The sequence below is a fragment of the Entelurus aequoreus genome, linkage group LG04 (assembly GCF_033978785.1).
Source record: "Entelurus aequoreus isolate RoL-2023_Sb linkage group LG04, RoL_Eaeq_v1.1, whole genome shotgun sequence".
Taxonomy (NCBI): Eukaryota; Metazoa; Chordata; class Actinopteri; order Syngnathiformes; family Syngnathidae; genus Entelurus; species Entelurus aequoreus.
Genome location: NC_084734.1, coordinates 48,365,350 through 48,417,849, shown reverse-complemented (window position 1 = coordinate 48,417,849; position 52,500 = coordinate 48,365,350). Strand labels below are relative to the sequence as shown.

The 52,500-nt window shown below is 40.2% G+C and overlaps 3 protein-coding genes across 5 annotated transcripts in view; all 3 read left to right on the top strand.

Moving 5' to 3' along the window:
- The window catches only part of btbd9 (BTB (POZ) domain containing 9), a 25,964-nt gene extending 19,019 nt beyond the window's left edge, over nucleotides 1–6,945 (top strand). The window contains exons 4-11 of the mRNA XM_062045057.1: nucleotides 1,725–1,992; nucleotides 2,076–2,295; nucleotides 2,442–2,561; nucleotides 2,648–2,757; nucleotides 2,836–3,025; nucleotides 3,104–3,211; nucleotides 3,326–3,404; nucleotides 5,562–6,945. Of these exons, the coding sequence (XP_061901041.1) occupies nucleotides 1,725–1,992; nucleotides 2,076–2,295; nucleotides 2,442–2,561; nucleotides 2,648–2,757; nucleotides 2,836–3,025; nucleotides 3,104–3,211; nucleotides 3,326–3,404; nucleotides 5,562–5,747 (1,281 nt within the window). The 3' untranslated portion in view covers nucleotides 5,748–6,945. The remainder of the gene's footprint in view (nucleotides 1–1,724; nucleotides 1,993–2,075; nucleotides 2,296–2,441; nucleotides 2,562–2,647; nucleotides 2,758–2,835; nucleotides 3,026–3,103; nucleotides 3,212–3,325; nucleotides 3,405–5,561) is intronic.
- A 2,784-nt stretch (nucleotides 6,946–9,729) lies between these two features.
- Nucleotides 9,730–38,600, top strand: LOC133648712 (AN1-type zinc finger protein 3-like). Its single transcript, XM_062045056.1, has 6 exons — nucleotides 9,730–10,269; nucleotides 37,530–37,570; nucleotides 37,705–37,917; nucleotides 37,991–38,056; nucleotides 38,138–38,308; nucleotides 38,388–38,600. The coding sequence occupies exons 1-6, from the start codon at nucleotides 10,202–10,204 to the stop codon at nucleotides 38,540–38,542; spliced, it is 714 nt and encodes a 237-aa protein (XP_061901040.1). The 5' UTR covers nucleotides 9,730–10,201; the 3' UTR covers nucleotides 38,543–38,600.
- An 8,944-nt stretch (nucleotides 38,601–47,544) lies between these two features.
- galnt14 (UDP-N-acetyl-alpha-D-galactosamine:polypeptide N-acetylgalactosaminyltransferase 14 (GalNAc-T14)) overlaps nucleotides 47,545–52,500 on the top strand; it is a 204,072-nt gene continuing 199,116 nt past the window's right edge. For all 3 annotated transcript variants that reach the window (XM_062045052.1, XM_062045051.1, XM_062045050.1), the window contains exon 1: nucleotides 47,545–47,939. In XM_062045052.1, the coding sequence (XP_061901036.1) occupies nucleotides 47,655–47,939 (285 nt within the window). In that variant the 5' untranslated portion in view covers nucleotides 47,545–47,654. The remainder of the gene's footprint in view (nucleotides 47,940–52,500) is intronic.

The window sequence follows — 52,500 nt, the reverse complement described above, 5'->3', positions numbered from 1 at the left end:
CCGTTGTGTCCTTGGGCAAGACACTTTACCCACCTGCTCCCAGTGTCACCCACACTGGTTTAAATGTAACTTAGATATTGGGTTTCACTATGTAAAGCGCTTTAAATCACTAGAGAAAAGCGCTATATAAATATAATTCACTTCACTTCACAACCCAAAGCTCATGACAATAGTGAGGATGGGAACGTAGATCGACCGGTAAATTGAGAGCTTTGCCTTCCGGCTCAGCTCCTTCTTCACCACAACGGATCGATACAGCATCCGCATTACTGAAGACGCCGCACCGATCCACCTGTCGATCTCACGATCCACTCTTCCCTCACTCGTGAACGAGACTCCGAGGTACTTGAACTCCTCGAGAGGAGCCAGATGAGGTGATTCGGGCATCTGGTCAGGATGTCACCCGAACGCCTCCCTGGGCACGTCCGACCGGTAGGAGGCCACGAGGAAGACCCAGGACACGTTGGGCAGACTGTCTCCCGGCTGGCCTGGAAACGCCTCGGAAGAGCTGGACGAAGTGGCTGGGAAGAGAGAAGTCTGGGCTTCCCTGCTTAGGCTGCTGCCCCCGCGACCCTACCTCAGATAAGTGGAATAAGATGGACAGAGGTAAATACCTCTGTAAAATAAGTATTTGGTCTCCTACAAACATGCAAGATTTCTTGTCTTTCACAGACCTGTAACTTCTTCTTTAAGAGGCTCCTCTGTCTTCCACTCGTTACCTGTATTAATGGCACCTGTTTGGCCTCGTTATCAGTATTAAAGACACCTGTCCACAACCTCAAACAGTCACACTCCAAAAAAACTCCACTATCAAAGAGCTGTCAAAGGACACCAGAAACAATATTGTAGATCGGCACCAAGCTGGGAAGACTGAATCTGCAATAAGCAGCTTGGTGTGAATAAATCAATTGTGGGAGCAATTATTAGAAAATTGAAGACATACAAGACCACTGACAATCTCCTTAAATCTGGGGCTCCACGCAAGATCTCACCCCGTGGGGTCAAAATGATCACAAGAACGGTAAGCAAAAATCCCAGAATCACACGGGGGGACCTAGTGAATGACCTGCAGAGAGCTGGGACCAAAGTAACAAAAGCTACCATCAGTATAAGACACTACACCGCCAGGGACTCAAATCCTGCAGTGGCAGACGTGTCCCCCTGCTTAAGCCAGTACATGTCCAGGCCCGTCTGAAGTTTGCTAGAGAGCATTTGGATGATCCAGAAGAGTATTGGGAGAATGTCATATAGTCAGATGAAACCAAAATAAAAGTTTTTGGTAAAAACTCAACTTATGTTGGGAGGAGGAGGAATGCTGAGTTGCATCCAAAGAACACCATACCTACTGTGAAGCATAGAGGTAGAAACATCATGTTTAGGGGTATATAACAAATTATTGAGATTAACTTTTGTTATTGACCAAATACTTGTTTTCCACCATAATTTGCAAATAAATTCTTTAAAAATGTGATTTTCTGGATTTTTTTTCTCATTTTGTCTCTCAAAGTTGAGGTATACCTATGATCGAAATTACAGGGCTCTCTAATATTTTTAAGTGGAAGAACTTGTAAATTTTTTGACTGACCAAATACTTTTTTGCCCCACTGTAAACAGTATATGCGAGAGGGACAAGCGGTAGAAAATGGATGGATGGAGTGTTTTGTACAGTTTTACAAAGCTGTCATGACGTTAGTCGCATGTGTCAACAAACGTTGTGTGCGCAGACGGCTCTGCTGACGGTGGTCCGCCGCGACTCTTTTGCTGCCAGCGAGAGGGAGATCTTTCAGGCCTTGTGTCGCTGGTGCCAGCAGTACGCCGAAGGCCCCGAGACTCAGGAAGTGATGGCGGCGGTGCGTCTGCCGCTCATGACCCTGACGGAGATGCTGAACATAGTTCGACCGTCTGGCCTCCTGAGCCCAGATGACCTGCTGGACGCCATCAAGCTGCGCTCCGAGAGCCGAAACATGGACCTAAACTTTCGCGGCATGCTAAGTCCGTGATTCTCATACACCGTCTGATGTCTGATCATGTCACCGTACCATTGTGTTTCTATCGGTTGTCTGTTTGGCTTTCAGTACCGGAGGAGAACATCGCCACCATGAAGCATGGAGCTCAGGTGGTGAAAGGTGAGCTCAAGTCGGCTCTGCTGGACGGCGACACTCAGAACTATGACCTGGACCACGGCTTCTCCAGACACCCCATCGAGGAGGACGGCAGGGCCGGGATCCAGGTCAAACTGGGCCAGCCATCCATTATCAACCATGTGCGCCTGTTGCTGTGGGACAGAGACAGTCGGTAAAGACGCCTCACAGATGACTTGATGAACCTTTGCTGTTTCTGTCTTGAAGTTTTCTAGATGTTTGAACTTGTTCACGTGTTAAACAAGCATACCGTTGAAAGCTGCAGATATGATGTGACCTTCATTTTGATACTCATTTCAGCTCCTATTCCTACTACATTGAGGTGTCCATGGACGAGCTGGACTGGGTGCGGGTCGTAGACCATTCCAAGTACCTTTGCCGCTCCTGGCAGAATCTCTTTTTCACGTCTCGAGTCTGCAGGTAAGACAGGATGTCAGTTGTTTGTACTTTGTCATTTCTATAAAGCACGACAATAGCACCGTATTGTACGATGTTTTGCAACTCAGGTACGTGCGCATTGTCGGAACACACAACACGGTCAACAAGGTCTTTCATCTTGTGGCTTTTGAGTGTATGTTCACAAACCGCTCGTTTACACTGGAGCAGGGACTTCTGGGTAGGTTTCAGAGAAACTCTTGCAATTGTTGAAATGCAGCTCAGCAGCTGAGGTATAATTAATGTGCTGCATCTGCAGTGCCCACCGAGAACGTGTCCACTGTGGCGGGCTGTGCCAGCGTCATCGAGGGTGTCAGTCGCAGCAGAAACGCCTTGCTCAACGGCGACACTCGAAACTACGACTGGGACTCAGGCTACACCTGCCATCAGCTGGGCTCTGGCGCCATCGTCATTCAGCTGGCTCAGCCCTTTTGCATTGGGTCGTTAAGGTGCTTTGCCTTTCTGTTTGTCTTTTTAAATTTTTTTCCATCAAGTTCTTATTCTCAGTTCTATGACTTCCTGTTTAGGCTGCTGTTGTGGGACTGTGACGAGCGCTCTTACAGTTACTACATCGAGGTGTCCTCTAATCAGCAGGAGTGGACCAAGGTGGTAGACCGCACCCGCCTGGCATGTCGGTAAGCCAATCAGAGTATCTTGTGGAAAAAATCTTAATAGGACATGCAGTAATAATAAGTGGCTTTTGTCAAGGTACAGTAAGCACCTTTCTGTCTCCCTACTGTATGTCACAGCTCATGGCAGACGCTCAAGTTTGACAAGCAGCCGGCCTCTTTCATCCGAATTGTGGGGACTCACAACACTGCTAATGAGGTATTTGTCACAGCCTTCTTCCTCTAATAGTCCAATAATTCCAAAGTACAGAACTACCTTTGGTTTGATAGTACATCTTTTCAAAAGGTCCAACAAAGTCCAAATGGTACAAAAACCGAAGCAATTTTCCCATAACAGGGTATCTGGGGGGTATACAAGTCTTAAATCCAACAATTTGAATTTAAGGCCTCAAAATGTCAAAATTCTTCTAAAATCTCATAAAAGATCTTAAATATGATTTTGATATGTCTTAAAAACCTAATAATATTACTTTTATGTAAAACATTTATAAACTTCCCTCTTTCTTTGAAATGTTTTGATTTTTGAGGACGCTACAACATAACTGGAAAACTGAATTAAAGTAGGCTATCTGTGCTGCCTGATCAGAATGTGTTGCGCACCAATACCTAGTGTGCTGTGCGCACACAGCAGTGTGTTGTTACAGCTTAGCATAGCAGTGGAAACATTTTTACAAAAAGCCATTGGGAAAAACTAATTACTTGCATAAGATGGGTAAGTGCAAGTTTAACGATTGTAGCTACAGAACTATCAATTTAATGCATGAAGCCATAAACGCCTTCTTTATTTTTAGACAACCGCTCTGTCTGCACTCTCTGTTTTTCCACAACTTTGTGCAGTTCCAGTAGTACTACAGTAGATGTTTTTATCTGTTTTCTCAATTCAAAAGTTTACCAATTAGCTTTAGTAGGGATGCATTGCTAACTGTCCCTTTCACAGACAATATATTGTTGTGCTTTCTTCTACCATTATTGACGTTCTGGTTGTTGTTACATGAAAACACTTGATATTAAGCACACTGCACCTTTTGTAAGAAAACAGTTCTATGGCAAATGTGAACAATGGCTGTTAATTACAATAGAGAGGAATTTGGTATATGTAGTTGGTTTAGCCATTTTGTTTTCCAATGTCAAAGAGCATTGAATTAATTCATATACTTACAATTTATTCCAGCCCTCTGATTTTCTTTTATTTGTACTGGTCTTAATTGATATTAATTTTGGTCTTTAAAAAGTTTTATAGTCTTAAATTTAACTTGTTGAAACCTACAGAGACCCCGTATAAGAAATAATGTAAATCAAATTAACCTATCCCAGACAGCCCAAATATGAACATAAAACACATATAATAAAAATTATTGTGTTACATACAGATTACGATGTAAAATACATATACAGTGAAACCTCAATTTACTATCAACATAACAGTGTTCGTAAATAGAAAAGTTTGTATAAGCAATTTTTTTCCCATAAGAAACAACATAAACAGCCTCGACAAAAGTCAATCGGTTAATAAAAGGAGGTGAACTGACAATTTAACTTTTAACAATGTATATACGTCACAAATTTGATGTTTGGCCTCTCTGGCTTCTTGGTTTCACATCAAGAATATTTTCCGGTTGACATTTCATTAAGTGGCTTATCATATTACTCGTGTTCCCCGACTGTCTGCAAACATGTATTTTTGCATGTCCGTGCTTCCACATGGGTTACACCAAAAATAAATAACTTTGTCTACTCATTCATCGGACTGACGAGTCTGCAACAAATGGTTTCTCTTCGATTTTTTTTTTCACAACAAAAATACACTTACCGGTATTCTCCTAATTTAAACTCTGCAGGAGGTTCCAAAAGTTTTCCGCCGTGCTCGCCGGCACTGCGCCGAGAATCATGGGAGATGTAGTTTACTTCTGTGACTGGCCCGCTCAATAGCAGCGGAAAAAAACTACACAGATGGGAGCACTCCAAGTTCTCGTTTGATACCGTCATATGCCACGGCATTATTGTGAGAATTTTGAAACGACCATACCGCAATATTTACAATATCGTTACATCCCTATTCTTGACAGAGACTGAGTCACCAAAGTGTTAGATTATTTCTTCGAACACTCCATTAACGTGGTCAAACTGAGTAGTTTGTTGGACGTGATGTTTTTCTGTATAATAACCGAGACGGTATACCAAAAACCAGGGCTAACTTTAAGTATTTATAGTATTGGTTGAAAAAACTAATAATTCGAACCACTTTTACTTTTAATGTTGTCTGATTAGATCATCCTCCCATCCAAAAGTGGGCAGCATACCACCACAAAGCAAGTAAATTGATACTCTTGCTCATCCTTTCGTGTTGTCCCTGCAGGTCTTCCACTGTGTCCACTTTGAGTGTCCCGCCCAGTTGGACACGGACGTCAAAGAAGGCAGCCCAGGCCTGGACGCTTCAGATGCCGCCACATCCTCGCTGCCGCCGCGACCTCAGCGACCATCCCGCACTCAGAGCCTGCTGCCCTCCAACTCGTCTTCATCTTCCTCACAGGCCCATCATTAATAACACCCCCTCCTCCCGCCCACCCAGGTTTTGAAGGGGTCAGGAGGACCGTCATTTTGCACAGCCTTTTTCCTCCTTGCTGCTCAACGGCGTCTTCTCGCTGTCATAACCTGTGCCCTTTGTCGTGCGCGTGCCTCAAGACTTGCATGTGTAGCAGCGGTGTTTTAATACTCCTGTCTTCCCACTCGGTAGCTTCTGCGTCCACTGACTCGTTTGATACGTTTTTGTGACCTTGGTCCTCTGAAGGCTTCGACTCAGCGCCTTTCTCAAGTCAAGGTGGTGGAAGAAGACGATGCTAACGCTGAATGATAACCATGACGATGTGCTTTCACTACGGCATTCATCTTTTGAGTAATATTTCCCCTAGATACAAATACAGATAGAATCTATTTTCAAATCAGTGATTGACCTCATCAAAGACGCCTGTAGATTTTGCATTTCTCAATTCTTCAACTTTTTGCCAAGTGTGATGTTTGTACGCAAACAACACTTAATCAAATTATGCATTTGCATATGAAATGAAAACTGCTAAGTGTTTGCAGTCCTTTATCGGGAGAACTTTTTTTTTAATACCTCAAGAGCAAACTAAAGCGAGATTGACGTGTCTTAATTGAGTATTTTACGCACTTGCATTTCTTAGCACAAACTGAGGAGGAAACCAATTAGTTGACGAAAATTTGGACTAAGAGGCTTGGACCAAATGATTTATGCGCTGCAAAGAAGCGAAAACAGACTATTACAGGAGCAGCTGCTATTGGCACTTTAACAGACTCAAATAGACACGAATTGGGTGTTTTGACTGAAGTAAAATACTGGAGCTGTGAAGTGAAATGAAGTTCTTCATCTCTTGAGATGTTACTATGTGTGTGTGTGTGAGTGTGTGTGTGTGTGTGTGTGTGTGTGTGTGTGTGTGTGTGTGTGTGTGTGTGTGTGTGTGTGTGTGTGTGTGTGTGTGTGTGTGTGTGTGTGTGTGTGTGTGTGTGTGTGTGTGTGTGTGTGTGTGTGTGTGTGTGTGTGTGTGTGTGTGTGTGTCTGTGTGTGTGTGTGTGTGTGTGTGTCTGTGTGTGTGTCTGTGTGTGTGTCTGTGTGTGTGTCTGTGTGTGTGTGTGTGTGTGTGTGTGTGTGTGCGTGCGCGCGCGCATGTTTAAATGTAACTACTCTGATTGTTGCACTTTGTCCACGAGGAGCTAATAGTCCTCCCATGTTCTGCTTGTTACCAAGCCAAGAACACACTCCTCAGATGTAATTCAACTTATCATTTTACACTAGTGGGAGCTTCAAGATTAGGCCTAGCATTAACACTGTACCACACCCTTTCTTGGGGGTGGTAGTATTAAATTCTGTTGAAAGAGCTGCTTTTGTGCTGTCTGACATGCTGGAAAACATTCTATTCACCGTGTTTGAAGTAGTTATTTTAGGGGCAGCCATAGATGCAGTGATGCATAACAGCACTTCCAACAGAATAACATTAGCATCCTCAGGAGGGTGTCAGGGTTTGTTATTATACTGTAATATATATCTGATTTACAACTTTTGATGTGTTTGCTTTTTCACTGCCTGTAAACATTGTCATTAATGTTCATCAAAGTGTGTTTTTCCATTCATGAAAAGTGTGTAATATGTATTTGTCTCGTCTCAATGACACAAAAAAATGTTTCTTTGTTATTCCGTTGAAGATGGGAAAACCTGCAAGTGTTTACATATGAATATTTATGTGGATGTTTATACACACATTGTGATAGGGCGGTCTTTAAATCTAGTGTCTTCTTATACCTGTACAGTAGGTGGCAGTATGCATCCTAACTGCTTCTTAACACACTTCATATGCGCCTGGTCTGCCAGTGAATAAGAAGACAGAGCAGGAGAGATCAGTAATTTTATTTTAATTATCCATCCATCCATCTATTTTCTACTGCTTGTCCCTTTTGGAGCCTATCTCAGCTGCATTTGGGTGGAAGGCGGGGCACATCCTGGACAAATCGCCACCTCATCACAGGGCCAACACAGATAGACAATATTCACACACTAGGGCCAATTTAATGTTTCCAATCAACCTATCCCCAGGTGCATGTTTTTGGCGGTGGGAGGAAGCCGGAGTACCCGGAGGGAACCCACGCAGTCACCGGGAGAACATGCAAACTCCACACAAAGATCCCGAGCCCGGGATTGAACCCAGGACTACTCAGGACCTTCGTATTGTGAGGCACATGCACTAACCCCTGGTGCACCGTGCTGCCTATTTTAATTATGATTTAATCTATTAAGGCATATAGGAAAGTATGAATACTTGCTAAATATCACAACAAAGTTGTTCTAAAGAAATTTAATTAAATCATATTTAATTTAATTTAATTAGAACAACTTTGTTGTGATATTTAGCAAGTATTCATACTTGCCTATGTGCCTTATAAAGCCCTTAGTGACATCTACTGAAGAGAATTATTTGAAAAAGTACATAAGCTTTTCTTAATAAGCATATTACTGTTGTGGGGCCCTCTGTCATGTTTGAGCACACAACCGGTGGCAATGTCTCGTTTGTGAGATACATAACAAAAAAAGAAGCTGCGGAAGAAAATGCATCTATATTTCTAAACTGAACTGTTTTGCTTTTCATGTCTATGACAAGTGGTGGAAAATGGATGGATGGGAGTCTGTTTTTGTCTCCCACACCCATGGCAGCCCCTCCTCACATACCAGGCGCTGTGTGTAGGGCACTTCATCCAAAGGGGGGCCCCATTTGACTTGATAACATGAGATACATGTTCTCATTCCTTGTCACTTATAAGAATAAAATGGACCCAGAATTTAAGCATTAGTGCTGGTCTTGTAACGCAGATATAATGGGTTTGTTCCATAGTAGGAATTGTGTGAGAAAGGTTTGGAACTGTATGTTGGATTTGGTATTTTGCACAAAAAATATTGAACCATTTATTTCCCATGAGCTTGCTTAAGTACAAAACTTTCATTCAAGTTTGAGTTAAAGAAGTATCTATAAAACGTTTTCACATCAAAGTATGAGAGCATTTTATAATCGCAAAAATAAAATTGCAAAAAGCTGCTGCTTGACCAGGGCTCAGAAAATCTGCAGAGACTCCTCCCACTCCCACCAAGGACTGTTTTCACTGCTGGTCTTTAGTAAGAGGTTCCGCAGCCTCCGTAGCAGCTGCAACAGCTTCTTCCCTCAGGCCATAAGACTCTTGAACGCATCATAATAATCCCCTCAATTCCCCCCCAAAACGGATTAACTCCCTAGAATATAAAGACAATATAACATGCATCCATAAACGTGGCTGCATATGCAAAAGTGCAATATATTTATCTGTACGGTAATCTATATCTGCATCTTATTGCTCTTGTATCCTGCACTACAACGAGCGAATGTAATGAAATGTTATCTGTACTGTAAAGTTCAAATTTGAATGACAATAAAGGAAGTCTAAGTCTAATGTAAGGGGATGGGGGCTCCAAAAAATTCTGCTCAGGGTTTAATTTAGCCCTGCCCACTCCCCCTTTCCTGCAAATGCATCAGTCAATTATGCAAATGATCATTTAGTACAGCATCCCCACCACCAGTAGATTGCAGTCCTGTGGGAAACACTCAACGGTTAAGTTTCAATAGTGCACTTTATAAAACGTAAGTACAGTACATGGTAAACAACACAAATAACATAGGCGTATAAAGCATATAGTCTTGCATTATTTAAATATCAAAGACATGCGATTTGAGGCTGCAGTGTCAGCAAGAAGAGACAGGCCTGTCTGAGTGTTCTTTCAACGTGTACTGTAATTACAGTTGTGTAAGTGGAGTCCATTGAACGTGGTTGCAGCTCCACAATCCGCCGTAGAAAGGCAAAATAGTAACATTTGTTGTCGGTAACAGCAATCGTCGTAACATCAGCCAGAATTTGAGTATTTTGCTTTTGTTAGCCAATATTGACATTTGTAGTTTGATGGACGCGTTTCCGGTCCAGCACGGTTGAGACCATTGCGGCATAGATGGGGGAGTAGTCCTGCGCGGTTGGGCCGGCCTGCCTCAGTCACTTTATCTTTGCGGCTCACAACGCCCTTCTGCGGTTTTAACTTGTATAGAATCGTCTTCTAGCACCCCAGCAGGACACTTTTTGGACGGGTGCTGGTTCCGGCTGAAACATCGGGCTACCCCCTCACCTCTGCCGTGTTGGTATCTTCTAACGTCCACAGGTCCAGCTGATTGCTTTGACTACCTTTCAATTATTCCTGTTCCAACTCCCAACGTTTTGTTGGAGTGGAACGACAACCCTTGTGGCCCAAAGCGGCTCACGATCCTTCCACTTTCTTCGCGAATCTCCTGAGGATTGTTAGACACGACGACGGCATTTTTGTTCGAGTCCTCCTCGCCTTTTTTGGATCGTTGCTCTGCCGAGCGAGCAGGCCGCGGACTCATCCCCAGCCTCGCGTAGTTCCTTGTGGCCGCCATGGGCGACACCAGCGAGCGAAGCAAGCCGCCCAGCCTCCCTCCCCGGTGTCCCTGCGGCTTTTGGGGGTAAGTTTTAATGATAAGTCTTCAGACGACATGAAAGTAACTGTGTTGAAGCTAGATATAATATTCTAAAGTCGTCTAAAAGCCTATTGTTGTTGTTCTGTTGAGCAGGCCGAGGGTGGGGGGTTGGGAAGTTGCCTGATAAATAGACCCCCTGCTTACTTTAAAGTACATAAAAAGACACACTTCGCCAACATTTGGCCTTTAACTCGGTAGCAATACACGCTGCCGGTCTTTCGGCTTGGCTTGTGTCGTGTTTAACGACATTTAAGAGGTGACGTTCCCGACGTACAACATGATTTATTGCCAGCAGGTTTCTTCTAAACGTGCCCTGCTGCACTCAACAACCTCAGAAAGAAACACTAACAATGGACAAATCCGGACGAATGTATTTAAATTAATGGGTTGTTTTACTCGTTTCATTCTTTCTGATGTGTCATGTCACAGCGGTGGATGTATGTTGCATACCGGATGTGATTCACTGCATGGCCTGCGTCACCCCAGAAGAAAAAAACCCCACCGTTCTATCTTTTTAGTCGCTGAAAGGAGACTAGAACATTCGCTTGTGAATGCTGATAGGTTGTTGTATATCACAGCATACTTAAGCAATCCCAGAGATACAAGGCACCTATTGCCCCCCCCCTGTGGCTGTGAAATATCATCACAGCAATCTGATTGGATAACTTCTTAGACTTTGTGCAATGACATCATTCCTTGTTAGTCTACCATTGAAACCTTGATCTATTTGATGATTAAAGTATTAATAACTGATCAAAGAAACAAGCTAACTCCTTCTGCCTGCACAATATAAGTACAAGTTGTACCATGAAGATGTTTGATTTCTAGATTTTAGAGGCTCATCATAATAAACAAAATGATTGGCAAATCTGTGTGTAAGATGCATTGTAAAACACAACCATGAACTTAACTTTTTTTTAATGGAACTATTTTAATACTGAATGCCTCTTTGTTCCCCAAACCCCCGCAGAGTTCATTCTTTGGTGTCATAGAGTTAATCCAGTGACCCACCTGTCAATGTCAGGTGACACAGCGCACGTGTGTATGTGGGCTGGGACAAGAATAACACCTGGCTGGTCCACATGTCACCGGGAGTCAGGACCACCACAGTCATGATCTGTTTAGATTGAGACAGTCACAGTGGTCGAAGTGGCATTCAGTGTTTTTGTTAAGAATTGTTGTGGTTACCTTTTTATAGAAACGGTGAAAATAATGACATTGCTACCATGTGTGTAGCTGCAGGTCACACAGTGTGTGCTTTTGTATGATACACTGATAGGTGTGTGTGGAGTGTGTGTGTTTGTGTGGGAGAGAGAAAACTGACATGTACCGTATTTTCCGCACTATAAGGCGCACCTAAAAACCTCAAATTTTCTCAAAAGCTGACAGTGCGCCTTATAATCCGTGCGCCTTATATATGGACCAATATTTAGCCACAACAAACCTAAACTTCATTTTCATAAAGTTCAGGTCTCGCAACTACGGTAAACAGCCGCCAACCTCTTTTTCCCCTGTAGAAGAAGAAGTTCTTCTTCTACGGTAAGCAGCCGCCTCCGTAGAAGAAGAAGCGCGCGGTACATGCTGGGATATATGACTGGACGAGGCGTGCCGTTTTGATTTCCATTTGTTTATGTAAAGACACCAAAATGGCTCCTATTAAGAGACACGCTTACGACGCAGAGTTTAAACTTAAGACGATCAGTCACGCAGTAGAACACGGGTATAGAGCAGCAGCGACACTGACTCGTTTAATGGCGGCAGCATGTTGGATGCCGTATCCGCCTAACTGTTTAATTCGGACACTGAAGAAGAAGAATTTGAGGGATTCGTGGATGAGGAATAACTTCATAAAGTGAGCTTTACATGTTTATTTTGTGTTATGTGTTTTGTTACACTAACGTTTGCGCAACGTTGAGTTATTGATATATTGTTATTGCTCTGCACTATTTCGAGTGTTACTATATTGTGATTGCACTAACGTTTGATTTACCGTAACAGTATCCCTGTTTTTTACGTGTTTATTGAATCAGGGAAAAGTTCCCTCCACTATGTGATATACATGTTGCACTACATGTTATACCTTGCTGTTGTTAAAAGATAAACAAAACACCACGTCACTGACTTTACCTCGGGGAAAATAATAAAACAGCTGTTTATTCATTTTGGGAGTGAACAGAGTTGTCAGAACGCTGGTTTGTAATCTATTAATAAAGTTTGACTGACCTATCTAACTGTTTTGTTGACATTCCCTTTAGCGCAGCTCCATCTAATGGATGCATAGGTGCGCCTTATAATCCGGTGTGCCTTATATATGAACAAAGTTTTGAAATATGCCATTCATTCAAGCTGCGCCTTATAATCTGGTGCGCCTTATAGTGCGGAAAATGCGGTTTGTCTGTTGATGGTAAAGGCTATTCAAATGTGTGTAGTGTTTCTTTACACTGCCTTGGCATGCATACTGCACTCTTTTGCCCTCCTTTTTAACAACTTTGTCAAAGTTTAAAACAATGCTGCAATAATTAAATCAATTTAAAAAAGCTTTGATTTTATTCTGTTGCTTTGATAAATTGTTCAATGAGTTTAATAATAAAATAATCAAATCAGTACTCCATGGAGTGCCGAAAATCTTCTGCACAGCTGCTGCAATAGCTGCGTTGCATATGACGTCACATCCATTTTGTTTTGATGGTCAACCAGCTTGAGTGTAGCATTAAAACAAGTGAGTAAGTGTAGAGTTTGAACAGAAAATGCAGTATTGCTGTTCTTTTCTTGGGTGTTCCACTTATTTAAAATAGAGAGATAGGAAAGAGCTTTGATAGGGTCCCGAAATGAGTCGTTCTTAAAGGTAAAGTCAAGTGAATAAAAGTGTGTAAAAGAAAATGGCTCTTAAAAATATCACTTATCATCCTGGGGAATACAATCAGGCCATTTATATGTCTGCAGTGATAACTTTGTGAAATGTTTGTTTAAACATTTGATTTCTTTGAGAAAGTTTTTGTGATGCAATCAAGTTTATTCTCTACTGTGTTAGTGTTTGAGAGCAGAACTAAACATAAAGAAAGGACAATTAAGAGATTGGATTAGTTTGTGTTCTTTTGTGGTTGCTGTGCCCAAATATAACTATGAAGACCTGGTTGTGCAAATAAATTAACGTCATGTTAAGTCCTAGTAATAAATATTGTGATTGTTGGGCCAATCTAGGGATGTAACAGTAAACGGTATAATGATCAATTTCAGATGGTTATTAATTGTTTTTACATTTTTAATTACAGAAAAAATGTCATTTATTAATGCATTTTAGGCAACACTGCTTACTTCCTGAAAACTGAAGCACTTGCACCGCTAGGCTCGAGAAAACATGGCGGCGGCAACAACACAGACTTTGCTTTGAAAATGTTCCCTCCGAGTTAACGCAGCCGATCGCTTTGTTTCACTTCATTTTAATTGCTTCTACTTCCAAGGAGTCTCGGTGTACGTTTAAGAACGCAATGTTGTTAGAGGAGAAACATATTTGATATTGCGGTTTCATTTTGAAAGTGCAACTAGCGTCAGCCCGACAGTTGCTCGGACTGAGAGTTAGCATGCAGCAGGCGATGTGTTGAGAACGTTTCCGCAACTTGTTTATAAAGTCCTTAGTTTGGGATGGTCGTTCGTCCTGTAATTGAACTAGTAACTTTGTCAGTGTTCCAGTAACATCAATACTAGCTAAATCGTTTGTTAATTTCATCGAATTGAACGCAGGCTGTGTTGTCAGTGAGGCACAAAGATTGTGTATTAGATGTGAGCGGTATAACTCCAGTTTATTTTTGTTGGCCAAACTGTTGCATTTAAGTACATGGTTGTTGGGAGAAGAACAAAGCTTATTTATTTGACTTTATCTTCATTAGCCAAACCTTGTGTTTTATAGTGATATCAAAAAGTAAATAAAATGTTTTTGACATTACTTTTGTTTTTTTCATTCCACAAATTAATTACATTAATAACCATTAATATGAGAAAGCATTTTGTTAATGTTTTATGGTGCAAAATTAATACCTATACAACATATTTTTGCTCAAACTCTTAATGGATCTGTCCCGATACAGCATGTACATGTACACACATTAGTACATGTAAAAATGTATGTGCATAACTTAAAAAAGACCTCTCTATGAAAATGTAAAAATAGATGAAGGCATCATATAATAAAAAAAGATGACGCGCTGATAGTATTAATGAACAAAAACACAAATATTTGTCTTTAAATTTATAGATAACGTTTAACTAGAGCATTTTTAAGCGGTAGAAAATGAATGGATGGATGGATTACAAATTACATGATGTTCCCAATACACTGTTTTACCAAACATAATGAATAATCCTGATTAATAATCGTGATTTCAATATTGATAAAAAATAATCTTAATTATTATTTTTCCCATAATCCTGCAGTCCTATATGAAAGACTTTGAACAATATTTGTATCTATATGGACAAAGAGTGCAGTTATGTCTTATGTCCATAAGGTGCCATCTTGAAACACTTTCACATTTATTTATTTTTATTTATTATTATTTTGTTTCTGCTATATTACTTTGTTTATAATGCTTGTGTTGCTTTCATATGTACATTCAACTTTCTACATACATACATTTTGAATGTTTTTTTTATTTTTTTTTAAATAAAACTTGGTTAAAAGATTTCAGTATAAGAAGTTTTATAAAATTTTAAGCATGTTTAAAATTACCGCGATAATAATAACCGTGATAATTTTGGTCACAATAACCGTGATAAGAAATATTCATTCTGTGACATCCCTAGTCCAATCCAATTTATTTTCATTTTCATAACATAAACTACAAGCTTAGTAGTTGTTGTGCAGGAAAGTCAAGTGCTATATTGTGTCAAGTGCTATGATGCGGTCATATATATATATATGACCGCATTATAGCATCTTTGGTAATATTTGTTAGCATCAAGAAAATATCCTTAATAGTATGAATAAACCAATTTTACAAATCTCGTAGGTTTAACGGCATACTGAATCTTTATCTTTAGCAAACATAGCTGAACAATATGGACATAACTATACAAAATATGAACTTTACATACACCATTAAAAACAACTGTAGACATTAATTTTAGATGAGGCTAGTATTTGTAGCTTGAAATGAACTGTAAAAACTAAAGTCATCCTTTTTTCATTAGCGTCAGGATCACAGCCGCACGCCACTCGTTATGTCAATCAAATACATTATATTGCATGAATAAGTCCAAAATTATCTTAAACAAATTAAAGCTTAATGTATGGACTCCTCCAAATATAAAAACATGATGTACATCTAATCTTTTCTTCTTTAAATCCTTGGAAGTTTTAAAGGAAGTGAGGTCGAGGCGAGCAGTAAAGTCTTGGTAATGATGAATGGTATAAATATTTCAAAAATGTATTTTCTTAAAAGTGTAAAAATCCACTCCATCCCATTTTAAATATTTTTTCAAGGCCAATTATATATTTGCCTCTAAACCTTTCAAAATACGCCCACATTTGCTCTGATACAGGTAAATAAACTGTAGCCTACTGGGACTCTAGACCAGTGGTTCTTAACCTGGGTTCGATCGAACCCTAGGGGTTCGGTGAGTCGGGCTCAGGGGTTCGGCGGAGGTCAAGACACACCCTACTCATCGTGTGAATAAAAACTTCTCCCTATCGGCGTATTACTGATACGGCAACAGCAGAAGTCACACTGATTTGCAGGTGTGCAATTTGTTGTGAGTTTATGCACTGTGTTGGTTTTGTTCTTTGAACAAGGTGATGTTCATGCACGGTTCATTTTGTGCATCAGTAATAAAACATGGTAACACTTTAGTATGGGGAACATATTCACCATTAATTAGTTGCTTGTTAACATGCAAATTAGTAACATATTGGCTCTTAACTAGTCATTATTAAGTACTTATTAATGCCTTATTCGGCATGGCCTTATTATAACCCTAACACTCTAACCCTAACCCTAACCAAATAACTCTAAATTAAGTCTTTGTTACTTAGAATATGTTCCCCTAGTGTCCAAATAACTCTAAAATAAGTCTTTGTTACTTAGAATATGTTTCCCATACTAATGGGACGGCGTGGCGAAGTTGGTAGAGTGGCTGTGCCAGCAATCGGAGTGTTGCTGGTTACTGGGGTTCAATTCCCACCTTCTACCTTCCTAGTCACGTCCGTTGTGTCATTGGGCAAGACACTTCACCCTTTGCCTCTGATGGCTGCTGGTTAGCGCCTTGCATGGCAGCTCCCGCCATCAGTGTGTGAATGTGTGTGTGAATGGGTAAATGTGGAAATACTGTCAAAGCGCTTTGAGTACCTTGAAGGTAGAAAAGCGCTATACAAGTATAACCCATTTATCATTTATCATTTAATGTGTTACCAAAAACATATAACTTTGTCTTGAATTTGAAGACATTTTATTTATTTATTTTTCACTGAAGAAGGGTTCGGTGAATGCGCATATGAAACTGGTGGGGTTCGGTACCTCCAACAAGTTTAAGAACCACTGCTCTAGACCTTCACCTGTAATCCGGAAGTGCCTCTAGGTGATTGCACTCCAGCTATAGCTAAGGCTGCAGCTAACGATTATTTTTCTATCGATTAATCTATAGATTATTTTTTCGATTAATCGGTTAATCTATAGATTATTTTTTCGATTAATCTATAGATTATTTTTTCCTTTTGCCGATTATTTTTTTATTCAAAATGAAGATGAAAAAATAAATGTAGGCCCGTTTTTTCAAAAGGCATGGCTTTTATTTACAAAAAAAAAGAAGTATGGCCACTCAGTCAACATTGACAACAACATGACTAAATATTCTGTAACAATGTAAACATTTAAAACTTTTAACATTTAACAAAATTAAAAGTAGCTTATTTGCTTTTTAATGTGCAAATATAAAAGTCAACATCCAGTGCAAATCTTAATATTCTGCAATAGTATAAGCATTTCAAAAGTAAAAGTATTGCTTTTTTTGCTTTAAAATGTACAAAAATAAAGATAAACATCCAATACAAAAAAGTGCAAAACGAAATATTCTGTAACAACAGTGTAAACATTTCAACAAAAGTGAAAGTATTGCTTATTTGCTAAAATGTGCAAAAATAAAGATAAACATCCAATACAAAAAAGTGCCAATCTAAATATTCTGGAGCACTGTAAACATTAAGTATTGCTTTTAAAATGTGCAAAATAAACATCCAGTCCAACACAGTACACAATAACCAATTCTACTCATTCCAGTGAGTGTCTAACAGTTGTAATGAAGAAAGGTTAGCATGTCTACATGCTTTGGTTCTTTTCTTGTTTACAATATTCCCAGCAGCTGAAAATAGGCGCTCAGAAGGGGTCGATGTGGCTGGAACTGAGAGCTAATTAGCCTTCACCTCAAGCCAGGATTGCGAGCGAGCTGAGCTGCAGTTTAAGTTTCTAGAAGGTCAACGGGCTCATAGTGATGTTACTAGTAGTTGACTGGGAGGTGTTTATTATCATTTGGGGAGAGTCTGCTGCCTGATGCTCACCTGCTAAACACCTATCTGCTCCACGCTGAAGCGATGACTACATGCGCTCTGAATACGCACTGCTGATTGGCTGATAATGCTGCGTGTGTACCAATCAGATGGTTGTGTGGGTGGGACAATGCTGCGTGTGTACCAATCAGATGGTTGTGTGGGTGGGACAATGCTGCGTGTGTACCAATCAGATGGTTGTGTGGGTGGGACAATGCTGCGTGCTGAGACAGAGGCAGACGGAGCAAAGCAGCTTGTTAAGACTTTAGCTTAGAAACTCGTTCGGTACACCCCCGTACCGAACCGAAAGCCCCGCACCGAAACGGTTCAATACAAAACACGTACCGTTACACCCCTAGCAGATACAAATGACACATTCATGTTTTTGTGTAATGATGACAACGTATGCTCGCGCGGACGATTGACTAGTTGATGGTTTTCTTTTCAAATGTTCGTTTATAGCCGTTGTGCTGCTATGATAGGCCATTTCCGCTCGACACAGTGTGCATACAACAACATTATTAGGCCGTTTATTGAAATACTCCCACACTATTGGCATGCTTTCCCCCCCTCGCTCGCACCGCTCGCATCGTCTTCTTTGATCGTCTGCTTTGCGCTTCGCCATGACGGTAGTGTGACGTCATTATGCGACGCGTCGACGCACAAAAACGGCGTCGACGTATTTACGTAACCGATGACGTCGACTACGTCGACGCGTCGTTTCAGCCTTAGCTATAGCGCATACATTAGAGCGGTGGTGTGTGGTGTGATTTTTGTGTCGGAGAAAAGTGGATAGTTTTTTTGTTTATTATTGCGCACATATGCAACTTGTCCAGGGTGTACACCGCCTTCCACCCGAATGTAGCTGAGATAGTCTCCAACACCCACCGTGACCCCGGAAGAGACAAGTGGTACAAAATGGATGGATAGATGGATGTTTAAAGTGCAATTCAGTGTTGATATTTGGCATTTAGTTAAAAAAATGAGGGTTATGGCAAGCTAAGAAAACAACACCACATTACTGTAACTACCAGTGTTCTGAAAATTACTCTTTAAAGTAATTAATTATAGTTACTTAACCAAAAATATATATAATTACTAATGGAATTACTCTTTTTAATAAATGTAATTAATTACTAAGGAAAACAGTTTATGCGTTATGTGCAGTTGAGAGAAGTTAATGAGAGCAATGTATGTGTGCTTTTAAAAGGCAGTTTCTGGTGCCAAGCGACATGTGACGTCAGTGAGTGTTTGATCTGAACTGTTTGAGTTTGATTTAGCAAATAGCGACAGTTTGTCGGCTCTGACGGCTGCTCTGTTGTGTTGGTCAATAAAGAGGAGCCGCTGGCGCTACAGTTCGGGCATGTCCACTGTGCGCGAAGTCAAATGTAGCGAGGGGTCTGTTTCAAGCTTTGGTGCTTGCCAGCCCCCAGATGGCTTTGCACGGCACAGGCCGCAAACAGCCGTAACAAATGCACATCAAAAGATACCGATATGACAGTATTGTCTCAAATATATCTATTTCTGCAGCCTTACGTGACATAGGTCAAACGGAAAAGCAATATAATTATCCGCGCTAAAAAGTAATAACCGCTGCGCAGTATACGGGAGGCACACGGTGTATGAGAGAGTACAGTGTTTCCCCCAGAAAATGTGTTAGTTAAGGTGGTGGGAGGGGGCGTTGCCCGGGATAGGCGGCAGGACGGGGAAGGGGCTGGGTGGGTGGAAGGAACAGTGTAACTCGGCCTGTCGCCATCACATCTCCACCTCATCGCTGCCACCACAGCCTGGGGGGGCAATAGACTACAGACTCTGATTACATTGAACACATTGTTTATTAAAAAATAACCAAATAACAATATCTTATAATAAATAAAAATATTAGAAATAAAGAAGCCTACAATTTTTGGTTGTGTTTTCCGCTCCATTTGCAGAATGGCGATATACGATATACCGTATTTTTCGGATTATAAGTTGCTGTTTTTTTCATAGTTTGTCGTGGGTGCGACATATACTCCGGAGCGACTTATGTGTGAAATTATTAACACATTACCGTAAAATATCAAATATTATTATTTTTCTCATTCGCGTAAGAGACGAAGCAAATGGCAGCAATCGTCACACACACTTCAGCAATCGTCACTCACACGTCAACCAATAAGAATTTGGCGGGGGAGGGTCATGGCAGAAGTGCATTGTGGGTCATGGGATGCTAACTGCTATATGCTATATGCTACTGCCGTAGCTATTAAAATGGATCACATCAACATTGGCGGTAACTTTATAAAACTGAGAAGGACTGAACCAAAATGGCACCGAACAGGAAATCATATACTGCAGATTACAAGCTTGACGTAGTGAAATATGCAGCAGAGAACGGCAATCGAGCAGCAGAAAGAAAGGACATCCCGGAGGCGACACCGGGGAGGAAGATTTCATCAGATTTAGTGATCGGGAGTGACAGATTGTTTGGTAATCGTATAGTATGTTCTATATGTTATAGTTATTTGAATGACTCTTGCCATGATGTGTCACATACCAGGCACGTTCTCAGTTGGTTATTTGTGCGTCATATGGCGTACACTTATTCAGCCTGTTGTTCACTATTCTTTATTTATTTTAAATTGCCTTTCAAATGTCTATTTTTGGTGTTGGATTTTATCAAATACATTTCCCCAAAAAATGCGACTTATACTCCAGTGCGACGTATACTGTATATGTTTTTTTTCCTTCTTTATTGTGCATTTTCAGCCGGTGCGACGTATACTCCAGAGCGATTTATAGTCCGAAAAATACGGTATATATCGATATTTTTTCGGTAAAGTATAAACAAAACACAAAACAGTCCTAGTTACCTGAGATACTAAGTATGCAATTATTATGGCTTAGTAAGTCAATATTTTGACTTAGTAATTTGATGTTAGTTTGTCTAAATTGTCAGACGATCGCTTCTCTGATGTCTCCATCATGTCCAGAAGTCTCTTCTTTATCTGGACGTCTTCTTCTATTGCATTCAGCAACTTTGTCTCGATTGAAAGTTTTCGTTTTAGTCTGTCGTGCTTGTGGTTGTTGTTTTGCCTAGTGAAAAAAAAAATCATTTTTATAAGGATTTTTACAAAATTACATTCAATAAATTACATTATTTGGGATAAACCCACTTTAGCACAGGTGTAATATAGTGACATGTTATTTACAACATGTCAAATGGCCCTCAACATCATCGGGAAACAATGTGTGTCAATAAAGCACTTCGAGGTATTTTAATTTTGACAGAAAAAAAACCCATTTAATGCAACTGCAGTTTTACTTAACTCAATATTATTTATTACAAGAAACTACTCAAAGCATTTTTAATACAACCCTATTTAAATACATCTAAAACAGCTGAACTTTAATATATGCTTGCCATCTTGACTTCTGAAAAAAAGTCAAAAAGCAAATATTTTTGTCACATTAAAACAAATGGGCAAAATATGATTCCACATTGTTGAAAGTGGTCATCTGAGAGCATTTGTAATTGCAGTGCAGTTCATATACAAATGTTTTGATGCCCCAGATACACATCCATTTGCCTTTTAACAATATTACTTCCTAGCAATGAAGTTAGCGCCCACATACTGTACCTGAAGTAGAGCTCTTCTCTCTTTCACCACAGAAGATTGTGGATTGCTCCCATTGGAATCTTGCTGCTCTTGTACATCATTCAGCATATCTTTGTCTGTGACCAGGCTGTCAAGGGTGAATGGAGAATCCGAACTCCTGTGAGAGCTTGTTTCAATATCTGATGTTTCTTTTCCAAATTGAATGGATGTAGTTGAAGGAGAACCACCCCAGATCTGCTCGCATAGTTCTAAGTACGTCAAAACAACTCTACTGTAACCACTTCTTCGACCTGCGTCGACTGCCTGTCTGTACTTTCCACGAATTGCTTTCAGTTTAGTGTCGATAGTTGTTTTTGTGATGTCCTCTTTGTGTGGGGGGGTTGGGGGGGTTAGTGTTTCCCCTAGAGGGGGGGGGGGGGGGGGTACCCACATATGCGGTCCTCTCCAAGGTTTCTCATTGTCATTCACATCGACGTCCCACTGGGGTGAGTTTTTCCTTGCCCTTATGTGGGCTCTGTACCGAGGATGTCGTTGTGGCTTGTGCAGCCCTTTGAGACACTTATGATTTAGGGATGTATAAATAAACATTGATTGATTGAAGAGTGTTAAAGTTGTTTATACGGTCACCCTCAGTGTGACCTGTATGGCTGTTGACCAAGTATGCCTTGCAGTCACTCATGTGTGTCTGCAAAAGCCGCATACACCATGTAACTGGGCTGGCACGTACAGGTTGTAGAGGGCGCTAAAGGCAGTGCCATCACGGCACGCCCTTATTATTGTTGTTAGAGTGAAAATCAGCAGACATTCGAGAGAATAGTTGCCCTGAAATTCGGGAGTCTCCCAGAAAAATCGGGAGGGTTGGCAAGTATGACGCTGTCAAGCGCCATTCATATAAAACTTGCGGGCCGCACTAACATTACATTTTCATATTAAGGTGCGGGACGCGTGTCTGAGACCCCTGGTTTATACATAGCACAAAGCAAAATAAAACTTTGTATGCAGTGTTATTTCATTTTAAATTTCAAAAGAGTTTTGTGGCTCCCATTGTTTTCTTTAATTAGTGAAACGGGTCAAAATGGCTCATTGAGTGGTAAAGGTTGCCGACCCCTGACATAGATAATTCTTTCTTGCCGTAACCCGCCATTTTTGTTATATGCCGCCTCTGGAAATGACGTTTTGGATGTTTCTGATTGACTAAAATGGTCCTAGTGTGTGAATGTGAGTGTGAATGTTGTCTGTCTATCTGTGTTGGCCCTGCGATGAGGTGGCGACTTGTCCAGGATGTACCCCGCCTTCCGCCCGATTGTAGCTGAGATGGGCTCCAGCGACCCCGAAGAGAAAATGGATGGATGGTCTTAAATCCTAGGCTACAGCGCCCCCAGTATTTTGGCATGCGTATGACGCTCATTGTATGCGTTTGCTTGGGGACAGAGATAGTTTTTTAAATGCACACGTGTGGCTGGAGATCTTGTTAAGACGTTAGCTTAGGCGGTTGCTCTTTGTTGTTAAGGTGGCTGCCTTAACAACAAAACGCTGTGGGAAACCCTGGAGTACATGGACACTTGGACTTCACACAAGGGTGTGAAAATACAAAAAAAACCTATTATTTGAGAAATCAGATTAATGTAGTGCATGGAAACATAATGACTGTCGACTTTCATAGAAAGGAAGGCTCTCACGCTCTCTGCAGCTCGCGTTTTGTGTTTCGTCACGAACATGGATCACAAAATCTCTCTACACGAGTACAGTCTACAACATCAGAAATAGATGATTGATTTGTTACTAATTGTTTTTAATTAAGAGTGACTAAAAGGATTGCAGAAATTTCTAGAAAAATAATTCTGAACAAAGTACATTGTACAATAAGCAGCAACAATCGGAAAATAGAGAAAAACAATATTATGTAAGAAAAGATATGTTAATACTAATTATTAACATATATTTGTACAAAATGTTTTGCCTCTTCAAAAAAAATATATGCATCATAGCAAATACCATACCAACTTTATTTATAAAGCCCTTTAAAAACAACCACAGTTGAAGAACAAAGGGCTGTATACCACAAAGAAATAGAGGCAGAGGACAGACAAAAAAAACGAAACATTTAAAACAGAAGTAAAATACACATTGAATAACATAACATCATATTGCCCATGCCCTAGCCACGCCTCCACCTCCACAGGTGCCACTGGATCAAGGCCCCTGTCTGCCAAGGACCGTGTGGTGGCTGCAGGCGCATCAGTCTCCCCACGCTAAAAGACGTCACGCGCAGGCGTCCTCCCGAATGGGAACCCATCCATTCTGAGGACAGTCATACTCGACTACGAGTGACTGCCGATGATGATCTTGGCAATCTAAATGAAACCCTGTAATCACTCACCTGTCAAACCCAGCAGTTAGCAGCACAGTTTGTCGACTCTGATGTCAGCTCTTTTGAATATTTTCACCCTAATTGTGTTACCTCTGGTTAATAAAGAGATTAAATGTGCTTTGGTGGCTGTCATATCTTCTTGTCAACAAACTGGATATTTTGGATGGCAAGTTTGTCACTTCAATTATTGACTGGTTGTTCAATATTCCCATTGTGTATGTTTGCGTATGTTGTTGTCTGCTGTGTCACAGTGTGATGGTGCCTCTTCCCATTTGATATCAAGTTCATTTTAGTGCGGTGCTGCTTGTTGCGTTCACAGGTAAAAAGATATTTCCTGCATTGAACTAGCTGCACTTACGACGCTATCTTGTTGACCGAAAACCACATCAAAAGTAGTGTTCCACGTTACATCAAGCAATTGCTGACCACGTTGTAACGGACCTAAAAGTAATAAATTACATTACTTGTTACCAGTAAAAGTAACGGCGTTACTAACGTTATTATATAACGGCGTTACTAACGTTATTATATAACGGCGTTATTACGAACACTGATTCCGACACATACTCTCTCCCGTGCACACACGTCTTTCCTCACGCACACCTCCTCACTCACCGTCAATATCTTTCAAGCACGTTATGTTTGCGAATATGAGAGCTCTGAATATCAATAATGCATTAACACCAGCTGGTCATTACAAAAGTGTTTTAACAGTTTTGTTTATCTGCAATTACTAGCTATTTTGAAGCGTTGCAAATGTTCCCATCTTCTGCCGCGACTCATTCAGAGGTTGCACAGCCCATCTTCACAAATGTCTTTTCCTCTGGTTTATGAGTAAAACGTCCATTAAAAGTAAACTGATGTTTCTGAATGATTAGTTCTGGTGTCAACAAAGATGTCGATGTGGTTGTCTTTTGCTCTTTATAAAATACTACGTATCTAGTCAAACGCTGCAGTAGCTCTTTTTGGAGACACTGTCCTTAGTGTTTTGGAAGAGAATTACAATTCACAAGTCAGCCCCAATGGAAAAGCTAAAACTAACCAGATGGCATGCAAGCAACGTGACGTGAGAGTATTTCCCAGCCTTACTCATCAGAGGGTCAACTTATATTTTCTGCAACTCTAATAGTTTTATAAGTGTTCAGTGTTTCCCACACATTCATTTATTTGTGGCGGCCCGCCACAAAAGAATTACGTCCGCCACAAATAAAACGTTTTTTTTTTTTTTTTGTCCTGTCCAGCTTCTCAGGCAAATCATATAGTTGATGTAGATGCCCATATAGGCTGTTCAGATTTACTTTACAAAAGAGAAGTGTAGGATACTTCTCTTGTTGCCTTATTTGTATTTGACCACTACTGTTTTCTGTTTATTTGTTACGGACTGTGGCAGGACACCTCTGCCTCTGTTTCACTCTATGTTGCTGGTAAATAATATGGTTGTAGTAGTAGGCTAAAGTTAAATTATTTAGTATGCACTAATTAAAGGGGCAGAGCTTTAAGAGACATTTTAGCTTTTATATTTTATAAGATATATTTTTTGTAAGAACCACAATTAATAAATATATTTCAGTGAATAACTTATTGTTCAAATCTGTATATACATATGTACATAAAGTGTTGTAATTATATTGTAAAATGGATGGATGGATGGACGTTTAAAACAAAACTGTTATTATTAATTAGTAAGTATACATTTTTTGAGCCTTTTTAGAGAAAATCATATCATTGTAGTCCATTATGCAAATTACTCAATGATGTCATGGTGACCACGCCCATAGCCACGCCCCCACCGCCACAGGTATCTTGGCAGTTTATGGGAAACACTTGTTACATTCTGGCATTAACAAATGATCACAGTATAGCATTAAGACAATGGCCACAGGTAATTTATTTCAAATGTAATCAGTACAAATGCTGTTCCATCTTCTAGTCTTCAATAGGGTTTCTACTCGTATGGTTTCATTCATTCATCACTTCAATATAACAAACGATTCATACTTACCGGTACTAAACCGTCACAAGATTGATAGTAGTGTTTTCATGTATATTTGTACATGGTATATTGATGTAATCAAGCTAGCGTCATTAGCATTAGCTAATATGCTAACACGTTTACAGGCGTCTTTGTTACTATTTTTACTTACAATGGCATTCTTTTTGTATTGTTTCATTCTTTTTGGATTGTTTTACTTTCACAAATTCCTCTGTAAATTCACCAAAACATCACCGTGGAGTTAATGAGTTTTACTTGATTGGAGAGCTAGTTTCCACAGCCAGTGGGTCCTTTTACTGCCGTGTTACAGGCACCGTATGGAAACAATAAAGGTTTGTTTTGTTGATTTACAAAATCTTTCTATGTAAATAACTAATTTCACAACATATATCTGCTGCTTATAGGTCTGTGCGGCTAATATATGGAAAACGGTTTTTCTTCTAGAATTTAGTGGGTGCAGCCAATAATTCGGTGCGCTCTATGGTTCAGAAAATATGGTAGTCAATTATACAATTCTATACATGGAGTCTATTAGATTGCTAAAAATGCCAGGAGTTAGTCTATGATATACCAGTGTGCAGCTTTTTAATAACATCAAAACAAAAGGCTTGTTTTTTTTAAGCAAGTTAGATGGTAGGAGTGTAACAGTTGATCGATCTATCGATAGATCGATTTGTATTCCTAAATTCAAAGTTCGATTTGTGCTCGGCAAGTTTGCCTTCCAGATGATAGGTATCAATCCAAGATATTTTTAAAAGGGAATAGATCGATTTTATCGATAATAGAAAAATAAAAACATTGGATTCAAGAATGGCAGACTTTACAGGAAGTTGAACACCTTTAATAATAAGAACGTTAAGTTTGTGTACTGTCTGTGGCGTCATCAAAACAAAAATGGCGAATACATACGGTGGTCGAGAAAAGTCATAACAAATGCAAACGCCACAAGGCAATGTGATATATGTGTGTGCCTTTTAAGGGGTAGTGCTGTTGGGAGAGCGGCAGAGTGAACAGGGTCGCGCGACCGTTTGGGTGACTGTGTGTTTAAGTGTTTGAGCGTGAATTGTGGCAAACAGCAGCTCTTGTATATGTGTGTTTTGACTCCGAGTTTGCTACCGCTTGTTAATGAAGCGTCAAAGCTTCACAAAACAAAAACTTTCAGCTACAGCAAGGTTTACAAAAGCCACAGGGAAGACAAACAACACAATACAATAATATAAACCGCAACACAACTTTAAGCCACAAAAAAACGCGACCAATACACTGGAAAGTGACAGTGAAGCAAGTTACAGTGATGCACAGACTTTTGGAACACATGAAGTCATTTCATGAGAAACAAATACAAGAGATGGATTACGGAGGCTATGAAAATTAGGAAGAGCGAAACAAACACCATCAGCAAGAATGAGAGGGCATACATGCTTTTGCAAACCTGGGATGTTGTACACCAGGGCAGAGAACAGATACTGTATCAGGCATGTGACTTTTTGTCTACAGTTGGAAATCCGTCTTTTTTATCTCTGTAAATTATTTTTTTTAAATCAGTTTTTCTTCGTTTTTTCCGAAATACAATGTGTGTTAAAATCTTGATCCGTCTCTTTGCCATACTTGCCAACAACTAATCCATTCCGGTTTACGGCTTCATTGGTAAAAACTACGGTTTTCCATTAACCCTTGTGTGGTGTTCATATTGTTGTTACTCAGCCAGTGTTTGTGGGTCTGATGGACCCGTTGCATTTTGTGGCTTTTAATGCCTCACAATCAAACACTTGTATGTTTAAAATACTGAACAGATGTTTACCATCCATCCATCCATCCATCTTCTTCCGCTTACCCGAGGTCGGGTCGCGGGGGCAGCAGCCTAAGCAGGGAAGCCCAGACTTTCCTCTCCCCAGCCACTTCGTCCAGGTCTTCCCGGGGGATCCCGAGGCGTTCCCAGGCCAGCCGGGAGACAGTCTTCCCAACGTGTCCTGGTTCTTCCCCGTGGCCTCCTACTGGTCGGACGTGCCTTCGGGTGGCATCCTGACCAGATGCCCGAACCACCTCATCTGGCTCCTCTCGATGTGGAGGCCGATGTTTATCTTATCCCAAAAAACATCTGTAACGAAGTGCTTCGAGAGGCTGGTAAAGGAATACATTGTCTCCAGACTTCCCCCCACATTCGACCCATACCAGTTTGCTTATCGCCCTAACCGCTCCACAGAGGACACCATCTCCTCTGCACTCCACCTGAGCTTTGAACATCTGGAAGGAAAGGACACACACGTGCGGATGTTGTTTCTGGACTTCAGCTCGGCATTCAACACCATCATCCCGCAGCACTTGGTGAGCAAACTGGCCTCCCTTGGATTCAGTACCTCCCTATGCAACTGGCTGCTTGACTTCCTCACAGACAGACCCCAATCTGTGAGAGTGGGCAACAACACCTCCAGTGCCATCTCCCTGAGCACCGGCTCCCCCCAGGGCTGCGTCCTGAGTCCGCTGCTGTGCACGTTGATGACCCATGACTGCTGCGCCAGGTCCACTACTAACCACATTGTGAAGTATGCGGACGACACGACAGTAGTGGGCCTCATCCGTGACAACAACGACATGGACTACAGGGAGGAGGTGAAACATCTGGTTGACTGGTGCAGAACCAACAACCTGGTCCTGAACGTCGACAAGACCAAGGAGATAATCGTCGATTTCAGGAAGCACCAGTCCAGCCACGCTCCACTCTTCATCAACGGCACAGCGGTGGAGATGGTAAGCAGCACCAAGTTCCTGGGGGTACAGATAACTGACAATATGACCTGGTCCCTACACACCGGAGCTCTTGTAAAAAGAGCTCAGCTGCGCATGCACTTTTTGCGTCGGATGAAAAGAGCACAGCTCCCTCCCCCCATTCTCACCACATTCTACAGAGGCACTATAGAGAGCCTGCTGACCAACAGCATCTCTGTCTGGACTGGAACCTGCAGTGCCTCAGACTGGAAGTTTCTCCAGAGAGTGGTGAGGACGGCGGAAAAGATCATCAGGACTCCTCTTCCTCCTATCCAGGAGATCGCAAAAAGCCGCTGCCTGACCAGGGCTCAGAAAATCTGCAGAGACTCCTCCCACCCCCACCAAGGACTGTTTTCGCTGCTGGACTCTAGAAAGAGGTCCGCAGCCTCCGTAGCAGAACCTCCAGGTTCTGTAACAGCTTCTTCCCTCAGGCCGTAAGACTCTTGAACGCACCATAATTATCCCCTCAATTCCCCCCAAAAATGGATTAACTGGCTGGAATATGAAGACAATATAACATACATCCATAAACGTGGATGCATATGCAAAAGTGAAATATATTTATCTGTACAGTAATCTATATCTGCACCTTATTGCTCTTTTATCCTGCACTACCATGAGCTAATGCAACACAATTTTGTTCTTATCTGTACTGTAAAGTTCAAATTTGAATGACAATAAAAAGTAAGTCTAAGTCTAAGACCCACAAACACTGGCTGAGTAACAACAATATGAACGTTGCATGGAAATTTCTTTGTCAGTTTCTGCATCCCACAGGGATTCTTTTTTTGTGTTTCTGCACCTGCGGTTCCCACACAAGGTTGCAACATTGTTTGTCAACACTGCTCTCATTTTCTCGCACATTTGACCCTCTGATGTTCTGTGTACCTACACTGTGTCCTCCTCCTGTCTAGGCCTGCTGTGTGTGTGTGTGGGTGTGTGGGTGCGGTACACAGAACATCAATTTCCACATTTCTAGTAGCCCCGGGTCCAGTGGACCCGAACATCTTATATGTAATATAAATGTGTAGGGGGGTGTATGGTGTGTGTTCATTAAATATGTTCTGATATATGTTCTTCACAGAAAATGAGCCAAAGCCAGTGAGTCTGTTTGAAAAATTAATTCATTGTATCATTTTTCTTTTAATAAAAATCGAAAACGGGTCCCACAGACCCGAACACCACACAAGGGTTAAAAATAATTAACTTAAAAATCGAAGCTACGTAGTGAAGCAACTCCACAGGCAGGGGACAAAATATACAGGAAATATCAATGATGATTGGTTGATATACATGGTTAACTATAGTGAGTCACGAATCATAACATAACAGCATGACGGCAAGATATGTTATTTCATGCTATAAATCACAAATGCCTATTCAGATAAAGAAAGTTAGCTAATAGAATAAACATTGTTTGTACTACGGTATTTATGATTTTTGCATTTGTTTGTACTATTTATGATTTTTCCATTTGGAGCAGTTAGAAGTGGAGAGGGAGTCAAAGAGACAGAAATTGGCTATAAAATCCAAGGCAGAATCCACTAAACAGAAACAAAAAGGAAAATGCAAGCTGCTCAGAAATTTGCCAGGAAGCCTCATGTCAGAGCCATCAAAGCAAAAATGCCAAAGTAATGTGTACATAACTAGATGAACCATCTGTGGCTGTGAAGTGAACACTAGTAAGGTTGTAAATACTGTATAGAGTAGGCTAACTCATGTGGTTCTTGTGGATTGAACACAAGTTGTAATTACTGTAGTGACTAAATAACATAATGACTGAAACATAGTGATTCATTTGGATGAATGGGGTATGTATTTATGTAAACTCTGTTGATTATTTTTCTATTCTTTGAGCACTAAAACATCTTTAAACGGTGCTTTTTTTTGTTAATTTATGTATGTTTAATTGCTGGAAAAACCAGGCGCTTCGGCCACACCAGGGTCCCTCTGGCTGAGGCCTATTTTCAGTCTTTTTCATTAGGTTCAAATCACATGTCTGCTGCATGGCCGGGTCGGGGAATTTTATTTAGCAGATAAATGTACTGTTAAAATGTTGGTTACTTTACTTTTGACAATTGCTTGAATTTTTGAAAATGTGAGCAAAAAATGTTTCCTCTTTTTAAATTAACCTTACGTGTTGGTTGCACTTTATTCAAATAAGATGTGAATGCATTGGCCATTAATTGTTGTGCACTTGCTTGTTTGTATCCATAATTTGTTTATATCTAATTCCCTTACAAGAAATAACAGAGATATAGGAAACTCCACCCGCAATGTCCGGTATCCACTATTGATTTTACAGCCGCAAATATCGAATTAAATCGGATCGTTTTTAAAACGAATCGCTTCACCCCTATGAAAAAGTTTTGGTGTCCTATCGTTTGTTGTTGCAATTTAAAAAAACTTTTTTTTTTACATAAAACGTGTACCTTGTTTTGTTTTTTAGCACTATGCATGTCCTTGCTTTTAAACTTTTATTAAAAAATTTAAAATAAGTTTTTATTTTTGAAACAGTTGAATGAGCAGCATTGTTACAGTATAAATAAATATTTATGAATGAAGTAGTCATTGTTGTTGTTTGTAAATACTAAGGGTGTAAAAATGAATCACGATTCCTATTTAGGATTCTTACTGTATTCAAAAAAATGTAAAATCTTTTTTTTTTTTTTTCTGTACTGTCCAGCCTCTTAGGCAAATCATATTGTTGTCTATGCCTATATTTGCTTTAGAAAAGAGAAGTGTTGAATACTTATTTTGTCTTATTTGTATTTGACTATTAAATGTTTAGGTAGAGTTTTCTTTCAAGTAATATAGAAATGTATCTGCGCTGTTTATGTATTTTATGGAGGAATGTAGTTAATCATAGAACTGGCACCCAATGTTATTAAAAAGTATGGATTCTGAATCGAATCGTTACCTCCAAAAATCGAATCGAATCGTGCGGTGCCCAGACATTCAGAGCCCTGGTAAGCACATGCCTAAAAATATCTAAAGCTGAATTCAAAAGTCGCCTGCTAAATAAGAGCCACTGAATGTGTACTCGATTTATCTAATTATATTCCTAAGATTCAACTACATCGATCTGTGCGCGGGAAGGGCCGCGGGGTATACTGGTATTACAGTTAATACCGGTGAGTTTTAGAAATAAATATATATTTGAGACTATACCGCCATACCGATATCTTTGATGTGCCTTTGTTGCAGCCGTTTGCGCTTCTCTGCGCCTGACGGGCGCTGCACAGGGCATTCACTTTGGCTCAACCTTGCCCCTTGCGTGTTTACGTAGGCTTCTCTGATGCAACACAACAAACTTTTCAAAAGAATATGGCGCCTCCGGTGCCGACTTCTCGACTGACGGGTGATGCAATGCTTTGGTCAGCGACTGCATTTCGCTAGTGGTGAGTGACTACAGATTTATTTACACGTGCACCAATTTGCTTGAGAACCTATGTCTCTCCTTGTAGCGACTTCATCAATAATCTTATCTGTTTATGACGTTCAGTTCTGTTAACGACTTAACACAGTAGCGAGTGATTGCTCCTCTGTTGCTTGCTCGTTGTGTCAAATGTTTAGCCACTCCTCGGCTTGAAAATGCCTCTCCCCATAGCCCTTGCGGACTAACCTAGTTAGTGGCTGAACAGTATTTTCAAACTGACAGCCAGCGGCCTTCACCGCAGTGAATGACTAGAATCTCCATCTATCCTGGTGCACAAGCTAAGGCTATAAACAAGTTAACAGCATAGCTCTGTGGTACGTGATGAACGAAATTAACGAAAACTGCTTTGACATCGTAACGGCTAACTTAATTACTTTATAGAATAAGCAATATGTTACATTACTACTTACAACAAAAAGTTATCTGTATATTCTCAACACTGGTTATCTAGCCATAAAATATTTAGGCAAACTTAAGCACATTGAACTTTTTGTTTGAGATACCGATACACCGTAATTTCCGGAATATAAGCCGCACCTGACTATAAGCCGCACCAGCTAAATTTAGGGGAAAATACAGATTGCTCCATATATAAGCCGCACCTGACTATAAGCCGCAGGGTTTTGATGTGTAATTACCGTAGTATATAGGGGTTCCTGCTACCACGGAGGGGATTGTCAGGACAGAGATGACTGTTTGGGAACGCAAAGCGTCCCATTTATTAACAATAAATCTTTCAATCATTCAATCAAACTTTCACATCTTTGACATGGCGAACAGCCATGTCAAATAATACAACGGTGCAAAGTAATACAAAGTGCTCGCCTGTACGTTATCAAAATATCCAGCCTACCGGTATATGAAAAGTCAGTCTTTAATCATTGTCATCGTCTTCCTCCTGCGTACTAAAACCACCGAAATCCTCTTCGTCGGTGTCGGAGAAGAACAGGCCGTAAATAAGCCGCACCGTTGTATAAGCCGCAGGGACCAGAACGAGGCGAAAAAGTAGCTCCTTATAGTCCGGAAATTACGGTATATTCCTATATTGCCATTTGGCTTAAAAATACCAGGTTATCAGTTCTGGCCCGAATCGCCCAGCTCGAGTGCTTGGCAAGTTTTATGGAAGATACATACGTATATATCGATCTAACATTGTTTTAACAGGCAATCAATAGATTTGATCAATCCTAGAAATAAACACTTGATTTAAGAACTGCAAACGTTATATGAAGTTTAGCACTTTTAATGATAGGAATGTTAAATGTTACTCAAGTCTGTCTGCCCTGCCGTCTGTAGCCTCATCGCTACGTGCCATCATTCAGCAACACACAGAGCCGTCCTTGTATGTCCTTTTCTATATTGCTTATTTTCCCGGCAATTGATGTGATTCATCTTTGTTTCTGTTAGATCACATTTGTTCACGCAACATTTTTAGCTTAAATAACCTAAGTCTGGCTCGTTGATGAGACATTTTGTTGTTCTTAATGTGCAAAGACAAAAAAAAACTTTTTTTTTTTTTACATAATTATCAAACTGCTCAATGTTGTTGTTTTTTTTAATCTTTGTGTGTGGTGTCCGTAACAGATCAAACATTTCTTAAAGGGAACCTATTATGCAAAACTAATTTTAAGTACCGATTGATACCTGTTTTTGTATATTTAGGTTCTGCATAAGTTTGCTTACATTCCTCCATACAGTTACTTTCACATCTTTGACATGGCGAACAGCATTCGTGCAGAGTACAAATAATATCCTGTGATGAGATCAAGATAAAAACGTATTTGCTTCGGATAGTGTCAAACGTGTGCTGACAACATGGTGAGGAGTCATGCTCTGGGGCTGCATTAGTGCTGCCAACATTGGGGAGCTTCAATCCATTGAGGGTAACATGAACGCCAACATGTACTGTGGCACACTGAAGCATAACCTCTTCTTTGGGTAGTTTTCCAACATAAGAACCCCAAACACTCCCCCAAAATCACCCACCACTGCTTTGCTCAAGAAACTGAGAGTGAAGGTGATTGTCAAGCATTGAGTCCAGACCTAAATCCTGTCGAACATCCGTGAGGCATCCTCAGAGAGTGGAGGACAACAAGGTGTGTGTGACATCCAACAGCCCAGTTATGTCATCATGGAGGAGTAGAAGATAATTCCAGTAACAAACGGGAAGTTATAGTGATTTCCGTGCCCAAGAGAATTTGAAAAGTGCTGGAAGAAACGATGACAGGTACACTTAATTTGCAAATGTGTCCCAACTAGGGCTGGGCGATATGGCCTTTTCTTAATATCGCAATATTTTAAGGCCATATCACGATACACGATATATATCTCAATATTTTGCCTTAGCCTTGAATGAACACTTGATGCATATAATCACAGCAGTATGATGATTCTATGTGTCTACATTAAAACATTCTTCTTCATACTGCATTAATATATGCTACTTTAAAACTTTCGTGGAGAGAAGGAAATTATAACTAAAAAAGTCACTATTTTTTTTCATACGGTGTTGATCTGGAAATGTTAGCCTCTGCATTTTGATGGTGTGGTCTTGTGGCACCGAACGGAGATGTTGAAATGCGGAGTGAGCACTCTTCATTCTCTAGCAGGTGACTTTTCAAATGATGCTACATATTAGCAGTAATGCTACTTTTTACACTTGACAAATTACGGTTGTCTGTTCGACATATTCCCACTTGAAGCCAAACCACCGCCAGACGATGGACCCCCTGCTGTTTTTTGGGGGAATTAATTATTCCTTCATTTGTTGCCAGATTCGCACCTTCTCTCTCTCATATTACCACTCGCACGGCTGCGCTAGCATCACAGCTAACGTTATCCATGCTGCTACCTCTTTGCTGCGCGAGGGCGTATACGTATGTGACGTATGCTGTGACAGTATGTGACGTGTGTAAGAAGGTGCGCTTGTCTGTCTGTGAGAAGGAGACACAGGAAAGAGCGAGGAGAGCCTGTAGTGTAATGCCAGCAGCTAAAAGCAACTGCGTGAGAACGTATACTCGAATATCACGATATAGTCATTTTCTATATCGCACAGAGACAAACCCGCGATATATCGCGTGTATCGATAAATCGCCTACACCTAGTCCCAACTGTGCTAAACTGGGCCTTTTTTGGTTTGGTTTGTTTGCTCTTATTGTTTTTACATTCAATTTCCACAATCTCTTCTATTATTCTGTTCTATTCTATTGATAATCTATTCTTACTAACCTACGTTATTTATAATATACTATATTTATATCTTATTCTATTTAATAGGGGTGTATCATGACAATATCAAACAAAAACTTTGTGTTCAGTTTTTTTTTCTGGTGCTTTAACAATAAACTACATCTCCCAGAATCCTCTGCGCAGCTTGGGGCCGACAAGGTGGGGGCATGGAACGCCATGAGCAGAAAAGTAAAGTGTTTGTAGTAGATGAGAGGAATAGTTTTTTTTGTGTTTTTTTTTTTCGACATTTCTTGAACAAAATCATCACAATCAATAGGCCTGGACCGATAACAAATTTTAATTGACAATATGTCAACCTACAAATTATTGCCAATAAACAATATTATTGCCAAATTAACCACTGATGTAATGATAATACACATGTATATCCCTTAAAATCCATTAAACTTGTATTGCTTATATATTAGCATTGTAATTGGAATGCAAACTTTGAAATCTCCAAGTTAAATAAAAAAAAAATAGTTAAAATATACTTTGTTAGTAAAATTTTGCACTTGAATAAAAACACAACGAAAAGCAATAATATATGTTAAGGAGGAGGTGGAGGGCCCTCAAATATACACAACCAGAACAATAAGTAAAACAGTTAAATAAAGTATTGACAAAGTTGCAGTTAAATAATGAACATGGAGGCAGAGGTAGAATTGTACATTACTTAACTGACAATCAAGTTAAGACCTGTTTTGAACAAAAGTGAAGAGTAACAATATAAACACTACAGTGTAAAAAGATGTATTAACAGGTCATATGAAAAAAAATCTTAAATCTGGCAGATTCCAAGTGAGGAAACACCAACATGACATGACAGCATGACTAATATCTGTCAAATGTTTGCAGCATTTTTAAGAAGTGCTAGTTTTTCATCAGTAGTAAATGGCAGCATGTCTTTGCTGATGTATTTAACAAATTTTTTTGTGAATGCACACTATTTTCGCTGTTTTGTTTACATTCACCTGGCTTGTTCACCAAACGTCTCAATTAGTGTCGACTGTAAGGTCTGGGTGCAGGTTTGTTGCAGTCACGCACATTCGGCAAACTGACTCCTTGGTGTTGATACACTCATCTTGTTCCAAAGGTTTAAACTAAAATGTTCCCACACTAGTGTGGTGGCATTTGCTTTTATGATCATTTGACCATGTTAGCTGCTACATGCTAACTAGTTGTACTGCGTGATGCTAGCGGACCAGCGGCCCCACCTTGCCGCGAAAAGACTCACACTGGAGGACAAGAGAATTCACCCCCTTCTTTTCTTTTCGCTACGGCAGAAACGTGTGCAGGTGCTGAAAGCAACAACGTGTGAATATTCTTGAAGCATGCACACAGCGATTTATCGATGCTGGAAAACTTACCAACTTACTTTTAATTTGTCGGTTAATTGACTTATCGAATTCCGGCCGAGGCCTAAAAATCAATCCATAGTTATTTGAGTTATGTTGCTAACAAACAGACAAACAAACCCAGGCGAAAACATAACTTCTTTGTTCGACGTAAAAAAGTCTACGTTCTGCAAAGCAAAGCAAAGCCCGCCACTTTTGTCTCGAGCGTTTCCAAGGAGACACAGAGCCAGCTAGTCACGTCGCACTGCATGGAGGAAATATATATATATATATATATATATACCACAATAATATCGTACCATTGTCTTAACACCTTGATATTATCGTACTGTGAGTGAGATTTTGATACTGTTACATCCCTTTTTAAATTAGAAATAAATAAATAATTCCGATTGTTGCTGCTTATTGTACAATGTACTTTGTTGAGATTTTTTCAAGTGTTTAGAGACTTTTAATGAGCTTTTTATGAAACAACTAGCAACAAATCTTGCATCTTTTTCTGGTGTTATTACAGAATGTAGTCGTTTTTTGAGACTCTTTACTTTTGTCCCTCAATGTACCTGACTAAAGAGGCGAGCTGCAACGAGCATGATGTTACACTTGCTTTGCGCTGTTGCTCCAGTTGGACTTTCTCTACTTAGGGTACTAAGAAATGCAATTCATTTATCGTAAAGGAGTTGATTATTGTAAGTTTAGAGGAGCGGCTCCACACTGTTTACGGAGACACATAATTAGCTGGTCGCCACTGGTCAGCCAGAGGGAATCAGCGTTTTTGATGGTCATTGAAAGATATTAATTGGCAATGGCAATCAAATACTTTTTTACGAAAATCAACCGATGCAAATTGTTGGCCGATCAATTGGCACATTCTTAATTCAAACATTTTGCTAACCAGCATAGCAACGGTTGCTAAGGTTCCACAATTTGATCTACTAGATACGTATATCTTTGCAGGTCCAGTAAAACCATGAACCTCTGCTCCAAATGTTTTGCTGGTAAGTTCATTTAACTTAATATCTGACCCTGTCATGTAAATGATGAAAATATTAGGAACATGATTGTGCAACATTCTGTCTGCTGGGTTCGAGAAGTAGTATGGTGTAAGACATGTTGGTCCTCATTGCTGCAGACATCCAGAAGAAGCAGCCTGGTGAAGACTGCACCTCCAAGGCCATGCAAAGCAGCGGCAGCAGCCAGACGCCCGCCTTCAGTAGTGAGACCGCCAGCAGCACTCAGTCCATATCTTCAGCGGCAGCATCGTCATCATCATCGTCGCCACCCAGCTCTGCAGAGCAGCCAGCAGCTGAAGAACCGTCGCCACTCTTTGCCACTTCCAGGGAGGGTAAGCACCAGATAATTTCTCTAAAATGTTTGGCTCCACCCATCTCACACTTATTTTCCCGCCCACTTTGCAGGTGTGTCGTCTACAGAAACTGCACAGGGTACACTGTGTACCCCCATGAAGCGTCCTCGAGACTCAGGTACAGTCACCTCCATTACACCGCCACTCGCTTCGCCCCTTCACCTGCTTTTAACCCGCCACTCTTCTGCCGCCATCACAGCTTCTGCCTCAGAGAGTGAGGCCACGCCGGAGAAGCGATTGCGAGCGGAGGCAAAAGATGGCGACGGCGAGGAGACAGGCGGGACGCCCAAGCAGAAGAAACGCCGGCGTTGCTACCGCTGCCAAACCAAACTGGAGCTGGTCCAGCAGGAACTGGGCTCCTGTCGCTGTGGTCAGTAGAACCACACCCACCGTGTCACATGATGCGGCGTTCACCTTTGATTGACATTTCCCGTGTGTGTTTCCTGTAGGATATGTCTTCTGCATGCTGCACCGCCTCCCTGAGCAACACGACTGCCTCTTTGACCACCTGGGCCGCGGCCGCGAGGAGGCCGTCCTCAAGATGGTCAAACTGGACCGCAAGGTGGGGCGCTCGTGCCAACGCATCGGGGAGGAGTGCTCCTGATTGGCCACACCCCAGCTCACCATTAAAACCAAGATGAGGCGCTTACCAAGACTGGGGGGGGGGGGGGGGGGGGGGATGAGGACTATGACCATAAGTGGGTGGGTGAGGGTGGGGTAGGGGTTTGGGTTTGGGGGGGGGACCTGAGCTTGATGATTCTGATTTTCCTGCTGGAGCATCTGATTGGACTCCTGGCGAAGCGGCTCGCACTCACACAGCCTTAACCCCGCCCCCTTCTCCAGAGGAAGGACGCCAAGGAGGCGGATCCACTCTGCTAGGCGTTGCTCTTCCTCACTCAGCTCTTCTTTCCTCTTTCCCAAGTACAGCAAGTTCTGGACGTTGTGCCCAACGCTCGTCTTCTCTGTCAGTCGCGGCGTCCGCCCGGCCAACGACGCCTCAGGTCGACCCCACCTTCCTCTTCTTTTTCACTTTTCTTCAGCCAGTGATAGGTTCCTCGTGCAGTGTTGGCGCTCCAACTCTCATGCTCACATGGACCGCTGACTCCAGGGAAAACCCAAACTCTGTGTGTGTGTGTGTGTGTGTGTGTGTGTGTGTGTGTGTGTGTGTGTGTGTGTGTGTGTGTGTGTGTGTGTGTGTGTGTGTGTGTGTGTGTGTGTGTGTGTGTGTGTGTGTGTGTGTGTGTGTGTGTGTGTGTGTGTGTGTGTGTGTGTGTGTGTGTGTGTGTGTGTGTGTGTGGCAAATCCTCCTCTTCCTTCCCCCCCTGACGCTCGGTACTGTTGTTCCTCACACTTGGCGGGAAGTACGACTGAATTTTTGTATTCTCATGAAGTTGTTCACCAAAACACCGCCAACGAGTACCTGAGGTGATCACATGACCTGCTACCCTCCTCAAACCGTTCTTTTAATTTATTTTGTCTTTTGTGGCTAGAATTTATTATATTGTTGGATAAGGGGCCGTGTGGGTTGTTTCTTTGCAACAAGAATTTAATCTTTTCTTGACTGAGGATTGCAGGGCGTCTCTTTTGCTCGTCTGCTCTCAAGCTAGCACGCTAATCATCTCTCAGAATTAGGATCTTTATCAGTGGATTTCCACAGAAATAAAACTCCCACATTTTAGTGATATCAGAGACATGATCAAATTCACTGGTATCGCAAATGCTGCCGACGTGAAGGATGAATTTGACGTGCGTGACATCACAAATTAAAACTGTTGGGACGCTGTCACTCGCTTTGATCCAGAAATCTTAAATTAATTTGATTGCTTTGTGTTCTGTCCTCGCTCCTAATCTGCGAAACATTGTGGACTTGGTTTGTTTTAGCGCATTCCTTCCACCAGGAGCTAGTTAAGCATCATAGCAGGAGGAAAGGGAGAATCAATCAATGATACCTCCTTCCTCCCCCACTAAAGGGACAAAACGTCACGGCTAAATCTGGCTGGGATGATTTTGGAAAGGAAATGCTTTTTGAGTGCTAATTAGAAATGGAAGAAAATATCTTTGTGTACCTTTTTAAAGTAAATAATTATTTAACCTTATATCAGTTTGAGTTACTTACACCCTAGCATAGAGTGGCATATTTAGTTCATTGTATTGAAAAGAAGCAAGAACATTTCTGTCCTGTTTTCTCCTTTTGATTTTGCGTTCCCTGTTCTGCTGAGGAAAATAAACTGGATTAAAAATGTGTGTTTCCTTATTGTCACGAATATTGAATCATAAATTAAAGTGACGTTAATCTATTCTAATGCAAGGAGACATTTTCCTAAGTTTTAGCAATGCGATTAAACTAAAATATTTAATTGTATCAACGCAGATTAATCAAATGTATTTTGAACGCATATGCTCCCTTTACCTTAACCAGTTCAGTTTCAGTTTATTTGGAACATGCATACGATACAATGTAATGCATCACACAATTCCAGTTTCATTACAGCATATCCGAAAAGGAGTAGGAAGAATCAGGGCTAATTTAATCCTACCCCTTTTCATACTATAGCAAATTTATCCATTTTCCTTGTTCTCTAACAGAACAGTGAACACAAAAATAATAAATATACCATAGTAGGCATACAAATATTAAATACATAAATCTGTCTCAGGAAAAAAAGAATTCAAGATATAATTATTGTTCTGGGTACTTTGTGAACACATATGGGTTATGGCAGGGGTGTCACTAGCTTTTAAGGACGGGGGGGCTTAGCCCCCAGGAGATGCACAGGATGCGAGCGAACGTAGCGCACAAGCACAAAACTTCACAAACGGCCAACAAAGACGTAGAAATTATTATTATATATATAATATATTGTTATATATCATATTATTATATGTATTATATATTATAGAAATAATTATTTCAGTGGGTTTATTTTCAATCTGTGTTCAGTACAACAACAGACATGGGTTTGCACAGTGACATTTTGTTTACAGCATCAACAAGAAACAATTACTTGCATGGTCCTTCAAGATACACTGAAACACAATGAAAGTCATGGCATTAGCCTCTATGTTATTCATTCACAACATAGAGGCTAATGCCACGACTTTCGCTCACAATACAATAATTGTTTGTTCCCAAATGTTTTGAAGTTGCACAGATTACATTTCGGGCACATATGTGACAAAAATTGTTGTAAATTCAAGCCCTGGAAATATTACTTAATTACTTGAATTAAAGTAATATCTTGATCGGGATAATTTGGCTTATATATAATATACATATTTATATATATATTATGGCAAGCCGTTAAGGAAATTAAATATATATAGAAGTCTGAATAGAAATGAGAAACGTTTATTTATACTGTAAATAAGAAAGACTTAGAGTCCGTCTGCTGATCTGATAGAGCCAAAGCTGTCAAAGAGCTGAGGGACCATCTTCAAAGTGCAATGCTGAAACAAATACTGCAAACAGTAAAATGTAACTTCAGGGCTTGAGATTAACGTAGTCCCGTCATCCTGGGGACGGTAAAAAAAATGCACGGGACGAAATGAAATGCTCCCCGTGGCTTTTAACCATTTTTTTTCTTTTTATGTATTTATTCATTTTATATTAAATGTCTTGGTTTTTCCTCCCTCTGAAAATCCTATGAAATGTTTAACAAGCCATCCTATAATAATACAACAGCTATTAATGTAACAATACAATAAAACAAATATATTTAATGATGTTTTATTTTTTTATTTCAACAATAGGCTAATGTATATTACTTTAGATTCTACAAGAAACACAAAACTTAAAAACTAAATTATTTACAATTGCAGACACAAGGTTTCGTGCAGCTTCACTCATTGTAAAGGAAGACTGAAGTCCACGCAGGAGAAAAATGACTACAAAGATGGTGTCTGGGTTTTTCTTACATACATACATATATATATATATATATATATATATATATATATATATATATATCAAATAAAACAAATGGCTTATCGATAAGCAATTTTTTATTTATTACAACGCCAAAATAGGCCTAACAACGCCAATGGTTGTAATTCTGTAGCACTTTGAGATTTGGAATTACATATAAAGTAGATTACAAATACAATCTATTATATAAATAAATAGTATATATATATATATATATATATATATATATATATATATATATATACATACTATGTCCTTACATAACATCACCAGAATGATTGACAATTAGGAGAACCAATAGTCAACGTGATCCACCCAGAAATAAATAAAACAATTGGCTTATCGATAAGCCATTTAAGAAATTGTTTTAATATTTATTTATATGTATCATTATTCTCCTACTCACCTTTCCAGTAGAGGCCTCTCCCCTCTCACTTTCTGTGCTCCTCTGCCCTGACTCCTACAGGTCAATAGGGGTTGTGGAGTGATTATTATTATCTACTGATGATAGTCATACGTGCATGAGCTCAGCTTCTGTTCTCCTCCATATAAGTGAGAAACACAGCTGATGCTCCAGAAGGAAGTAACCCCAAAGATAGCAAATGGTAAAAAAGAGTGCACATTTAACTTGATAAATAACCAGGACCTTCAAGATGCATTTCAGGCTAACTAGTTAACTAAGTAGCAGCATTGTTTTACAGCGGGAATTTAACTTTTTGTCAAACACAGACTTGGTGTAAAGTGGAGCTAATACATTTTACTACAAGCAGTGATGAATACTTACTTTCTTGAAAAAGTTTGTGTCCATTTTGCATCCGTTCACGTTCTTGTTCTGCAGTGCTGTGTGCTAAAGTGCTTCGTACACTTGCAGGACCGCAAGCAAGGTCGCAGAGAAAATGCGGACTGGATTTTGAGTGATGTGGGCATTTTCTATATGAACAAGTGGAATGGATTGGATACCGACGCACTAAAGGGGCTCTCTACCTTACGCTATGAAGTAAGGGGAAACTGAGTGAATAATGACAGGTTATATGATTATTTATTTAAAGTCATATTCGGGCCACTTTATAATGAATATGTCGGCATGTATTTGTAAAAACAAAACAAAAACAAAAACAACTTTTTATTTATTTATTTATTTTTTTTAACACCAAATTATTTAGGGGGGCTTAAGAATATTTTAGGGGGGCTTCAGCCCCCCTAAAATAGGCCTAACAACGCCAATGGGTTATGGTAAGATAATAGATGGGTTGTTATACGGTCAATGACCAGTGATCAGGTGTGCTTGCTGGCGAATAAATGACATTTAAAACTTATACATTTGGCCAGCATAATTGCCATACTTGCAAACCCTCCCGATTTTCCCGGGAGACTCCCGAATTTCAGTGCCCCTCCCGAAAATCTCCCGGGGCAATCATTCTGCTGAATATTTCCCGATTTCCACCCGGCCAACAATATTGAGGGCCTGCCTTAAAGGCACTGCCTTTAACGTCCTCTACAACCTGCCGTCACGTCCGCTTTTCCTCCATACAAACAGCGTGCCGGCCCAGTCACATATTATATGCGGCTGTTTAAAGGCCTACTGAAATGAGATTTGTTGTTTAGTGTCTGAAAATAGGGCCCCTAATGACATCACTTGGCCCGTTTTTTTGGGAGTTTCACTTGCGGAAATTAAATGCTTGTTCCCAAGCACGACGCCGCATTTTCTCCACAGAGTGCTGGTACCCTAAAATGATGACACTTATGGAAAAATCCCACCATTCTTAAATTACTAGAGTCATTTCTACTCCCTGCTTTTACCCTAACTTTACACTTAGGCAAATTTACAGCCCTTTGCGTGTGACTTCCAGTTAGGAGAGGGACTCATTTTGAATTCCTGACCCAGGTGGAGATCCAAGGCAGGTCGGCCTTCTTCAAGGGACAGGCACCTAGACACTTAGGCAAATTCACGCCTTTTTTGGTGACTTCCAGCTAGGAGAGGGACTAATTTTGAATTCCTGACCCAGGTGGAGAACCAAGGCAGGTCGGCCTTCTTAAAGGGACAGGCACCTAGACACTTGGGCAAATTCATGCCTTTTTTTGGTGACTTGTTGGTGGGCAAGTATTAATTGCTCTTGTCAAAATATTGGTATTTTTTTTAAAAGTAAGTTTAAATTATACAAGCAAATAGTGTCCTGTGATTAATTGTGATTACTTGCAATCCAAAAGTGTAATTTACAATCTTAAAACAACGTTGACAGCACGAGTAAGGATAGGAATAAACACGGTGGGGGCGTTTGTATGTATATTCACCAGGATATTAAATACATAACTCGCACTGATCTTAACCACAATGACCTGGAATCTGTGTGGGCGGAAATCAAATTTAAAAACACTAAGCCGGTACTAATAGGGACTGTTTATAGACCCCCTAATCAGAGTGGTTTCTATGGGGCTTTGGAAGAATGCTTGGCAGGGACAGACAACGTGGAGAAAATTATAACTGGGGATCTGAACACAGATATTCAACGCAAAGATGCGCCTGTCTTCAGATCCTTCAGCAAGTTTTGTCATCTGCACGGTCTTTCCCAGCTAATAGCGCTACCTACAAGGGTGTGTGATTCCACCCAATCAACCATAGATCTCATTCTCACTTCAGACCGGCCTAAAATACAAAATAGTGGGGTCATGATCTGTGGTCTTAGAGACCACTATCTAACCTTCTGCACCCGCAAAATAGCTAAACCTAAAGCCAATGGCCACATAACAGCCTAATCCAGATCCCTCAAAAAATACTCCAATGACAATTTCAATTTAAAATTAGATGAGTGGGACTGGTCGATGTTGCTTGGGATCGCTTCAAAACGGCGTTCCTAAAGATACTAAATGACATGGCTCCCGTGAAAACAGTCAGGATCAAAGCCCGCTCGGAACCATGGATGAATCCGGACCTATTAGCTGCCATAAAAGACAGAGACAGGAAATACTCTGAATACCAAAAATGTAAAACAGAAGTAGATAAACAACCCAATAATATCAACCTCAAATTACTCCTTTCAACCCTCAAAAAGCAATGCAATAAATTAAGAAATAAGTCAACCAACCTGACTAAATCCTTAAAAAAAATTACATTAACGACAAAATAGAGGAAAACGCAAATAAGCCACGTGAGCTCTGGAAAATTCTCAACAGCCAGCTTCCTGGTTGCAGCCAGAAACTTAAAACAAGACTCACCAACATCAGCATCAAGGAGGGTGACTCCCTCATTACAGACAAAATGGAGGTAGCTAGCAGACTTAACATCTTTTTCACCAGCATAGCCGCAACTCTAGTCAACAAGCTGTCCCACCACTCTGGTCGCTTTGGTGTAGAACACATTAAAGCCTTCTACAGAAAGCTAGGAGTATCCAACGATGACTTCAAATTAGAAATGGTCACAGCTGATGAGGTGTTTAAAAAAATGAGCACGCTCCACCCTAACAAGGCCACCGGCCTTGATAATATTCCCTCCAGATTCCTCAGGGACTCTGCCTCCATCATTGCCCCGATCATCACGCACATAATAAACCTATCAATTACACAAGGCCAAGTACCAAAAGATTTTAAGATAGCAAGAGTAACTCCCCTCTTTAAAAAAGGAAGCAAATTGGAACCTGGCAACTACCGACCTGTTTCTATTCTCAGTTCCATTTCGAAAGTAATGGAAAAAATTGTTTATGAACAGATCGATAGTTACCTTGCCACTAATAAACTCATGTACAAATTCCAATCCGGCTTCAGAAGTAACCACTCCACTGACACATGCCTTCTCTATCTGACCGACCACATCAAACATGAGGTGGACACGGGCAAATACTGCGGCATGGTCATGCTGGACCTTCAGAAGGCCTTTGACACCGTTAACCACGCTATACTGTTGGATAAGCTCAGAGCAATCGGATTTAACAAAAAATCATGGAGCTGGATGCAATCTTACTTGGAGGGGTGAGAGCAGGTGGTAGAGGTGAACGGCACCGTGTCCCCCCCCCCTCTCGGTGAGCTGTGGAGTCCCTCAAGGCAGTATATTGGGACCTTTACTGTTCCTAATATACATAAACGACATGTCATCGGCATGCGACTGTGAATTGTTTTTGTTTGCGGATGACTCGGCCCTGCTGGTATCAGACAGGGACAAGGCACAGGTGGAGAAAATCCTCAGTGCTGAGCTCTGTAGAACTTGCACCTGGCTCGCTGACAACAAGCTATCCATACACTTGGGTAAAACAGAATCCATCCTGTTTGGGTCCCACATCAACCTCAAGAAAGTCAATGACTTCACCATAAAAGCGGGTGACATTGTTATCACCAGGAAAGATGAGGTCACCTACCTAGGTTCCATTCTAGAGGCTAACCTTTCCTGTGATAAAATGGCAACCAAGGTAATCAAAAAGGTTAACCAACGAACAAGATTTCTCTACAGAATCTCCTCTCTGGTCAACAAAAGCACCTTGAGGATTCTGGCGGGAACTCTCGTTCAACACTTTTTCGATTACGCATGCACCTCCTGGTACCCTAGCACCTCCAAAACCCTCAAATCTAAACTCCAAACATCTCAGAACAAGCTAGTCAGGTTACTGCTAGACCTCCACCCCAGATCCCACCTCACTCCTACCCACTTCTCTAAAGTGGGCTGGCTCAAGGTGGAGGACAGAGTTAAACAACTCGCACTGAGCCTAGTCTATAAAATCCGCTACACCTCCCTGATACCGAAGTACATGTCAAACTACTTCCTTAACGTAAATGACCGCCATAACCACAACACCAGGGGGAGCTCCACTAACCACGTTAAACCCAGATTCAGAACTAACAAAGGTCTTAACTCATTCTCTTTCTATGCCACATCAATGTGGAATGTGCTCCCAACAGGTATAAAAGAAAGGGCATCTCTATCCTCCTTCAAAACCGCAATAAAAGTTCACCTCCAGGCAGCTACAACCCTAAACTAACACCCTCCCCGGATTGCTAATAATCAAATGTAAACAATCAAATGCAGATACTTTTTCTTATGTCTTCTGATCTCTCTCTCTCTCTCTCTCTATGTCCACTACCTGATGTCCATATCCTCCCCCCCCTAACCCCCTCCACACCCCTGATTGTAAATAATGTAAATAATTCATTGTGATTATCTTGTGTGATGACTGTATTATGATGATAGTATATATCTGTATCATGAATCAATTTAAGTGGACCCCGACTTAAACAAGTTGAAAAACTTATTCGGGTGTTACCATTTAGTGGTCAATTGTACAGAATATGTACTTCACTGTGCAACCTACTAATAAAAGTCTCAATCAATCAATCAATCAGTATAGTATGACCGAAATACAAAAGTTGAAAACGGCACAAGATGGAGGAAAGCTGCTCTCCTTGAGAACACTAGATGGCAGCAAAGGACAGTACAATATACCAGCGCACACATTAACCAATCACATTTGTAAGAGGATTATTTTTTTGGTCTTGATCTCCTTAAACATGTATCTCATGAAGTGGTATTTATGGATACATATTCACCTTTTTTGAAAACAGTCCTATATATGTATGTCATACATTACAACTACACAGTACAAGTATATATTTTTCCCGATTACACGCTGTGCTCTTATTTTGACAGGCGTCAGCAGGTGGCGCTCTCACGCACGCACACGAAGAGAGCAAGTCTGGAGTTGGCTCCAACACGCTGGCTGAGAGTGAGGAAGTGTGTAGAATGCACAACGTTGAGTGAGGAAGTGTCTAGAACGTAGAATGAAAAACGTAGAGTGAGGAATAGTCTACAATGTTCTCGTGGCTTCCTTCTTGCTCCTCTTGGTTTGCGTGCGTGTCGGCGTACTCGCCAGCACGGCTCAGTGGAAGCGGGCGCCGCCGGCTGCTCTGGCCGGAAATGAAGCGTCTTTGTCGGCGGCTGGCGGTGGCCGTGGCGGTGCTCGTGTGGCTCGGAGCGCTTGTCTACCTGCTGGTGCTTAGCCGAAGGCGGCTGCCCGAACTCGGCGTGGCAACCGGGGAAGCTGTCGGTGCGCGTCTTGTCGCTGGTCCTGGTCCGGTTGTCGGGTTCGACAAACAGGTGAGACACACCTGTCCCACGCCCACTCTTCTGACTTTTCCCGCCAACTTTCCCGACACTTTAGTAGTGACTGCGCATGCTCCCTGTGGTGTTAGTGTTTGGAGCAGGGACTTGGTTTGCGCACCTGTGCTGTCACGTAAGTTAGGTGAGGACGTCACGTTTCCGGTTTTCGGTGGTCACGTGATGATTTGTTAAATGCACAAGCTGCTGCTGGTTGTCTAAAGCAGGGGTCCTCAAACTTTTTGACTGGGGGGCCACATTGCGTGGAAAGAGTTTGGCCCATCCATCCATCCATCCATCCATCCATCCATCCATCCATCCATCCATCCATCCATCTCAGGGGTCACCAACCTTTTTGAAACCAAGAACTACTTCTTGGGTACTGATTAATGCGAAGGGCTACCAGTTTGATATAAATTGCCAGAAATAGCCAATTTGCTCAATTTACCTTTAACTTTATGTTATTATTAATAATTAATTATATGTATCTTTGTGGAAACACTCATCATCTTAATGATTTCTCAAAATAAATATATATAGAAACAGATAAATATCAATATGTAACACTTTATTTTTATATTTTCTCTAAGTGCACATTTTTCAAATTGAACATTTTCAAATGATCACTTCTAAGACAGTCTTGTGAAATCACAATATCCCATTTTAACTAGCTAGCCACTAACATTTTTTTAACAAATCATGAATTACTTTGCACCATGTTTGTACAAATAATAACTCATGTAAAATACAAAAGTCAACTCTCAAATGTTTAAATAAAACATGTCACACTTTGAACTGGACACCAAATCTGTTATCTGTTTCTTTGTCAGTTAGTGAAGACCAAGTCTTTAAAATATTTTCTTGGATTTTCAAATTCTATTTGAGTTTTGTCCCTCTTAGAATTAAAAATGTCGAGCAAAGCGAGACCAGATTGCTAGTAAATAAATACAATTTTAAAAAATAGAGGCAGCTCACTGGTAAGTGCTGCTATTTGAGCTATTTTTAGAACAGGCCAGCGGGCTACTCATCTGGTCCTTACGGGCTACCTGGTGCCCGTGGGCACCGCGTTGGTGACCCCTGATCTATCTAAACACATGTGTATATGTGTGCGTGTGTGTGTCTGAGCGTGTACGTATATATACATACTGCACACATACGCATATATATATATATATATATATATATATATATATATATACATATATATATATATATATATATATATATATATATATATATATATGTATATATATATATATATATATATATATATATATATATATATATATATATATATATATATATATATATATATATATATATATGTATGTAGGGCTGGGCGATATATCGATATACTCAATATATCGCGGGTTTGTCTCTGTGCGATATAGAAAATGACTATATTGTGATATTCAAGTATACGTTCTCACGCAGTTGCTTTTAGCTGCGGGCATTACACTACAGGCGTTTCTCACTCTTTGTTGTCTCTCCTTCTCACAGAGATGTAAAACAAGCGCACCTTCTTACACACGTCACATACGTATATGCCCTCGCGGAGCAGAGAGGTAGCAGCATGGGCAACGTTAGCTGTGGTGCGAGTGGTAATACGAGAGAAAGAAGGTGCGAATCTGGTAACAAATGAAGGAAGAATGAATTCCCAAGAAAAACAGCAGGGGGTCCATCGTCTGGCGGTGGTTTGGCTTCAAGTGGGAATATGTCGAACAGACCACCGTCATTTGTCAAGTGTGGGGCAAAAGCGTTGCTACAAAAAGTAGCACCACTGCTAATATGTAGCATCATTTGAAAAGTCACCCTGTTTTAAAATGTCTCTGACAATCTTGCACTTTCTGTTTTGAAATTACATAAATGTTTGTGCCACTGCTTAATAACTGTTTAATAAATACTAGGGGTGTGGGAAAAAATCGATTCGAATTCGAATCGCGATTCTCACGTTGTGCGATTCAGAATCGATTCTCATTTTTTTAAAATCGATTTTTTTTTAAAATGTATTATTTATTAGATTTTTATTTTTTTAATTATTTAAATTTTTTTAAATTAATCAATCCAACAAAACAATACACAGCAATACCATAACAATGCAATCCAGTTCCAAATCCAAACCCAACCCAGCAACACTCAGAACTGCAATAAACAGAGCAATTGAGAGGACACACAAATACAACACAGAACAAACCAAAAGTAGTGAAACAAAAATGAATATTATCAACAACAGTATCAATATTTGTAACAATTTCAACATAGCAGTGATTAAAAATCCCTCATTGACATTATCATTAGACATTTATAAAAAAATTAAAAAAAGAACAATAGTGTCACAGTGGCTTACACTTGCATCGCATCTCATAAGCTTGACAACACACTGTGTCCAATATTTTCACAAAGATAAAATAAGTCATATTTTTGGTTCATTTAATAGTTAAAACAAATTTACATTATTGCAATCAGTTGATAAAACATTGTCCTTTGCAATTATAAAAGCTTTTTACAAAAATCTACTACTCTGCTTGCAAGTCAGCAGACTTGGGTAGATCCTGCTGAAATCCTATGTATTGAATGAATAGAGAATCGTTTTGAATCTGGCAAAAATCTTAGCCACACGATTATCAAATGTAATAGGAAAATTAATTCATACTGACCAAACGGGCTTCATGGAAAGTCGACAATCTTCAGACAATACAAGGAAATTGTTTAATGTTATTTACTATGCTAGAAGTCTCCCTTATCCCACAGCAGTATGTACTGTTGATGCGGAGAAGGCATTCGACCGCATAAACTGGTCATTTATGTTTTGCACATAACGTAAATTTGGATTTGGAGATAATTTTATACATTGGATTAAGATGCTTTATACAAGGCCCATGGCATCAGTCAAAACCAATAATCACATTTCAGAACCTTTTTCGTTAAAAAGAGGAGTAAAACAGGGATGTCCTGCATCTGGATTATTATTTAATTTGGTTATTGAACCCTTAGCTGCAAAAGTAAGCAGCCAAAATAATATTCATGGTATAAAAATTGGCTCTCAGTATAATAAGCTATCGATGTATTGTGATGACATAATTCTCTACCTGTCACATGTTAACTCCTCTCTTCACTATATCAATAATGTCATCAATGAATATGGCTGTTTATCAGGGTATAAAGTCGATTGGGACAAATGTGACGTATTACCACTTAATAAACACTGCAAGAAATCACAAGTTCAGAACTCCAAAATTAAATGGAAAGAGGCAGAAATCATATATCTAGGACTACACATTACACCAACCTTTATACAAGCAGAGATCTAAATCTTAAACATTTAAAAAATAAGATAGAATCCAAAATGGAATGCTGGTCACGTCTCCAAATATCACTTTGGGGTCGGGTGAACATAGTAAAAATGAGTATACTGCCAGCAGTTAATTATATACTGAAAATGATGCCTGTCCTAATTAATAAAAGTTGATTTAAGAAAATACATACAATGATATCATATTTTATATGGTGTGGAAAGAAGGCCAGTTGTTCATACTTAAGGTTGCCTTGTACACAAGATAAAGGAGGACTACAATTACCAAACTTCTTAAATTATTATATCTCCTTCGGTTGTGAACAAGCAAGCCACTTATTTCATTCTTCTGCAGATAAGGACTGGATCAACATAGAAAAAAATATGTTAATGAATTTGGACATTGATGTGGGGAGATTATATTATATTAAAAAATACCTAATGAATTGAGGCAGAGCCCAATAGAAGCCACCTTTAACATTCTAAAACTGTCAGAAAATACTAGGAATCAAGTCAATGACATCTGTAAATCAGCCACTTTGGTACAATCCTAATATCATAATTAATAAAAATGTGGTTAAATGGACAACATGGAAAGACAGAGGTATTACTAAACCTCATCATATTATTAATAAAAACTCTTTTAAACCGTTCAATGATTTAGTTGATCAATATAATGTACCCAGAAATAATTTTTTAAATGTTATCTCTTTAAAACACACTGTAAATAAATGCATATCCTCTGAAAGTATGTCTTTAAATAGCCATGAACTGGAAGATGCACTTTTTAATCAAGATACATTTAAGAAATTAATTAAACTATTTTATGGAATAATAAATGAACACCACACTAGAAATGCAAAGGATGCATGTGTTCGAAAATGGACGATGGACTTAAACATTTTAGATGAAAGAGAAAAATGCCAATAAGCCCTTTAGAAGCATTAAAGATAAACTCACTCAATTTAAGATCTTGAATAGATTGTATTTTACATCTTCTCAGCTGTTTAAAATTGGTGTAGTAGATAGCAAGTTATGTATGAAGTGTCGGGCAGCCGAGGGAACTCTTGTTCATTTATTGTGGGAATGTCAGAGAATAAAAGAGTTATGGTTGAAACAACAAAAAAATCAATCACAGTCCTTAATATAAATATCCCAATGACACTGCAAACTTGTATTCTTGGGGATCTCCATCAATTTAGTAACGTGTCATCAAAGAGTAAAAATGCATTTCTTTCAATATGCATAATAACAAAAAGGGTAAAATTT

What these genes read in the sequence shown, in the direction of transcription:
- LOC133648712 (XM_062045056.1), top strand. Translation starts at nt 10,202, where the DNA reads ATGGGCGACACCAGCGAGCGAAGCAAGCCGCCCAGCCTCCCTCCCCGG. An exon ending in TGTCCCTGCGGCTTTTGGGG is followed by an intron (nt 10,270 to 37,529) that starts GTAAGTTTTAAT and finishes ATATCTTTGCAG; the next exon opens with GTCCAGTAAAACCATGAACC. An exon ending in GAAGCGTCCTCGAGACTCAG is followed by an intron (nt 38,057 to 38,137) that starts GTACAGTCACCT and finishes CCGCCATCACAG; the next exon opens with CTTCTGCCTCAGAGAGTGAG.